The sequence below is a fragment of the Phaseolus vulgaris genome, chromosome 8 (assembly GCF_000499845.2).
Source record: "Phaseolus vulgaris cultivar G19833 chromosome 8, P. vulgaris v2.0, whole genome shotgun sequence".
In the NCBI taxonomy this organism is placed as follows: domain Eukaryota; kingdom Viridiplantae; phylum Streptophyta; class Magnoliopsida; order Fabales; family Fabaceae; genus Phaseolus; species Phaseolus vulgaris.
Window position 1 is genome coordinate 12,884,959 of NC_023752.2, and position 72,089 is coordinate 12,957,047.

Here is a 72,089-nt window from a genome sequence, read left to right on the forward strand (position 1 = left end):
TTTTCAAAGGGTATAACAGTGTTTTCCAAAAATGATGGGGGTGTAGGGAGAATTTTGTTTGGGTGAAGGAAGAAACACCCTAGACCTAAATATTAGAACATATAAATTCCTTTTGAAAAAAAAAATCACTGTATATATAAAGGAGGAGTAAGAGAATTTGAGTGTATGGAAGAACCAAGCAAGTACAGGGTGGATTGTGACAATATGAGGATGCTTAGTCAAATATCTAAAATGTCAATTAGTAAGGGGAATTCATTCGATACACATGAGAACGGAGAAGAGATAAGATTACAAATATAAATTTAGGAGCATAAGAAGATAATGGGATGTTAGAAAATCTTTGAAGATAAGGAAGTCAAAGAGTAACATGTGAGTTGTTGGATATCATATTAACAATATAAGAATTGGTAATCAAACAATAGATAATAAAGTAATTTACTAAAGGAAAAAAAATTACAATATCCTTCTCTAACCACAAGGAAAAAATAATAACATCCTCTAATAAATAGAAAAGAAATAACTATAAGAAAAAAATAATTTTTCTCTTTAATACTGAAGCAATAAAAGAGAAAAGGAAAATATTTTGATGTTTCCTATTAAAGAAACATTATGTTCTTTTTATAACATGAAAAGTAAGCATTAGAGTAAATTTTTATCGATATAGGATTTTTCTTCTCACATTCTCCCATTTAAAGATTTTGATAAAATTAATCAAATATTCACACCATGTTTTATTCTTTGTCATCATGTTGCTTATTGTTCTGATAAGTCACGGTAGGATTCAAACCACATAAACATGTCAATGCTAACTGACTTTGTCATAACATCAACTAGGCTTTCATTTGTGTGAATCTTTTTGCAAATCCACACTTCCTTCCTCTACTACTTCTTGAACAAAATGGTAGTGTATACCGATGTACTTTGTCCTAGAATGAAAGGCAAGATTCTTTGTAATGTGCAAGAATATCTCAGTAAAGTAAATGCTTTCTTTTTTAGCATACATTTTTTGTCTCCAATCTAACATGATATCATTCCACTTTATCATTGTCATCTCATTTGATCTTAGAGATCCATTTGTAACCAATGACTTTTTGACCTTTTGGAAGTTCAACAATCTTCTATGTCTTCTTTTTGTGAATAGCCTCTACTTCTTCTTGCATTATCGTCATTTACAATGAAGTATCTGAACCAGTCACAACCTCTTGAAAAAGTTGAAGGTTTTCCTTTCTCATTTAAAAGACTATACACGTCATAGCTTGTCATAACATATTGTGAGTGTTAAGATGATTTTACCTTTTCTCATGTTAATCGCCGAAATCCTCTATTACTAACTTCATTTGGATCTTATTCTTCATGCTCCTAGTCTGACTCATGAAAATTATCTTAAGGTTTCTTCTCTATTTGTACCATGGATGTTTCTTGTGTAAATATGTCACGTGCCTGCTCGACTTGCTGTTCAGTTTTTGCAAAAAGAAAAAACTACAACCCGACTAACAAAAATCTTGTGAGCAGTGGGATCCCATAAATGAGAATACCCTTTCATATTATAAGCATATTCCAAGAATATACATTTTTCGAATTTTGGATTTAACTTTTTTTTGGGAGTCGTACATCATGTTCACGGGGCAACCAAATACATATAAGGAACAAATAATTAATCACGGTTTGCCATTCCACATTTGCATTGGTGTCTTTAAGCATATCATTGTTGACAGTGATTGATTCATCACATATCAAGTGATTTCAATTGCTTATGTCCAGAAAGACTTGGTCAATCCTGTTGTACTCAATCTAACTGTTGTTCTAGCCACGATATTTCTGTTCATTCGATCTACCACACCACTTTGTTGAGGTGTCTGTGGAAAAGAAAATTGTCTTGTAATGCCCTCTTGCTTACAAAATGCTTAAAAATAACTCCATCTACATATTTTCCTCCATTATCTATCCTCAAGCCCTTCATTCTTTTCCCAACTTCAAGCTCTACTCATGCTTTGAATTCCTTGACTACTGAAAACACAATTGACTTCCTCTTGATAAGGTACATCCATAATTTCCTAGAGTAATCATCAATAAAGGATACAAAGTATTTTGTTCCTTCAAGAGATAATACTGGTGATTCTCACACATTAGAATGAATCAAGTTTTTTCTTCTGGTAATCACTTTAGCAAACTTTAAACTATGTTGTTTGCTTACCACACAGTGCTTACAAAAAAGTAAAACAAACTCTTTGATCTTGGGTGAGAAATTACGTTTTAGAAGAATTTTCAAACCTCGCTCTAACATATGATCAAGTGTGTTGAACCAAGTGGTGTTCAATGTTTTGAAGAATCCAAATCCTTTGAAGGCTGGTTTTCCGGAGACAATGATCTCATTGAGAAGTATAGATATGAGACAAGTATCAAGAAGATAAACAATCCCAAGGTTGTATGCTTTGATTGGCTGAAAAGTCAAAAGCTTGATAATGTAAGAAGGCTGCTCAAGGATCAATCTCTCAGAAAGTTCCTAGAGATGAAGGGAAACATTTATCCAGATTTGGTAAGGGTGTTCTACACAAACTTGAAGTTTGAGGGAAACAATCTAGTTTCTCATGTGAAAGGCGTGGAAATGGAGATAACTCATGAAGTTTGGACTGCTGTTGTTGGACTTAAGTTTTCTAGTCTAAGAATCAACAAGGGAAACCTTGGTGTGGTGGAGGATTTTAATAAAATCCAGTTCTACAAAAGTTGCTTGAAGAATCAACATGTTCAAGTTAGTACATGCTCAGTTGGAGGTTTGAAGCTTGATGAGAGGTTGCTTGCTCTCATTGTAACTTGGATTCTAACTCCAAGGGGGAGTAATCACTCTGTGCTAACTGAAGAAGATCTGGTTTATATCTTCTGCATCACCAAGAAAGTCAAGATCAATTGGATTCATATAATCAAAGAACACATGCAAAAAGCCATGAGGTTAGGTGATTATCATTATCCCTATGTTGTTTTAATATCTAAGTTTCTACTCTATTTTGAAGTTAATCTTGAAGATGAAACTTCTGAGCTGGTCAAGTCAACGCAAGAGTTGAACAATGGATCACTCAGCAAGATGGGCTTTACAAAAGTAGGTGGAAAATGGATAAGCAAGGATGGTGAAAATGGTGCCTCATCTAGTGGTGCTGCTAATCTTGAACAAGATGAACCTGCTGATATGGATGTTCAACATGAAGATCCAACTGAAGTTTTTCAAGATGCAGGACCTAGTGTTGCTGATGGACATCAAGGAGAAAGAATGTCAACCATGTCGTCTTTTGAAAGACTCATGGTGAATAGGCTTGATAGCTTTGCTGAAAATCAAAGAAGCCTCCATGATCTCTGTGTTAGCAATTTCCAAAGGATTGACACCAGGTTTAACAACATGGATGCAAGGTTTATGACTCTGGATGAACAAATTGAAGCTATCCAGAATCAAATCTTTGATCTTCAGTTTGTTGATGAAGAAGAATGAAGGAAAAACAACCGATTGGTCATCGAAACAATCAATTGTTTTTTGCTGTTCTTTTATGGTTTTAAAATTTCTTTCCTTCTGCTGTTGTTGTTTTATTCTGATGTAATCAAAACAATTTCTTGTTTTATCTCTTATCTTTGTCTATTTGAGAAGACAAATAGGGGGAGATATATGTTGTGTTTCTAGTTTGTTTTAAGTTTCTATTTTTCAGTTGATAAAACAGTTTGGAATATGTAATATATCTCTGATATTAGATGTTTTTAAGCTTTAAACTGTTTATCTGTATGCTAACAGAATATCAGAAGTTCAATGTATTGCTCAAAGTTCTATTGCAGGAACTGCTTCAGATTTAATCAAGTACAACACAAGCATCATGGATTTGTCTTCATCAAATAGGGGGAGATTGTTGAACCAAGTGGTGTTCAATGTTTTGAAGAATCCAAATCCTTTGAAGGATGTTGAAGCCTCTGCTTTGCTTGATGTTGTTGTGCTGGTTTAAGCTTTGTTCTGGGGTAGTTTATATGTTGTAATCCACCCTTTGATTAAATCTCAAGCAATTAGCATCTCAATCTTTATGAAAGTAAAATGTTTTTTAAACTAAGTTGAAACAACCGATTGTTTTGTCGAAACAACCGATTGTTTATACTTAGGTGTTTTGAGAAAGATTGAAAACTGTTTTTGAATGGTTGAAACTGTTAAGTACCAAAACAACCGATTGATTTGAGGAAACAACCGATTGATTTGAGGAAACAACCGATTGTTTGTTTTGGAATCATAACAGAAAAACTGTTTTGTGTTTGACTAAGCTTTAAATGCTTTAACTGTATACGCTCCAGTTATTAAATGCTTTGACCAATCTTTTAAATGCAATTTAAGAGTTTGTTAAGATTTGATAACAAACTACATCTTTGAATATATTAAGAAAAACAAATTTGAGAATTCAGTATCTTTTGACAAAGTTTTTCTAAGAGTTTTTCAAAGAGCTGAGATTGCTAAAAGTTTGTGATTGATCAAGGTGCTGGAATAGGATTCTACTTGTATTGATTTCAAATATTCATCTGTAACAAGTGTAATCTTTGTACTCTGTTGAACAATTTGTTTCTGTGCTTGCTGAGATTGGCTGTGTGTTCTTGAGGTGCTCAAGATCATCAATCTTAGTGTTGGCCAAGGAGAGTGTGTTTCTTTAGGTGTTCAAGGTCATTCTCTTGGTTGTTGTGTAAGTGATCAAGGTGTGGTTGCTTAGTGGATATCCTCAGGGTTTCTGAGAAGACTGGATGTAGCTCTGGTTTGGAGTGAACCAGTATAAACAACTGTGTACAATCTCTCTATCTCTAACTCTTTAAATTCAGTTTATTTGTTGTTTGCTGGTATAAACAACCGATTGTTTCTACGAAACAACCGATTGTTTTTCTGGTACTACAGCTTTTGCTTGCTGTTTTGGCTAACTGAATTGCTGAATCAATTGGTTTCTAAGATAAATTTATTCTAGTTTTTGAAAAGTTTGCGAAAACCCTTTTAAACTATTCACCCCCCTCTAGTTCAAAGCCATATTTTCTAACAAAGTGTACGATGCCACTTTATCACCATTTCTTCTTGACTTATCAATGCAATTGTTGCATCTCCTTCTTGCAATGTATCTCTCAAAGGCACATACAAATTTGTCATGATCTTCTCTCCTTTCATCACAACCAAATTCCCCCTCACCACCTTTTAGATTTCTCCTTCAGTATGGACCTACACCCAAGGTTATTTAATTACTCAATAGAACAATATATTATTCTTTAAGTCCTTCATATGCCATACCCCTTTAACTATGCGACTAATATCATTATACATTTTTATTTTGACAATACCAACTCTAGCAATCTCTAAGGAATGATCTTTTTTCCAGGAACAGTAGTCCACCTGAGATAGGTTCATAAGTGTAAACTCAGTCCCAGTATGGAGTCATGTACCAAGTTGTGCCTAAATCCACTACCCACCTATCATGTAGTTGTTTTCCACTATTAGAGTTAATTAATACTTTGATAAGTTCCAGATTTTAGTAATATTACATATTAAAATACAGGCACTTATGGATATTAATTGATAAAATAAACATAAAAAAAAAACATAATTTATGAATTTATACCTTTTTACATATTTTGTAATTTTAATTTGAATAAGAACGATTTATTCTCAAATCAGTTTTAATTCCAGGATTCTAGGGAAGAATGGAGATGATTGGGCAAAAAGAGAATATACAAAGCTAAAAGGGGAAAGTTGGAATGCACCAGCACTCAGCAAAGCTTGCCCAAACTCGCCTAAGGTAGATACCCTCAGAGGGTATCGCCCAGGCGAGATTACTCTAGTGATGTTGGGCCTATTTTTTGTGCAACTCAACCAAATGAGTCCAATAACGCCCAAGCGAGAAGTCACTTAGCCCAAGTCAATTAGGTTAAATATGAGGCTTGAGGCCCAAACCTAGACACGCATGATTGAGAGGAAAACACCATTGAGTGAATTATAATCAAATTGGAAGGATAGAAGGTGTTAGAAACCTTAAAGGAGGCAGCTATCAAGGAGAAACATGCATAATCTTTTTTTCTTGCTTTCCCTACTTGTAACAGCCAACACATGTGTGGTTAATTCTACCATTTGGGATTGAGAGTGATCTGTTCAAACTATTATGTATTAAGGTGATATTTAAACATAATATTATGTTCTTGATTGATGATTGATATTATCATTTTGTTAGTAATGCTTGTCCGTGATGATCTCGAAATTTAGATTTGACTAGAAAGTACTTCTATGTTTCTGACCCAAATGATAATGCTTAACATATTTGAATGCTAGGAATAGATTTGAAATGTTAATTGCTATCAACGTCTCATCTTACTGATAAGAAGCTTTTATAAATATGTGAGGAATCGATATTTAGGAAGCATCTTAATAATTTTATATGTAAGGCATCAATATAAATGATTTTTACACAGACACAATATTGTCATATTAATCAAAGTACAAAAGAGTGAGAAAGATGATTCTCAATCCCTATTTTCCCAATTGAAGCAACAAACTTTTTGACTTGTTTTCTTATTAATCATTGCAATCATAACAAACTCCAACAAACTTTATTATTTTGTTTTTTTAGTGAATCTGTTATTTAATTATTCAATTGTTCCTTGTGGGTTTGATATCCGTCCTTAGGAACAAATTATTACTTCTAACAACACGATGCACTTGCCGTAGAAAAGTCATCATGCTTCGCTCACCAGATATATCTATCTTTTGAGGTACTTGTAATGCAATCTTGTGAGGTTGATGCTTCATAATTCTTTCCTCCATTCTTTATATGCCAACAATCTTTCTTTACATGTCCTATCTTTCCACAATGGTAGCATTTGATATGCTTCTTACTTTGAGACTTTGATCTACCATGAGTTTGATCCTAATAGAGCCACGTTCTGTTTATCTACCTCTCACCATCGTTAAAATTTATACTTTGCTTTAAACTTTCCACCCTTTCTACCTTGCTTTTTCACCTGAATTCTTCTTCAAGAATAACTCTAACATCATCAAAGTGTAGGTGTTCATCAATATTGTTATTTGTTATATTGATCATAATATGATCATAGAAATCAGGTGAACTTTGAAGTATAAGCTTTACATGTTTCTTTTCAACTATGTTCAAATTTGTCACTATAAAATGGACAAATAACGTATTCAAATTCAGTTTATCACTTATGTGGATTCACTTATTCAAAGAGTATAGAGTTTCCTCTTCAAGAATAGTTTTGCGTGAAGTGACTTATCCTCGTACAATTTGATTGAAGTATCACTAATGTCCTTTGTAGTAGTCTTCTCCTCGATGCTGGATAAAATCGCATCTACATTGCTAAGTGAAAATTTGCGATAACAATATCATTAATTTCTTTTCACCTTTGATTTGTGATGTCCACTAGTCTTTCTTTAATTGCATATGCATAATTGTCTTTTCTCAAAATTGTCTTCATCTTCGTTTTCCACAAGAAATTATTCTTATTAAACTTCTCTATCTCATATTTTGTTGTCATGACTTTAAAATCGACTTATGCAATTTTCACTATGAATATTATTGTCTACTCAACAATAACGATAGTCTCTGAACCAATACACCACACTACAAAAAAAATCAGTATTATCTACGGATTTTTACCCACGGATCTGAGTCCGTAGGTAAATTCAGCATTACCTACGGATATTACCTACGAACAACATTACCTACGGACATTACCTACAGATTCTGAATCCGTAGGTAAATTCAGCATTACCTACGAACTATTACCCACGAATTTTGAATCCGTAGGTAAATTCAACATTACCTACCAACTATTACCTACGGATCTTATTACCTACCAACTTTTACTTACGGATCTCTATTACCTACCAACTATTACTCACAAATCTCTATTACCTACGAACTATCACCCATTGATCTCTATTACCTGCCAACTATTATCATAATAATTATATACATAATATTAAAAACATTAATATAATATGAAAAATTATAAAAACATAATTCATATTCATAAATAATAATAACCATAACTAATTTATACCTATTATTAATATTAATATAATAATTTAAATAATATAAATAGTATTATATTAATAATATAAATAATATTAATATTAATAATATTAATAATATTTAATAATATTAATAATATTTAATAATATTTAATAATATTAATAATATTTAATAATATTAATAATATTTAATAATATTAATAATATTACTAATATTTAATAATATTAATAATATTAATTATATTTAATAATATTACTAATATTTAATAATATTAATAATATTTAATAATATTTAATAATATTTAATAATATTAATAATATTTAATAATATTAATAATATTTAATAATATTTAATAATATTAATAATATTAATAATATTAATAATATTAACAATATTAATAATATTAATAATATTAACAATATTAATAATTATTAATAATATTAAGAATATTTAATAATATTAATAATATTTAATAATATTTAATAATATTAATAATAATTAATAATATTAGTAATAATTAATAATATTAGTAATATTTAATAATATTAATAATATTAATAATATTAATAATATTTAATAATATTAATAATATTTAATAATATTAATAATATTAATAATATTTAATAATATTAATAATATTAATAATATTTAATAATATTAATAATATTAATAATATTTAATAATATTAATAATATTACTAATATTGGTAATATTAATAATATTAATAATATTAGTAATATTAATAATATTAATAATATTAGTAATATTTAATAATATTAATAATATTTAATAATATTAAACAATATTAATAATATTAATAATAATGATGATATTTAATATATGAAGAATTTTATTAATTTTTATTTTATTAATTATATTAATATTGATAATCATACTTATAAATATAATAATAATCACAACATGACAACAAAACTTGACTGGTGTAGTGGTTAAAGCTTCTATAAACATATCTCAAGGGACTTGGCTTCGAGTCCAACCCGCTGTAGTTTAGTTCTAACATTAATTATAATTGGCAAAAAATAATATTTGTAAATAATAATTGAAAATAAAAAAAAATTCAAATAATAATTAAAATTTTAAAAATAAAGTATATTAACATTACCTACGGACCTAATATCCGTAAGTAAATTACCGACGCCAATATTACATACGGATTTTTTTCCGTGGGTAATCCGTAGGTACAGGTAAGTTTTCTAGAAAAAGATGTTGGTCATGGACACGCTTAAATATCCAAGTTTTCCTTGCAAAAAAATTTCTGAACATGCATTTTCACACTCTCATACCATATATAAAATAATAAGAATACTTTTTTTTTAGTTCAAAAGATCAAACTAATTACAATCACACAGAACACAATCAGATTTTTCTATAACATTATTCAAACAACAGGAAAACAGAATTAGAAAACTCTAATAACAGTTTTGGATATCCGATAACAACATAAAAACTCACAACTAAAATAAAATATAAAAAGAGAAATAAAACAAATAATAAACAATAATGTAATTTACTAAAAAAATACAATATCCTTATGTCTGACTAAAAAAACAAAATAAATAACATTTTATCTTTAAAATATACGGAAAATCTCAAAAAAGAATTAATTTCTTCTCATATTTTTTCTCTCAATAAAAAAAAATTGGGTCTCTTACTCAAAATACATTATGTTTCTTTTATAACAGCACCAAAGTAATTTATTTTCCATCAGACTTTCTGACTACTCTTCTTACAAGACTACTGTAGTGACAAATAGAATTAATTTTATATTCATAATTCTTCTGTGGAGTTTATTGAGAAAGATGTGCCTTACATTTCTCAATAAGTAATAAAAACATGCAGTTTCCTTTAGAGGTACAAATATCATGCTTGTATCCTTGATTTTTTACACTGGATGACCCATAAATACTAAGTGACTTTAGGTAAACTTCTCTTGGTAGATGTATGCATAATTAAGGCACATGCATAATCACAAGCAGCGCGTGGATTTTTTTCTTACTCAAGTGGTGTTTTGTGCATTCGGTGTCAATTAATGTTGAAATCGTACAAGCAGTTCATTCACGTGAATTTAAGCAGAATTGCGGTGTAAGCATTGGAAACTATTCAATCGGTGCTTGATTCTTTGTAAGCTGGTGTAGTCGCTGCATGTGCCTTGATCAAAATTTGACGTACGCAGTCTTGTTCTATTCAGTGCTGATTCAATTAATTTAGCAGTGCTGAATTTGAATAATGAATGCAGTTTTCTAATTCCAATTAAAACTGTGAAGCAGCTCCTGCATCAATTTGATTCGTGATTTGTTGCTGTGCATTTATCGGTGCTTGATTCATTCAATTCATTGGAGCGCAATAGATGTGCAGAAATTGAGTTGGGTAGCATGATTCAAAGCAACCTCCTTTGTGTGCAATTCATTTTTCGAGAATGAGCTGACGCGTTCGGTGCCTTTGATTGACATTCACGTGAAGCAGTACAGGTAAATTTCCAAGGCAGCTGGCGATAGCAATTTTGATATGAAAGAAGCTGATTTTGATTGAATGAAACACTCAAAAATATATTTTTATATGACCAGATTTTTTAACGACATAGGAGTTCTCACAAATAGGGACAAATTTTGTGATGAAAATTGAATTTCTCTCGTGACTTTTATGTTATACATTTTTGTGATGAGTATACATCGTTTCTAAATTTACATATAGAAAGTTATATCGGTTGAATAAATTCAATGTTAAGTGTTGATCTTTAAAATTGGAAAACATTGTTATAAAATATGAAGAGAAGAGAACGAGTAATGATTTTTTTTTATGACGACAAGCCTTATAATTAGTACATCACCAAAATCGTCACAAAAAACAACAGCCGTTTAAACGTTCTAAAGTTTATTTTAGATGACAATGAAATTAGTTTTTGTTTAATGCAAACCTTTGTCACTTTAAGTCACTATAGTTAAGTGTCTCATTACATAATTAAGTGGAGTCCCTTAGGTAAGAACAAACATGTTTGAAGTGATAATACCTCATTAAAAAATGGTTAAGTTATTGTCACTTAAACAAACCTAAAGTTTTGATTTATTGATGCCGCTTAAGTGAGAGACAAAGATTTTGAAGTTAGAGTCTATTGTAAAAATATGGTTAAATTATTATTGTTTAAATAAATTTTAACATTGGCTTAAACGAGAGTCTCTTATCCAATAAGAGAGGTTAATTAATTAAATAAATATAAATTTTTGTTTGAATGACAATTGTTTAACCGTTTAAGTACTTATTTGATGGAACTTAAGCTATTAATTATAATGAAGTAATTTATCCTCAATATTTAATATTTATGTAATGTTTAATTTTAGGAAGTGATATTGGTTTATGACATATTTATTCAGAATATAAGGTTTAAATTATAAAATTTCATTACTCTAAAATTAATTTACAATAACAAATATAAATTTAAAATAAATTAAAAACATAAACTAAAAACAGAAGTCATAGTAATATAATTTATGTCATCTACAACATTTGAGGTGTTTATAAGAAAATGATAAGAAATGGTAAGAAGAAGAAGAGATGTTTCTTATTCTCTTATGTGTATATTACATCACTTCATGTATAGGAAATATATAGAGAGTTTCTCTTCCCCAAATTACAATCTAATTAGGTAGGATACTCATCATGAGATTCTATAATTATTAAATTAATTGCATATAATTGGGTACAATATCGTCAAATATTGCATACAATAATTGCATATAATTTGATAATTATTATTTCCTTAATATTCCCCTCAAGTTGGTAGGTGAAGATCAAGAACCTCCAACTTGTGTCGTAGCGTCAAAAATCGTTCCTTACCCAATGCCTTCGTAAAAATATCTGTGAGCTGATACTGTGTCGGTACATATGAATGACTAATTATCCCAGCTTGTAATTTTTCTCGCACAATGTGGCAGTCTATCTCAATGTGTTTTGTGCGTTCATGAAATACTGGGTTTGCTGCTATATGTAATGCCGCTTGATTATCACAGAAAAGTTGAGCTGGCAAGTTACATGGCACCTTTAAATCCTGCAACAGATATCACAACCAAACTATCTCCAAACAAGTATTGGCCATTGCGTGGTATTTTGCTTCCGCTGATGATCTTGATACGTTTGTCTATTTTTTTGACTTCCATGAGATAATAGAGGAACCAAGAAAAATGCAATATCCAGATACTGATCTTCGAGTTGTCTGACAACCTCCCCAGTCTGAGTCGCAATAAGCTGTCAATGTCAGATTGTTTTCGGATGGCAATAACAATCCTTGTCCTGGTGATCCTTTGATGTACTTTAGGACTCGAATTGCGACATCCAATGAGGTTTCCGTGGATCATGTATATATTGACTTAGGGTCCGAACCGAAAATGCTATGTCAGGCCGAGTAACCGTGAGGTATATAAGTCGTCCCACGAGTCGCCTGTATTTGACTGGATCCTTTAATAACTCTCCATCGTCTGGTGTGAGTTTTAGGTATTGTTCCATTGGAAATTTGTCTGGACGAGCACCTGTGAGTCCCGAATCCTGCAAAATATCAAGCGCATATTTTCTTTGGGACATGTAAATACCAGCTTTGGAACGAGAAAATTCAATCCCTAGAAAATATTTTAGTTCTCCAAGATCTTTAATGCGAAATTGTTGTAATAAACAATCTTTAACACGCTGAATTTCTGTCAAATCATTTTCTGTCAAAAGAATATCATCCACATAAATCAAAAGGACAGTAAATGATGAGTTATTTTGTCTTGTGAATAGAGAGTAATCTGTCTTGGACTGTTGAAATCCTACAGATTTAATCACATGAGAAAATGTTGAAAACCATGTTCGAGATGCTTGTTTGAGACCATAAAGGGATTTGTTGAGTCGACATACAATGTTCTCCCCCTGTCGATGATGCCCGGGTGGCAAGTCCATGTAAATAATTTCATGCAATGTGCCATGTAAGAAGGCATTTTGCACATCTAACTGGTGAGTAAACCAATTTCTGGCTGCTGCAATGGTGAGGAGACACCTTAAAGTTGTTAATTTTGCTGTTGGTGAAAAGGTTTCAGAATAGTCAACACCTTCAATCTGAGTGTACCCCTTTGCGACAAGGCGCACCTTATATCTGTCGACGCTACCATCTGAGTTGTACTTTATTTTATAGACCCATTTGCATCCGATGGGTTTCTGCCCAGCGGGTAACTGTATCAAGGTCCACGTTTGATTTAGCTGCAAGGCGGAAAGCTCTTCGTCCATTGCTTTTTGCCAATTTGGATAAAGGATAGCTTGAGCATAAGTGTAAGGTTCTTTGGTGGCTGTGATGTTAGCAAGATATGCACTATGTGTAGAAGAAAATCGTGAATTAGAAAGAAAATGATGCATAGGATACCTGGTTCCATTCGGTCGGTCTTGGGCAGTGGTCGAATGATTGACTTGGGATCCCGTTACGTAGTCTTGAAGCCAGGAAGGTTGGGTTGATGTGCGACTGGATCGTCGAACAGGAAGGTCGGTTGGAGAAGGTTTGGTAATGGGTGCTAAACTTCTTGGCATGGGAGAAGAAGGTTGGTCTACTGGAGGTTCAGGTGTATTATGACGAGTAGGAGAAGAAGGTTGATTTGATGGAGGTTTAGGTGCATTGTGACGAGTAGGAGAAGAGAGTTGGTTTGATGGAGGTTCAGGTATATTGTGACGAGTAGGAGAAGAAGGTTGGTTTGATGGAGGTTCAGGTGCATTGTGATGAGTAAGAGAAGGTTGATCGAGTGAATGTTGGACAGGAGTGGGTAAGTCAATGTCAATAGTGGGCAAAATACCTTGTAATGGAGGTGAGGATTGTGTCTGTGACTGTTGGCAGAATGGGAAAACACTTTCATGGAAGATGACATCCCGACTGGTAAAAAAAGTGCCTGCATCTATATCAAATAATTTGTATGCTTTTTTACTGTGAGGATAACCAATGAAGATGCATTGTCGGGTGCGCGGATCAAATTTTTTCTTAGGTGAAACAACAGTTGCGTAACAGAGACAACCAAAAGTTTTTAGGTGAGAAAGTGAAGGTGGTTGATTATATAGTAACTCAAAAGGTGATTTATTTTTTAGTAAAGGTGATGGCAAGCGATTAATGATATATGTGGCGGTTAAAACGCATTCTCCCCAAAATTCTAATGGTAAATTGCACTGAAATAGGAGGGCTCGTGTTGTGTTTAAAACATGTCTATGTTTGCGTTCTACTACTCCATTTTGTTGAGGAGTGTAAACGCAAGTGCGTTGACATTCAATACCTTTTTTGAGAAAAAAATCATACATTGAAATAAATTCCAATCCGTTGTCAACGCGGATGGTTTTAATAGATGCCTGAAATTGATTTTGTGCAAATGTAATGAATGACTCTAAGAGATGTTGAGTTTCAGATTTGTGATTCATAAGAAATAGCCAAGTACATCTAGTATAGTCATCGACTATAGTGAGAAAAAAACGTTTTCCAAAATGAGTTGGGGTTTTATGAGGACCCCAAATGACTCAATGCAATAGATTAAATGGAGAATGAGATTTTATTGTGCTTAAAGGAAAGGGTAACCTTGTCTGTTTAGCTTTGGGACAAATACTACAATGATTATGAATGGGAATGAGATTTTTACTGATAGGGATAGGTAGTAAGGAAGATACAAGTTGTAGACACGCCGGAGAAGGATGTCCAAGGCGCTTGTGCCATAAATCAGGATCGGTCGATATTTGAGATGCGTGGGCTTGGTTTGGAAGAGGGGACATGTAGTATAAGCCTGCGTGTTGTTTACCCGAGCCAATCATCCTCCCCGTAGCCAAGTCCTGGAAAACGCAACCATGTGGAGTAAAAACGACACAACAATTTAGTGAGTTGGTTATCTTACTAATGGACATGAGATTTAAATTAAAAGAAGGAACACAAAGAACATCTTTGAGAGTGATTTTGTCATTGAATTTAATTGTGCCTGTAGATGAGATGGGCGCAGTTGAGCCTGTGGAGAGATTAACATTTGAAATAAATGATGATGAAGTGTGTGTGAAAAATTGTGAATCAGATGCAATGTGATGGGTTGCTCCGCTATCCAAAATCCATGGTTTCGTAAAAGCAGAATTAGAAGAGGAGTTATGGGCAAGCAGACCTGCAGAGCTAACAAACGTGTCACTTTTACCGTTATTGTTGAGCGAGTAAATAGCCCTTGCCAATTGCTGAATTTGTTCGACACTGAAGCGTTGTACGAGGTTTCTATCGCACTCGTTACTGGTGCCTTCTTTGCCAGACATGATTTTTTATTTAGCGAATAAAAATGGAGAGGCTGTCAGGGCACCAAGATCGGTACTCTAATACCATATAAGAAAATGATAAAAAAATGGTAAGAAGAAGAAGAGGTGCTCTGAACCTGGCTCTAACATCTCTTCTTCTTCTTACCATTTTTTATCATTTTCTTATAGTGTTAGTTTTCTTAGAACTTGAAGAAACAATTGCAAATTATTACGGAAAGCTTATTAGCGAAGCAACATGAGCAAAATACTCTTGCTCTGTAGAACATGGTCATCTTGTATGGAGAGAGGATCCATGTAATGCGTTCATGACTATGTTTATGTCCCTCTAATTTACGACAATGATCATCTTATTAAGTTGAATTGCAACCATATGTGTTGTTACATGTCCTATGTTATTGGAGGGAATGGTGGTTGTGGTGGTAGTGTTGTTACTTACAACAGAGGTTGTTGGACCTCCTCGGCAAATACACAATAACGTCGAATAAAAAAGTGTGTATTTGACGGACATAGAGAAACATATGGTTCAAAATGTGGTGGATCGACATCAACCCCAAAGGATTTACATGACCCGATGATAAGGGTTGTGAAATCCTAAGAGTTTGCATGGAACTTACACAAACTCTTTCATTGGGTGAGAGATGATACATTTATTGTCATCATGCCCTGTGCTGCAAAGATAAACTTTGCAATGTTGGTGATGATGTCAGAGGTGTGGAAGGTAGGAGCTATGTTGGCGAGCACAAAGCTTATCCAAATTTGTAAAAATACATTCAGGTTTGGTCTCTAAATATGCAATGGGATCACATTCTCATCCTCCATACTCAAACTCTCGTCCCTCCAAACATAGTGTGTACTCCAACTCTAGTATCAAATAAGGGAGATTCAGTCGTCAATTGTACTTTAATGTGCAATTTAGAAAGAATTGGCTTGTCTCCAAGACAAAGATTCTGTAAACAAATCTCATCTACAATAACAACTTGAATTTTTCATCTCTCTAATGACCCTCTCGTAATATGTGTTAGCATAAAATTCAAACAAGTGTGACCTTGTCATCGGTTACTTTGATTTGCAACCAATCAAGTACAAACTTGTATTCAAGTATACATTGATGGCTAATGGATTATATGGGATGAAGACTCCACCCACAAAGCCCATCTATAGTAGCGACTCAAATTTCCATCCACTCTGATGGACTTCTCGTGATATGCGTTAGCATAGAACTTTCAAACTATGTTATTGTTAATTTTGTGTCAAGTTCAGAGAGTTTAGTCCACCTCCTTGTCTTGAGCTTGGAGGTGAATGCCTCAAATTCATTCCACTCCAACTTTACCATTATTTCGATAGACTTCATTTTCTTTATAAATTCAAACCAAGCCTCGTAGTAGCCTAAGCAATTTTTTTAAAAAAATCATCATTCTTACTGTCATCATCACTTGCAAATGAAGTACCTTTTCTCATACAGGGGTGTTGCTTCTTAGTAGCTTGAATGTTCTCCATGACTTTAACAATAGTATTTGTCTTAATCATATAAGAAAAAAAAATAATTCATTCAATTAAAAAAAAGACATTAGTCACTTAAACGATAGACCACCATGCTTAAGCGACTTACATAATATTTTTAAGCAAAATTCCTTTCAACGACATTGAATTTTTTTAAGTGACAATTGTTTAAACGAGTTGTATACACCGCTTAAGCGAAATTTTGAAATGAAAACAAAAAACCCATGGCAGTCTTGTTATGATATTTAGTTAGTGTAAAAAAAATATAACACCAAAGAAGAAAAAAATAATCAATAAAGAAACAAATTGTGTAACCTTTAGGAAATGATGTGAGTTGATTTTAGATTGGCACATTTTAGAGGTTTCACTTTTGTTTAAGCTTTTTTAAATTAGCAATTATGGTGAGAAACCCAAAGAAGATTCTCACTGGACACGAACTTAACCAACGGGTTAAGTGTGAATGTTCACTTTTAGAGGGTAAAGAGCAAGTGAACTAGGTCAAACGTGAGCACTGATGACTCTCAACAGCAAGTGAATCGCGTTGTCAAAATTAATAATGTGTCCCTAAGGACGGATATCGAACCCACAAGGAATAGTTGAATAATCAAGTAAAATATTCACTAAATATAAAACAAAATATTAAAAGTTTGTTGGAATTTTTTGTGATGACAATGATTAACAAGAAAACAAGGCAAAGAGTTTTTTCTTCAATTGGAAAAATAGGGATTGGGCTTCATCTTTCTCACTCTTTTGTATTTAGATTAGCCTGATAATATTATGTCCTTTGATTGATATTGATACCCATATAAAAATCTTTTATATTGATTCCTCGCATATAAAATTATTAAGGTGTTTCCTAAATATCGATTCCTCGCATATTTATGAAAACAACCTCGCATTACGATTAGACGTTTATAGCAATTAACATTTCAAGTCTATTCCTAGCACTGAAATATGTTAAGTATTATTGATTGGGTCAAAACCCTAAAAATACTTTTTAGACAAATTTAAGTCTCTAGATCAAGAATTAGAAACAAAATAATAATATCAATAATCAATCAAGAACAAAATATTATGTTCAGAGATCATTTCAATACATAAGACTTTGAACAGATTACTCTCAATCCTAAAGGGTAGAATTAGCCACACATCTTCTAACACCTTCTATTCTCCCAATTGGATTACGATTCACTCAATGGTGTTTTCCTCTCAATCTCACACACTAGGGTTGTGCCTCAAGCCCCCTATTTAACCTAATTTTCATGGGCTTAAGTGGATTCCCACTCAAGCGAGAATGGACTCGCTAGAGCGAGCAAAATGACGTCCATCCCAACTTCACTAGTGCTAAAGCGAGCTCCCCTGTTGGTGAAATGGTTCTATTGCGCATTTGGCAACTTGGTGAGTGTTGATGCATTCCAACTTTCCCTTTTTAGCGTTGTATATTCTTCTTCTGCTCAATCATCTCCATTCTCCCCTAAAATCCTAAAATTAACACCAAATTTGGGAATAAATCGTTCATATTCAATTACAAATCATAAAATATGTATAAATTCATAAATTAGGGGTTATTTTATACTTATTTTAACAATTAATAATCATAAGTGCATATATTTTAATAGGAAATTATACTAAAATTTGACACTTATCAAACATTTGGGGGAGTCTTCTAGAAACTAGGTCAAAGGTGAGCACATGGGTGAGTTTCTAGAAGCTAGGTTAAGGCGGGCTTTGGAACAAGCCAAATTTACTAAGTACACCCTCTTCTAGCTTATTTTTTCTAACTGAAGCTAAAAGTGAACCTAATTTATTTACTTAGCTTGTCTTGTAAGAAGACTAGAAGGAAGAACAATTGATATTTTGGTTCATGTTTGATTCTCCCTCAGCTGAGGCTCTTCTGAGATTTGGTGGGGCCTTGTCTTGTATGTTGAGATGACTAACCTAGCTGTGAAGAGTTTGTGGTGTCCTTAGTCATCTTCTTTTCAAGTTGGTTTGTATAAGGAAAAGATTCAACACCCATGATTTTGATTTAGTGCTGAAAACAACTAAGTGTAAAACATGGTCATACTTCATCTAAAAGACGATAATTTTAGTTCAACAATAGATCATGTAAGATGTAAGTGTTTTATTTGTCAGATGATACAACATTTTATTGTCTTCTTTACGTTTGACAAACCATGAATATGCTAAGATAATATGCACATAGATGTAAGCTAGCCTCATACCACATGAATATATATATGTGTGTGTGTGTGTGTGTGCGTGTGTGCATGTGTGTGTGTTTATTCTATGTTGCGAGAAATATCCATTACTTTTGTCTTCCAAGAAAATTCATTCAAGAACAAGTGACATGATGAAAAGTTAAAGTTGTTTTCCTCAACAACTCCCTAACGCGAGCATTTGTCAAATTTGGAAAGACTATATGCTTCATACGGCTTTTCCCTTTAGACAAACTTAAGAAAAGGAACATTGTCCAAATGAGATAAGTACATCCAATGTTTGGGATGTTAGATAAAGAAGAGAAGAGCAATTAGTGTTGTATGGAGTGCAATTAATGTTACATGGAGCAATTAAGTGAATTGAAGCATCTCAACTACCAGAAACAAATTTGCAACGGTTATTTCTTCATTGCCTATTTAAAGTCATCCATCTAGAAGACATAAGAGACATTATTTCAAAGTGTTAAAACGCTACTCAAATTTGTGTGCCCTTAGAAGCTTCATAGAGAATATTTTCCGTGTTCACCTAGCAAACTAGAAGAGAGTGCACAAACCTTACACACGTCGAAAGACGATATTCCTCTCTAATGAGCAACCTTGTGATATGTGGATCACTAATAAGACCATTTACTTATCTTAGCCAAGAGTGGTTATTTGGCAAAAAGAAAAATTGGTTATTAACTAGGAGTGATGACTATTCAAAGAATACTTGTTTTAGTCAAAAGTAGTTGTTGTTCAAAAAATACTTATTTTATCTAGAAGTTGTTATTTTCAAAGAATACTTGTTTTATCAATGAGTGATTGTGTCCAAAGAATACTTGTTTAAACCAAGAGTGGGTGTATCCAAAGAATACTCGTCTTAGTCAGGAGTGGTTGCATTCCAAAAATTACTCATTTTATCCAGAAATGGTTGCAATCCAAAGAATACTTGTTTTAGTCAATGATTGCATTCCAAAAAATACTCAAAAAGTTATCCAAGATATGAACTCAAACAATATTCAAGGGGTTAGTTAAGAGTGATTACAATCCCAAACAAGAGGTTAGTTAAGAGTGGTTGTGAACCAAAAGAATATTGATTTGTACTTTGTAGCATTAGTCTACTTAGTGGAACTCAATATGTTGACTGAAAATTGAATATAATATGCTTTGGGAGATAAACTAGTATAAAAATATTGTGTGTATTTCTTCCTCTTATCTCTCTTTCTTTTATGTTAATTTAAGAGGAAAAATCACTGAAAAATAAATTTAAAAAATAGTTTAAAATAAGTAAATTTCTTAAGTTTTAAAGTTACCACTAATGCAGAAAATGTCAAAGACAACGATTTTTTTAGCAATTAAACAGCAGTTTCGAAACCGCTGCCTATTAGCACATAGTCTATTCTATTGAGGTATAGACGAGGATTATTCTATAATTGTCATCTATAAGTCACATATAGACAAAAAAAATATTTAAAAAAATAAAATAAAAAGAACATCAACCTCAAGGTAATGGCAATGGTGGTGGTGAAGGGCAACGACAACAACAGTGGAGGGAAAGTGGAGCGCAAGAACCTTAAACAATGAACGAATAGAAGAATGAGCAAAGAACCAATGGAAGAATGAAGGGAAAATAAGATGAGAATGAAAGCGAAAGAATAAGCAATGAGGGTGGCGATGGAGGGAAAGTGGAGCGCGGTGGTGGAACAATGAACAAGAACCTTAAACAGTGAACCAATAGAAGAATGAGCAATGAACCAATAGAAAAATGGAGGAAGAATAAACAATGAGGGTAGGAAGAACTTACAAAGGCAATGAGTGAAGAGAACGTTCAAAGAGTTGAAGAGAGAGGGCGAAGAAGAAGAAAGAATATGCAAAGAACGAAAACGTAAGTGGCGTAGAGCTTCGAATTAGGGTAATAACAAGGGTATAGACAGCAGTTGTAAGAGGAACATTGTCTATTTAAATCACAGAGGGGATAGACATCGATTAAATAGACATTGTTTCCTCTTACATCCATTGTCTATCTACTCGTTTTAATTTCAAAAATGTCACCGCATTTTGATAGACAACGTTTGATTGCGAAACACTGTATATTAATTGTAGTAAACAAGTATTTTTACACTAGTGTACGTCTATCACATCCCATCATAGCAAATAGAGAATAAAAATACTTTAACATATCATATAAAATTATTGTCTAAATAATCAAACACAAAACAATATTTATGAAAAGTTTTTAAAATGATATTACAACACATTTCAACCCTCTTGTGTTTTTTTTTTATCAAGTTTAAAAGTAGAATAAAGTCTAAGACGAAGAAATTTAGCAAAGTCACAAGAAGCTGAAGGACCACCAGAACTTAAAGTGAATGTTGTAGATGGAACCATTTATAGATGGTGAGGGACCACATGTTGATATTTAGTAACGAGTGTTAAGTCACACTTAAACGACATCTTAATCCCAACTAAAAATTGAATGCACTTTAATCCCTGCAGTTATGTTAAGCCACTTAAATGAAGAGATAATCACGCTTAAACAACTTAAAATGGTAAATATTAATTACATGTAACAATAAAAGAAATTAACACAGTAAGTGTCTTATGATAATTTAATAATGTTTCTTTACATTTTATTTTGAAAAATTAAAAAATATTTTTTATTTTGTGAGTTAAATTCTTATTTAAAATCTGTTTTCGAACAGGGTTGAGACCTAAAGAATGATTGAGACTATTCCTTCAAACAAGCTCCTTCCTCTCATATGTTCGCTTCACTCCTATGTTTTCACGTGGTCCAAAGTCAAATGGTACATGCAGAAGACACTTTGATACTCAAGTCAAATTTAGTATTCGGCACTCGGTATGCTCAGTACTGTATATTGATGTACCTAGTTCTTTGAATTTGTGTTATTTATATTATTTTTGTGGGTCTTTCTTATTGGGTCAAATTAGAGAGTTTGATCATGTTTAGAAATGTATTACCTGGTTCTTATTGCTGATTAGTCTTACTAACTACTTAAGCATAATTGGATTTGTGGTGTTGATCGGTATGATGACTGGGACCGAGACATGGTCTCAGTCGTACGAACCCTATCAGTACAAAATCTATTTTCTTAAAATTTCATGTTATATCAACCTTTTTTAATAAGATTTTTTTATAAGATTCAAATTCGAAGTTTATAAAACATTGATAATGATCCATGCCTTTTATATGACCCTCAATGCTAAATAGATTTTCGGACAAAGAAGAACCATGTTAGTTTTGGAAGAAGAAAAGCGTATGAAATATAATCTTGAACGAAGCTTTAAGAAAAAACATACATCCATTACAGTACAAATTATTCATGAACCTACATTTCAAGTAAGCAGAGAAAATAAATATGAAAGTGCTCAAAGACATTAGATATGCAAATTCACAGGCTTAAGATTATATTGGTTATTTACAGATGATGGTGACCCAACTATCGATTGTCTTCTATTTTGTTGCATTAATAATCAACACGAAGAAAAGTTTGGCTCTTGCGATAGGTTATATTATTGTTATTTACTGCTAAAGTGATGGTCCAGATATTATGATTGTGTTTTATTTTATTTGTCAAACTATTGGCCTTTGTTACACATTATGAAAAGGAAAACTTTTACCCTAAACAGTAAAATACACACTTCACAATTCCTTATAATAATATTTTAAATTAAAAATAAAATAAAAATAATAAAAATATTATTTTATTAGAATGTTAGGCTTATGTTTCTGTTATAAATGGTGTCAATATATAAGCATCCTTATAAAAATTATTGTGTTAATGTTATTATACACTGGGTTGGTGTCAATATATTAGCATCTTTAGTGTTAATGTTATTATGCACTGGGTTGAGATGTGACTTAACTAATATAGCTAATGTCAAACTTGGATGTAACTAATGGAAAATAACGAAGGTATTAAAGCATAAGTTTTTTCATAAACCCTTGAAGGAGAAAAAAATTTAAACATTTTTTATAAATTAAAATTAATTTGTACATAAACTATTTTGGAAAAAGAATTTATATATATTATCTAGTTTTTTATTTTTAACTTATTCATAAATTATTTTATTTTTCATCTCAAGAAATATTAAAGGAACACTTGGTCAAAACACTTGATATCTAGCTGAAGGCATATGTATATAAAGTGATACCATGATGGTGATGGTGAACCTGTTTCATTGGAAATAAGCAACTAAGAAAAGTTGGAAGCTGTAGTGGATTTTCAAGAAGAAGAAAGATAATAGTAGGACATAGGTTCATGACTTCAAGGAACACTCATTCTGTTTTAGGATCTGATTTAGACATAATATCTAGCTGGAAAAGAGCAAGAACCCAACCCTGATAATGTTTATTTAGTTTTTGTTTTCTGATTAGGATAATGATCTAATTAAAAGGCAAAGCAAAATAAAAGGGTGTGAATTAGTGTATAAACCATGTTTGGGTGGCTAGCATAGTTATTTGGTAGAAAATGGAAGTGCAGAATCCTAGTACTAAAAATATCTGAGTTTTGGTTACTTGGACTAAAATGGAAGAAACAACACAATGTGATTGGTTTGTCAGGTTGTAGTGGACAAACGTAAGTGTTGGATTGACCTGACACCTACCAATTACGTGTTTGGATGAAGGTGCTACTTGCTTTTAGATTAGCATCCATTTGGACTTTGTCTTCTCAAATTTATCCCAACACACTTCCTATATTATGGTGGGGACATTTTTGGAAAAGGATTCTTTAGATGATATTTTCATAGTATATATAATTGCTATTAACTGCTATTGGAAAAGGATTCCACTGAGGATAATAGTTTTTTATAACTCAAATTTGTTGTTTAGGTATTGCACTATTAAATGTCATAAATTTATGTTATAAACAATTTAATAAAATGTCATTTAGGGCAAGAGATTAGTCTCACTTGCTTGTCCTTTCCAAAATAAAGTTAGAAAATATGTAATTTCTTAAAGTATAACAATTTCGATTGGGTTGGTTTTAGAGATTTTTTTTATTAAATCTTATCTTACTCAACTTATTTTTTATTAGTTTAAATTAGAATTGGATTAATTTTAAACTATTCTTTTAGGCTTTTCAGAATAATTTATTAAAATATAATATATTATTTAATATCTGGATAATTAAATATCTTAGAAATATATATTCAGTAAATAAAATAATAAAATAAATCAAATGATGGTTATATTATTATCATTTTAATAATTTTAGTCAGAGTGAATTGATTTTAAGTTTCAATATATAATGTTTGTCAATTTAAAATATGAGATGGAATTAAATTTAACTTAATTATAAAAAAAAAAAAACTCAGCCAATTTAGTTAGGTTGGATTATCAAACATTCTTAAACATCACTACATGAAGATAGCATTTTGATTTATTTGAGTATAGTAAGGTAGTTTTTGTTTATTTAAATTACTGGGTCTATCATTAAATTATAATTCTGTTTAACTGTGTTCTAATTAAAAAAAATCTTAAAGTTTTAGTTTACGGCCGTTTAAAATTGTTGGAAATGATAAAATATAACAATTTAAAATACTGAAAATTAATTGAAAAAATGACAGAATTAATTAAGGACCCAACCCAACTAATTAATTTTCTTAATTTAAAGACCTACTTTAAAATTCCAAAGAATTTAAGAAGGAAACGTTAATTTGAATAAAAAAAGTGATTCTGTAATTGGGATTAGGACAGCTTTCCTTAGACATGCACAGATTTGAGGGATCTTGTGTACTAACTTTATATTGGAAGGCTTGGTTTTCTGGGATGCACTGAAAATTGGCTTATTGTTCTGTAGACAAAAGCATAATAGCCCATGACTTAATTTGGAAGTTTCATTGTTACTAGCTCCATCACTGAAACTACCCCACCATAATTGTACTATATTGATAAAATCAATTACTACCTCCTGTTAGTGTCATTAATCTTAATCATGACACATGCTTCTTTCAGTTGACCATATAATTGTGTTGGTTCCACCTTCGACATGCGAAAACGATACAAATTTTGTGGTGTTGCTAAACTTTTCCCCTTTCATGTTAGTGGAGTTTTACGATTTGTTAAAGAGAAAAGACAAGACAGGATCCCAAATCCACTTCCCCAACCTATTCACATCACACCAACAACCTATTCAAGAGTGATTTTAGATTCTAACTTGTTTGTAGCAATATCTTCTCCTTTTCACCTTTTCCCCTTTTTTATCTTTATCTTTAGAATGGTAAGACCACAGTCACAAATTCATTAGCCAAAACATGATTTCAATTTCTAAAATATGTTTAATTGTTTCGTATTCGAAAACTTCAAACTTTTCAATTACCAAATTCAAAAAACATGTCTTACACCAGACAAAAATTCAAAAGTTTCAACAACTTCTTTTAGTTTAAGAAACGGCATTTCTATAATTGTTAACAAAAAAACATTACATTGAAACTCTTCATGTACTCGTCCTTCATTTATTAAGAAAACTTATGAAACCTGCTTAAAATGTTGATTATTATTATATATAAGAAAGTAGCATTTGTAGTTTAATAATTATTGAAGTGTCCTTGCATTTGGTGTATGGTTTACCAGTTGAACTAGACTAGGGTGGTTACAAAGAAAAATGAAGAAATTTGTTGAAAGATGGAGTTTCTAATCGAAGTGGTGGATTTGGTGTATGGATGGTAGTACTTGAAATTGACAAGAGCGGTTACACTTTCTACACTCCTGGACTTAAGTCAAGACACTTTCTTTTATCAGTACATATTAGTAGAACGTAATTAAAAAAATCTACCTAAACTTACATGTTCAAACAAATATTTTTACAATTAAAAGACCAATACTGATATTATAAATTTTATTTTTCTTTGGGAACCAGGTCGATTTACGTTAAAATGACCTGATTAGCTTTTTTCGATGATATTAGCTTTTGTTATCACCAATAATATATATATTACTAATTCATATACAAAAGTGAAAAAAAATACCACATGACGTTATATAACAAATTATTAATCAACAAAACAAGATATAAACTCTATATACTATTTGTGCATGGATTGTCAATATTTTTTTTCAATTTTTTGTGTACTCTTAGATTTTCGCCATCAAATGATATTATATCTCTATTTCTTGGTATAATAGCTTGTTATGAGTGAGTCTCCTCTACTCTTCATCTAGTATTTGCATCATATGTATTCACAATCGGTTAGTAGGGTTGGAGTATGGTCATCTTTTTTGAATTGAATGGACTCTCTTTGATTTATCATGATTTTATGTATAGTCGTATGCAGATATGAAGAATTTTCCTAACTTCACAAGTGAGTGTTAATTGGTGTCGATTTAAGCTAGTGAATTCAAGTGTCCATTATTCATAGAACTTTTTTTCTTCTTAGCGTTTGTTGGATAAGTTTAAGTACTGGAAAAATGATTCAAGAGGTATGAGATGTAGGATACCATAAAAACGAGTTTCGAAATTCAAGAATCTAGTTGTTGCTTAAGCTCCTAAAATTGTAGTAATCGTTGTTGTTCCCATTATCAACTTACTCATCGCAAGGATAACTATGACTGATCATGATAAATGTATCCTAAAAGGTGACATACCTTTACCTTACACGTAAACCTTAGATTTTCTAACACTATCATGAGGTGTCCCTTTCACCACATGGTTCGTACGTAAGTTATGACTAATCCGCAAATTTAACACACAATAAAATAGTTTTTTTATTTGTTTAAATACTAATTTAACTAATATAATTTAACACCGATCACAAATTTACTTTGAGAGTGGTTACAATAATCACATGTAAAAGAATCATAAAATTGTTTTCTTCGTCTCTAATTCCTAAATCTTATACCCTAAATCATAAATCTTAAACATAATCGTATCATAATTTAATTCTTAAAAATTATCTTTGTTATCTATTCTTTTAAAAAAAGTTATTTAAAAATATTTAAATTTTTATTTAAGTTCCTAAAATTATCTCTTCTTTTTTTTGTCTAAAGTATGTCATCATTATCGCTTAAACTATTGAACTAGGGATTATGATGAAAAAATTCGTTTATTATAAGGGTTTAAATGGAGTCCTAAATTTTTTGAATGAGTTATATGAATTTTTAATTTAAAAAACTTATATGACGGGTTTAAAATAGCAGTTTTCAAATATGTGGAGACTAAGTATTACCCTAGAAAGGTTATGATAAATTATTGTCAATTTGGTGAGTTTTCTATCAGTGACTAGACCCATCAAGATCATATACAGGCTAATTGAATCACTCCCAATTGTTGTTGTGTGAATCTATATGATTAGTTAGGATGTCTTCACAATTTAGGTTTTGACCCCTCTAATTGACTACGACAACCTAGGATGAATGGTCATTCTCTTGAAGTCCAAAATGTAAAGGAATGTTATGCCATATTTTTTATTATTTAAGCATAGTCTGTCATTCTTAAAAAGGATTCAATAGATTCACTTATACATAATTAATCCAGATTTCTTGATATTATTCTTATAACTGATCTTACTTTATTTCCCTTTGATTTTGTTTGCACCATGCATTTCACAGTGTCGCTTAATTGCTTAGAAATTTGGTACATGATGTCATATAATTGTAGAACTAGGTTTTTCATCACTTGACAAGGATAAAGTTTTTTGAGGAAATGAACAAAAGGAAGACAATAATCTAAGTTTATTGTATCTTATTAATATTCTTTAATCTCAATTACATCTTCAAAACCTTATCCAAGGATGGTGAAGGAAACTTTAACTTAAATGTTTGGTACAAATGAATCAATTGGTTATGTCATTTTATTTTATTTTTGGATTTAGAAATGTGATAGACTAATTTGACCTACATATATAGGACCTATAGTCTGACTACAACCTAACCTACATAAAACATAGTCTTATCTGACATAATTTACTAAAACATTCACGTTTGTCCAAAAGTTTCGTGGAAACCATGTGTACGTGACTAAAGTAAGTTACAAAATGTAGTAGTAAATGAGTGTTGTGATCTATTTGAAAAAATAGGTGAAGGCAAATGGTTAGAAAATAATACTTTTAATTGATTTTGATCATGGAACGTGTGTTACATATCAATCTTATTTTTTCTATTCATTGAGGAGTATAATGTTAACAATTTTTTCCAAAAAATTATATAGATAATCACTCTCAAATTGTACGGGTTTGTTTTGAGTTTGTACGGGTTTGTACGGATTTTTAGTGGTAGATTTTTTTGTCTTTCACACTTTGTTGGTTTAGAAGACCTGAGAAATTGATTCATTTTATATAGGTATGTATAAGTGTTGAACCACCCCTTAACTGGTTCCTGTTATTCAATCCTTATTGCTGATAAAGAAAAACAGACTTATATTTTCACTTAGTGTCCTCGAAATTTGACTCAATTTAAGGTGCTTTAGACTTAATAATATTTAGTATAAACAACCATTTTGATTTATATAGTTAGCCTAAACTGATTTTAATGCTAATATAAAAATAATGTATTTGATTAAACAATAGGTATTTTTTTTGTGAGATCCTGAGTTAAACTCCACCGTAGTCACTTTTAAAACTTTAACATTTAAATCAATCTTTATAAAAAAAATAAGAATATGTAAACTGTGTGCAAAAAATGTACTTAAAAATCTTTCTATAAAAAAAATTATTAAAAAAATCTTTCTTGCCGATAAAAAAAATTACTAAATTTTTTTTTGTCAGAGCTTAACACTAACAACTTCAATTATAGGAGTTAATATTATTAAAATTAAGATATAATTTCATGTGACAAAGTTACGTTAGATTTGTATGTAGGTCTATGTTTCATTTTATCTTGAGAAAAAAAATGTAGGTCTATGAATATATTATCATAAATCTAATTAATTTATATATAATGTCATTCCTTAAAAATTAGTAATGAATTAATAACATTTTGATCATCTAAGAATTTTAATTGTGCGATTTTTATATTTTAATTATGTTAATAGTACCCCAAATGTTCTTACTCTAACTACCTTACTAAGAAAAAGGTATATATCCTTTAAAAATTTCATGTCGGGTGAAATTGACATGGCAAATACAATTAAAGTCTCTTGCACGTCAAAAGGTATATATCCTTTAAAAATTCCCAAGAAATGTTTAAGGTAAGATTTGTAACAAAGAATTTTGGAACATGTTGTAAGAAACTATTATTATTTTAATAATAAAATTTAAATAAAGAGGTAATAAAAGTTTATAAATAAAAATTAGAAGTTATTTATTATTTTATTTAAAAAATATATATTTTCTTAATTGTTTTTTCTTGATATTCTTTCTATAACAAAACGAGTTCAAACCCTACCAAATTAAGATTTTGAAGAGTTGGAGGAATACAGATTTTTGACCTATTAAAGTATAGATTTGGTAAGTATAATTCTTTTAAGTAGAGGATTCAAGGAGATATGTATTAGGTTTACCTCTTAAAAGTTTACTTGGATATGAAAAAAAATCTAAAGAAGTCGTTGGATAAATTACCTTTCAATCCAAATAATAAAGTTAATATTATATCTTTACAATATGATGGTTGTTTGATAATAAAGTTAATGTTATATTTTTACAATAGGATGGTTGTTCTTATGTATGGATTATATAGAATTTGATGTTATGTTAAATATATGAACTCTTTTACCATAGTGTTGATTTTGAACTAGTATTATTGTTGCTATATGTAAATAAATAACCTTATTATTGAGTCTAGAGGTGTAGAATCCTTATAGTGGTTGTAAACCTTTGAAAAATGTTGTCTTTAGCATGGTTGATATATTCTTGGATCAAGACTTCTTTGAGCGACATGCTATCACTCAAGCGAGACCTAAGCAATATGTAATTGATAAGTGTCATATTTCAGTAATATTTCGTATTAAAATACAAACACTTAAGGATATTATTAATTGATAAAATAAATATAATATAACCCATAATTTATGAATCTAAACATTTTTACATATTTTGTGATTATAAATGAATAAGAACGATTTATTCTTAAATTTGTGTTAATTTTAGGATTCTAGAGAAAAATGGAGATGAAAGAGCAAAAGGAGAATATACAAGATAAGCTAGAAGCTAGAAGCTCCCAGAGGATCTCGCCCAAGTGAGCCCAGTCACACCCAGACGAGATCACTCCAGAGACGTTGGGTTTTTTCTCGTCCAACTCGCTCTGGCAAGCCCAATCACGCTTAGGCGAGAAGTCACTTTACACAAGCCCAACTAGGTTAAATATGAGGCGTAAGGCACAATCTTAGACACCAATTGGGAGAATAGGAGGTGATAGAAAACCCTAGAGAAGGCAGTCATCAAGGAGAAACATATTGGATCTTCTTTTCTTGCTTTCTATGTTTGTAATGGCCAAATGAGTGGCTAATTCTACCATTTGAGATTGGGAGTAATATTTTCAAGCTCTTATGTATTGAGATGGTATTTAAATATAATATTTTGTTCTTGATTGGTGATTGGTACTATCATTTTATTTGTAATGTTTGTTTATCATGATCTAGATCCTTAGATTTGACTGAAAAGTATCTCTAAATTTCTGACTCAAATGATAATGCTTAACATATTTGAATACTAACAGATTTGAATTTTTAATTGCAACATCTAATCGTAATGATAAAGAGTTTTAATAAATATGAGAGGAATCAATATTTATGAGACTCTCTTAATAATTTTATATACGAGGAATCGATATAAATGGATTTTATATAGACATCAATATCAATCAAAGGATAAAATATTACTATGCTTTTCAAAATACAAAAAGTAAGAAGGATGAACTCCAATCCCAATTGAACCAACAAACTCATTGACTTGTTTTCTTTACACATCTTGCAATCATAACAAATTCCCAACAAAATTTATTATTTTGTTTTCTATTTAGTAAATCTTATACTTTATAATTCAACTGTTCCTTGTGGGTTCAATATCCGACCTTGGGGACAAATTACTACTTACAACGTGGTGCATTTGTCGTAAAATAGTCATTCGTAATCATTACACTTACAATCATATGTCGCTCATGTAACATGTTTTATAACCTAGGTGATGAGAGAGAGAGAGAGAGAGAGAGAGAGAGAGAGAAATTTAGACTATTTTCTCTCCTATTGAAGAAGAGTGGGTGAATTGGTTTTTTTTAAATTAAAAGAAATTACCCTTTTTCTTCAAAAATTGTTTCAATTGGAAAATTTGAATGCAATTAATTTAGGAATCAAAATTAATAAAAATCATTGGTTAACAACAATATAAACAAGATAAGGAAATTAAAAGATTGCACAAAAAAATTATATTGGTTCATATCACAAATGATCCTACATCCACTCTCAGTTATTCATCCTTAGGATAACTGAAATGCACTATCTTTAAATGTGTGTACAAGCACTCACAATAGCAATTAGAAACATAAAACAACAAAACACCACAAGATCAACTCATGGTCACACTAAAGAGGATATGCTCTACCATTGGAACACTCTAAAAGGATAAAAACCTAATAAAATATTGATCACACAAGAGGATATACACTAAAACACTTATAGCAACTAAGAAAGAAAAGAATGTATCATAATTCACAGCAGAAATACAACACATGGTTGATTCAATCAACACAATACAACATTTTTTATTCTTAAACTTGAAAACACTTTTGACATTGAAAATAATTCGAATATCAAAGGAATTTGTATTTCACAATAGTATTTGTTGTTTAAAAGAGTAAGACCAAGGTTCTATTCATTGAGTTCAGAAAGCGTTGATTTAGAAAAGATTCAGATTTATTTAATCAATTTTTCAAGTTGGTAATTGATTATTCTTGTTGAAATTTGAAAAATAGTTATAATACTTTCTATTTTAATCGATTATGACACGTGTTAATTGATTATTTTGACTTTGCATTTAATTCAGAAAACGAAGTCAATTGATTATACAAGATGTTAATCAGTTAATTTTTTATGACACTGAAAAACACTTAAATTCGCTCTCTGTTTTAATTGGTTAATTAGATTAATAATTGATTATCCTTTTCTGAAACCTCTTATGAACAATTTACTCGATTACTTAAAAACTTAATAAATTAAACATATCTATAAAACTTTTTTTCTCTTGTTTTTAAATTTTTCAAAAACATTTTTCTTTTGATTAATTTTGGTATAGGTTGTGTGTTGAAATGAAAACCTAGTGAATACCTTGTGTGAAAGACTCTCAACCACATACAATGAAAGTTAAGAACTCTCAAAATGTTAGAGCAAAAGTCCAAAACCATATGATTTTGATTTAAGTGCAAAAAATAACTAAGTGTAAAACATGGTCTTACTTCGTCCATAAGACAATGACTTTGTGTAAACAATAAATCAAGTAAGACAATTTTTTCATCTTACAAACGATAAAAACTTAGCAGTCTTCTTTCTCTTACATATGATAAAATACTTATAAAATCATATCATGCATGTATCAAAACAAAATGATAAGCACATAGAAAGCTAACCCCGTACTTCACAAAACATATATGCCTATTTTATGTTGTAAGGAATGTTCGTCTACAATAGAAATTCATTGAAAATGTAACCTAAAGTCAACATCACAAGATCTCTTGGAGTTGGAGCTAGAGTTATTTCTTCTCTGTATTTCCCTAGCACTGCACATTGACAACTTTGGAAAAGTTATATGCCTCATATGGTTATGCATTATGTGTACTTCTTTCATCCAATGAGTTTGCTTGACTGGAATGCATTTAATTCACTTCATATAGCATTAAATGTTCACTTCTTCTTTTATGTAATATTCTCAAAACTAGACAAGGTTATCTTTCCTTGGGTAGAAAAGGATTCACACAAGGTAAACTCAATGGGTTAGCCAAGAGTGCCTACAAGTCTAAACAATGTTAGGACAACTAGCACCAGAAATGGATGGTTGAATGAAGTCTAGGACTCTTTTCACAAAGGATAAGAGCAGATCACCTCGAAAAATGAAGCACAAATAACTAGTTAAAACAAAGGAAACAATAGGCCAAATTTTGTATTCGTTCACCTAAACCCTGGGTTATGTTTAGTCTCCCTTAAGCAGACGACTTAAGAAGTTTCATTAATAAAGAAACTTGATTAAAATGAGTACGCAAACCTCCCTAGGTTGCAATGAACACACAAACATTTCAAATTTATCCTTCTCAACCTCCCCTTAAGATTGAGAACTCCCAAAGAAAAAGAGAACAATCTAATAAAGAGAACAATTTAAGCTCATAATGGTATAAATTTACAAAGTAAAGAACTTACATGGTTTATAAAACAACCCAAAAGATAGATGCTCAAAAGCTTATTGATCATAAAACTCTATGTAACTTTTATTGCTTGTTTTTGTTGTATATATTTATGTATTAAGGAGTTTATTTTAATAGATAAGCTAGTCATTTTATAAGAACATTTTGATACTTGATTTATTCTATAAAATATGTGACAACTTGTTCATTTAAATAAAAATAAATAAATATATTAAATCACATAATATTAATAGATAAGACAAACTAAGAATGAATAATGATAAATTGTCTATCACATTAAAGCTTGGTAGACTGTGTTGTCTACTTAGATTTTATAACTTTATTTGCATGAATCAAATGTTAGTATGATCATAAAAATATTTAAGCATATAAATTACTTATAGTGTTGTTATCATCCAAAACTTAAACTATTGTCATGGTCTACTGTCAGACCATCTAGTGGGGTACAAATTGTCTAGGTCTCAATAAACAATACTTAAGGGGTTAGTCAAAAGTAACTATAGGACCAAAGAATACTTAAATGTACTTCACAAAAAATAGTATGCTTAGTGGAACTCTATTAATTGATTGAGAACTGGACATGGTTTACACTATCATACAAATCAATATAAAAATTACCTTGTGTATTTTCTCTTCCCTTTATCTTTATATACTATACCTTTACATATTGTATGTACTAACTTGGGAAGGATAACTATTGTGAGTATATGTTTTGAAAAAGTGTGTAGTTTATTATATGGAAAAGTTAGTGACTGACAACTTGAGCAAATAAAATCATCATCTAAACATTCATACTTATACTATATTTACAAAAATATTAGAATTAATTGAAACACAATTCAACTCTCCATTCTTCTGTTTTTGTCCTGTTTCCACAAAACATCTTCAAAATCATTGTCAAAACAGTTTTACTTAAGGTTTGAGTATACTCTTCAAGAGCAACATGCCCTAGATGGGTGGTTTTCATTGTCCTTGATGGACATTTTGGGGATATCCATATGGTATCATGCCTTTGATGACGATAATAAACATAAGACTCGCATTAACAAAATTATCTTTGCTTCTCTTATGATCTAGTCATGTAGACAAGAGTTCAAATTGTAAGAAGTTGGGTGAGATTTACATATGATTTGATAACATATACTTTATGTTACCTTGATATCGAAAGCATAGGCCAACTAAGTTTGGTCGGTTTAGGAGATGTCAAGTATTTGGTGAGACTTATTTATTGTGATTATATAATCTTCTACGTAATGTCTTGCATTTAATCATGAAATGATGTGTGATTAAATATAAGTTGATTAACATTCATATATACTATCTAGATATATGCACGATGATGATCTTTATATAATTTATATTTTATTTATATTAGCTTAAAAAAATGTTTTTACTTATATATAATCTATTTTCATTGTATCTAACATGAGAACAAACTCACTTGCAACCTATAAACTTTTGGGTTATAAGATATTTAAATTTTCATATTTGACATGAAATGTAAATATTTTTTTTTCTAAAAAGCTTTTGAGTCTTATACAATTATATATCTAGTTATTAACTAAGGTTTTACGAAGTGTTATACATTTCTTAATTTATAAAGCACACAAATTTACTTAGCAGATAACTTAGATTTAAAACCTACTTATACTTTTTTCTTTCAAATTTTTAAAATACACTCTTATCAAGTTAGTTAAATAAAGCTAAATTGTCACCAAACCATAATTGTACAAGTGAATATATTCTTTTTCAAAGCAAAACTAATGGATGTAATTAAAATCTAAACAACTAAAATTGCAAATAAACAAATTTTAAATGAAAAATACAACACTTGAATAAAATGAATGCCTACTTAGAACGTTTATAATGCATATTTGTTCCAACTAATAGCTTATAGTGCACATTAATTTAATATACAAAATTTGTGACATGTATATTTAATTCTTTAAAATATTTTCCATTAATTTTTCTTATTTAAAATATTTTTTTTAAAAAGTAGCGTTACTTATATAAACCACTATTTTTCTGTAAATAAGTTTATTGCATTTGGCTTAAGTCGTAAATTTTATTGAATACGGTGTAATTTGAAAAAGTTGTTTTGTATGGAAATGTACTGTATAGAAGATCTTAAAAGAACAAATTATGTATGAATTCTATTTGCCAAAATAGTATTTTAAAAGAGAAATAATCTGTAGTTGATAAGAGAATGAATATTAATGTTATTATTTTTATTTCCCATGTCACACTCCTCTATCAATGCAATCTCGTGGGAGTTTTTCTGTGCTCCCACAGCACCTTTGTTTGTGTTGTTGTTGGCAGGGTCACTGTCTCTGCCTTCTTCCACCGCATCAGTACTCTTCGTCCCATCATTCACACCCTTTCTCTCTCCATTCACAGTAAAAAAAAGGATGCAAATTTCCTCACTCCCTTCCAAAACTTGAAACTTTTGGAACTTCGCATTAATGGGGTTCAAGGGAATGCTCACCTAATCCGGTTTCTCAATTCTTTAACCCCAAGTTCCATTTTTTTTATCTTATTTCTTTTTTTATATGTGTAATCCCAACTTTCCAAATTTTGAGGCATTTCATGTTTTCTGTCTCAAGCTCTGAGAAAACGTTATTGTTGTCTTTGTTGGGCTGTTTCTTTGTTCTGGTCTCTTGTCGGTCAAAAAATGGACACCTTGCAGATGTCCCGTGTTGATTTGGAGCAAGGAAACCATCGCCGTTCGGTTGTTGGAAGTGATGTTAGCGGTGAAGGGAGCTTATGCTTCTCTGATGCTGATGATGGTTCTTGCTACTCCCGTTTCTACTCAACAAATGGTGGTTCATATGATGATTACAGCTTTGCTTGTGTTTCTGATCCTGAGGCTGGGGGTGTTTCTCATTCTGGGAGAGCTTCTTCTGTTTCTGAGTGCTCTGTGGAGGTGGAAACTAGAACTGGGGTTCCTGAGATCAAAGTGCATTTGGCTAGAGTGGAGAAGGATTGTAGGATTTGTCACATGGGTTTGGAGAGTGATAGCCATGAGTCTGGTGCCCCCATAGAATTGGGTTGTTCCTGTAAGGATGATTTGGCTGCTGCTCACAAGCACTGTGCTGAGGCCTGGTTCAAGATTAAGGGAAATAGGTGAATGTGAAACTGAAATCCTTCACTTTCCCTACTATTTTTGTCACGTGGATTTGATTTTTATGCTAAATCTTTGGTTTTATTTTTAGAAATTTAAGATACCCTTTTGTTGTTTCATGGCATTGATAACATGTTATGTCTTGTTGCTGTTTGAAAGTTTTACAATATTAGTCACAGATTTTTGTTTGCTTGAAGGGTTTGATGTTAATGACTAGAGAGTAGGAAAGTAATTGAAGTGTATAACGTGGAATTGTGTTGTGAAATTATTTAACTCAGTAATTAGTGTAAGGCTGGGGAAGAAGATGGTGGGGGAAGTATTTGGAAACATATTTTAGAAGGTGTAAAGAATTAAATTGCAGGGTGGGGGAAGACTCAATTATTTGTCCGAGAAAGGGGAAAGTTATAGAAGATTAAATTATTTAATGAAGATTATGGAAAAAGAAAGGCATAAAGCATCAACTAGTCCCACCGATTCGCTGGCTTGCCTACCTAAGCACAGTGGGATTCTTTGCTGCTTTGCCCCTTTTCTGAAATTTAGGAATCTATATATTAATCTTCTTTCTTATTCTTTTTATCTCTTTCAAAGTGGAGATTTGACCCCTTCTGACTCCTATTCATGGATTCAAATATCTTGGTAGATGCTAGTTGCTTACTGAAGTGCCACATAGAATATTTTAATCTGCAAGTTACTGGTCCCATATAATCTGTTCATCTATGATGCATGATGCCAACTTTTAGATTGCCTAATAGTTGTGACTTGAGAGTACCACAAGCTACTGAATGTTGGTACAAATGTCCTGATCCCTTGTTGCAGTTGTTGAGGTAAAATAATTTCATACTTCATTTTCTGGTTCAGCAGAGTCGCTTGAAGAAGATGGAACACTTAAAACTTTTATTCAGTGGCAGGGTGCTAGTTCTTAATTTTAAATACAATCCCTAAATTCCAAGTCAAAGTAAGGAAACAAGTTATTTGTGCTTTTATGATAACATGGTAGGGCTTGCTTTATTGATGGACTGGTGACCGTCCATGCTTCATTGTCAATTTAAAAGCAATTTATAGGGGCCATTTATTGAGGAAGGATCTATTGTTATGATTGATTCAGACGCAAATCCATCCAAATGCAATACTTCATGGATAAATAAAAATCCAATAACGCGACAGAATTTTAATCTTTTCAATTTTGGAATCTTCTTTAATTGATGTATTGATGCTTTGCTTGGTGGCAAATATTTATGATATCTTCTTTACCTTTGTTTTGAGACTTTAAAAATGTGACACGGTTCGTCAAAGACAGTTGTGAACTTATAAAAAGGCAATTGGACACTTGTATATAGAGATTTAAGTTAGGCTAACTAGAACCAGAAAACTGTAGAATCATATTCATTAGTCTTATTGGTTAACTCTTCTGCCATGACAACTTAGTATAAACAGTAAGGTTGGTTGATTTAAATTTAAATGAAATTTCATTTCTTACAAGAGTGAGAAAATAACATAACCCTTCAACAATGCTTCTAGTGTATGAGCAGAAAATATCATGGCTCTTTTTGTTTTGGCAAGCCTGCTTGTTTGTTTGAAGCATCCAGTTTTGAAGTGGCTAGTAGTTAATGTTGTCTTTGACGTATATGATTGCAATTGTACTTGTTCTATTGCAATATTAAAAATGTACCTGAATAGATTTCTCTTGAATTTTTAAGATTTGTGTTTTTCTAATTATATCTGTTTGCTTAAACTTTAACAGGACTTGTGAAATTTGTCATTCTGTTGCTCGGAATGTTTATGGAACAAACGAGGATTCGACAGAGCATGTTAGTGACGGCAACAATGCTACTACAGCAGCAGCCACACTCTCCACACCTGCTCCTTCTACAGAACCTCGAAGATTTTGGCACGGCCATCGCTTCCTCAATTTCTTGCTTGCTTGCATGGTTTTTGCATTTGTGATATCATGGCTTTTCCACTTTAATGTGCCATCATCGTAGGGTTTGCTGAGGCAAGTTTCATTCACAATTTAAAGCTGAGTAGGGATCAAACAAGAGAGATGAAAAGAAAAAAGAGAGAAAAAAAAACGAGACCCTACAAACACTTGCTTAGAGAATGAACCCTCTACCATTTGAGGCATTGTTGGGTTATAAAGGTAGCTGTAGAACTTCCTTTCCGTGCAAATAGACATTTTCTGTTGTGCATTCGTCCTAAATTATTGAGCTTTACTAGCCTCTCTTGTTCTGTCTTTCAGAGTCAATGTAATTTCTGAACAAGTACTACAATGTTTATTCAAATGTATATTACATATTTATATTGTATTGTTACTTCATTGTCCTTTTGTACGGGGTGATTTCTTAGTTTACTTGTAAGATTTGGTGACATTGCTTCTCTATTCAATAGTATATGATACAACATCCATGCTTGTTAGATCAATTACTTCTCCATTGATTCACATTTAAAAAACAAAGTCCTTCGTAGACCAAAAAAGAAGTAATTGTTTAAATATTCTGATTCAACAGAAGGCACAGCTTTTACAGTGTACACAACCCTCTGTCCATGTTCGTAGACACTTGTCCGAACGGATAGATTTGCAGGGAAGTTTATTACTATAATATTATTAAAAGATAAAGAAGCATATTTTAACGTAATTCTTTTATGTGAATTCTTGTAATTTTTTGAAAAAATTGTATAATTTCGATACACACTTTAAAGAACTGGAATCATAATTTTGTGTATTCTAACGAAAAAGTCTTTCTTGGTCATACATACATCCCTATTCAGCATTCAACACGTGTAAGGTGGACCATGTTAAAAAAAGCACTTATTGCTAATGAATATTTTAAATATACCGAGTATTGAATGAAGTGCTTAAAGTAATAAATGCCAAAATAAAAATGTTGGTAATAACATATGAGATAGTTGGAGGGGTTCACAACACTCCCTTGACTTAACAACTCCTTTGGGGCTTGTCATCGAGGTGTCCCATCCTGGTGCAATAGTGAACTTTGGGCCCCCATAAGGCCCACTAATAAGGTCAGATCAATTAAAAAGTAACAAAATTGGACAATTTTTTTTTCTGACGTAGCATGCATTCCGGTATTTTTATTTTACACAAATAGCATAATTTTTTATTTAGATAAGAATTCGGTCTCCAAAAATCGAATTTGGATCTTAGATTAGTTTATATGGCACCGAAAAAAAGGGATAAGAATTTGATTTCTAGAAAATTGAATTCTGAACTGATTTTTATAATTTTCTTTTATATTTTAATTTATTAAATAATATTAAAGGGAAATGTTAGAGAAAAAATTATAAAAATAATTAATTTTGGATAAATATTGAGTGCACTGTGTCATCCAACAAAAACGCAAACAGTGTTGCATGAGAAAAAAATTCAAATTAGACCACTTTTTGTTTAATTTTTTAATATATTTTTTTTGTGATATCTATGAGGCACATTTCTTCACCACAAGAAAAGAGTGCATGTGTGAGGTGGGAAGGAGTTACCCATGAATTAAGGTAGGATGAGTGGGAAGATCTAGAACATTCTTAAAACCAAGAACCTAGTTGGGGAATTCAAGAAACCCTTTGAAGTTGCCTTCAATTACATTCATAGGCATAGGACGTTGTTCAACAGAAGGCTGCCATAAAGCCATCATCGAATCACTGTTGTGCCACCAACGCCACCACTAACTTTAAGTTTTCAAAAAATAATATTATTTCCTTACTAATATTTTAAATAAAAATATTATTTATTTCATAAAATAATACGTGATAGTTTGTAAATCTTATTTTAATACTGAATAGGCGAGTGAACCAGATAGTACATGTGGTTGAATGTATAATTACTGACGTGTCGATGATTTTTAGATTCTTTCAAACTTCCTTCCTTAAATGTTGATGCTCGGTTGTGGTACCTGTGATTGTACTCAAACACTGAAGTGAGTATTTTGACTTAGGTGTATTCTAGCTGAATGTAAAAACGTACCTTATTCATCAACAAAGAACTCTATTTATAGTATTGGTTCATGGGTCCTCACTTTGATGGGCCGAATATCAGTTATTAACTGACGTGTAGTGATTTACCAAAAAGATGTATCTTTCAGTTAGTTTCAATTAGTCAGTTATTAACTGGCGTGTAGTGATTCCTTAATACCAGGAAGATGTATCTTTCAGTTAGTTTCAATTAGTCAGTTTTATCTGTTATGTTGGATATTTCTCGTACATTTCGGGATGTTATATGACTCATTCAATGCTATCATAATTGTTGTTGCTCCTTTATTTATTCAATTCTTTTACTTTATTTAACTTGCACGACCGGTCACCAAGATTAAGACATATTTGTATGATGCCGACCGATACAAATACTTCACTTCTTTAAAGTTAATAGTTATAATTATTGACTGAAAAATAATACTTAAACTTAAACGTACAAGTATAATAATTATATATCATTTAAAGGGTAAATGATAATTTGTTTCTCGAATGCTCACCGGACAATTTAGTTTTTAAAAGATTGAAAAACTTTATTTAGTACTTAGTGTGTAAATACTTTTACTGATTTTTTTTTATCAGCAATGAATTAATGGAATAAAATGGAACACTTTAGGGGTGTCCCAATCCTTATACATAAGATACTCCTAATTTAAGCAATCAACAAAGCAAAGCAAGATTAACTGACACACCACTTAACTTAAGAATCTTAAACTATTTAAACAGCCCTTACCCAAACATAACTGATTTTGCAAAGACCAACAAACCAAAAACTTGATGGCTATCTAGCTACTAGAATTTTAACAATATAAAAACTTGAAGTCTAGCTAGCTCCCTACCCATTGCAACAATACCAAACCTACTACCTTGTGTACTACATTTTATTGCCAAAGTGAGGCACGACCTTTGCTGTCAATCTACTTCCAATAGCTACAAAAAACTCTGCACATCCTCATCTTTTAAGCACCAAAAGCTAGTCAACCAACCACATAAAACGTGCATCTGCAAAAACTGCATAACGTTGACCAGAATTGACAGCATTTGGACATGGGCTTACAGGTCATATTTTTCCTAGCAGACCCCTCAAACAAACCTTTGTCCTGCTTGCTACTGCAAAAATTAACCCAGGACCATTTTTTGCTTAATAAATCACTTCTACATCATCATCTTCCTTGTCCCTTCCTCAGCGCCCTTCTTGTAACTGTAACGTATATATGACTCCACCACAAAGAGAATCATTGTCCTTGCATCCTTACCATAAGACCTTTTCAACCAATAGACATAGATAAACAAATCTAACCAATAGTTAATGCACAAAATAGGTAATCAAGATACATATGAAGATAATGAAAAAACAAAGGATCCCATCCAGCACCTAACCCCACCCTAATACTACCCTTTTAATTTCAAACATATAACATGATAAAGAATCCAATAAGGGAACCCAACATAAAAAACATTCATCATATCTTTCAACCATAACCGAGCATTGAATCACCTTTGTCGTGACTTCAGTTGCACCTGCAAACAACTAACAACTAGCTCTCTAAGAGCATTAGTAGCACTAATCTCAGAAACATCACGACAACAAAATTAAAAATAGTTTACAGCTGTAAAAGACTTCCTACTATTAAAACAAACTCTTCCTTCTTCATCTTCTCTTCCGGATAGATTTCAGACATTCCGTAGGATTTATGCACTAGTGGGCGTATGTAAATTCAGCTAGATTCTCTTTGCTGGTAAGCCACGTCCACGCCTTTAGTTGAGCCAAAGTGAAGATTTTAGAGTTGTCTGCTCGACCTTCCTTAAAAATGACTTGATTTCTTTGTTTCCAAATTTCTCCGACCACTGCAATCCAAACACACCTCCAAGATCTGCTTATCTCTTGTGTAGCCCAGTTCAGATTAAACTGTGGGAAATGGGATTTGCCTTCCCTATGAAACCCTGTTGGTTCCCCCACCCATTCACTACAAAGGCACCATACTCTCCGGGCTACTCTACATTCGAAGAAATACATGACTTCCACTTTCCTATTCTTGTTTGGTTTTGGGTGGTTCAACTGTTGTGTTGAATTTGGAGATTGAGAAAGAGTTAGCACTAAGCTGGGTTAGCTTTATGCAATGATAAAGTTGTCTCTGCTTTATTTCATGCACTCATTCGTATATGTGGTTTTTTTTACTTGCAATGAAAGTGTGCAAAGAGTAATTACACTTTCTTATAATTTGCCTTTGCCAATTTCACTTCATAGCCGATTATGGCCACATGAATAATCGATGGAGTCATATCATAATTCGATTATGACTTTATTCACTCTTTTCCAAAAGTGTTGCATGTGCTAGTCAACTGATTGCATGTTCTCGTATGGGTCAACAATAATATAACTTAAGACTTTAAAATTATCAAGGATACAATCAAGTTTAATAATGTTTTTCATAAATTTATCAAAGATACAATACACATAATACAACTATATATCTATTAATACTTTAAATTTTGAGTATATATTTATTAATACATTACAAGAACATCGTTAAATACAAACTAATTTTAGAGATTAAAATAGTTAGTTACTATTTGACTAAATTAGAGATCATTTATTAACTAAAAAAAATTATTGATATCTAAAGCAGTCTATATTATTAATAAAAAATTATAAAAGAGTTTCTAAATTGGTATCTAACATTTAGCTACCAAGGTTTTAGCTACTTACTACTTTATATTCTAAATTAGTCTTTATTAGTCTTTTAGAGACTAATTTATTAGTAGTTAAAACCTTGGTAGCTAATTTAGATATCAATTTAGAACCATTTTATAAACTTTTATTAATAATAGAAACAATTTTAGATACCAATAATTTTTAAGTCTTTAAAATAGTATCTAATTTAGTCAATATAGTGACTAATTATTTTATGTCTCTAAATTTGGTTGCTATTTAATAATTTTCTTGTAGTTATATTTCAAATTCATTTTACCCATTGTATTGGTTATAATTAATTGAAAATTTGTATTCCAATTATGTGTACAATTTTATTAAATTCATTTTTCACCATGGTTTTCTTTTTTATGACATTTTACACGATTTCTTGGATAATTGTAACCTATAAGACATGGTGCCATGAACATATCCCTCTTTTCAATGTTTAGGGATCAACATGTCATTAGAATCCATAATCAATTATGGGTGAATGAACAATTGATTATGGATGGAAACTTAATTGATTATGCTCTCAATGATAATCCATTATCACTCCCTTTTTCACCAATAAATGATCCAACAAATGTACATTCCTACATTTACGTGTTTTGTTTGGTTTGACCTCTTAAAAATTTGCATAAAAATGAACATGAAAATGGACATATTGATTAAATACTTATTTCTAAACACACATATGGTATTACTTAAATATATATAGGTATCAATAACAAGTATGAGTTATTATTTTGAGACATAGGTAACAAGTATATGAGTTATTATTTTGATAAATAAGTAGACAGTGAAGTTGAATTTAATTTTTTTTTTATAATTAAGTATTATACATATAAGGTGAAGATGAATTATATTTTTAAGATTTTTTAAAACTAATGTGCTTACACAATATTTATTTTAATAGATTTATATATAATAAAACTACATCTTTCCTTTACTTATAAATTTCAACCACAAATACTTAAAGTAATATATAAATCTTTATATATAAACATACTTATTTTCATTAAAATAATTGAAATTTAAGATAAGAAAATTTTGGTAGTTGAATTAATAAAATAATTAATCTTTTTATATAATTCCGTCGCATCAATTATATCATCTACAAATTTTACAATCAAACTCTCACTTTCTGTATATTCAATTAACCTAATTTTTCATACACTTTTTTTTTCCTCTCCACTTTCACCCATGCAAACAAAACTGATAAGACTTTCCTGATAAAGCTATAAGTGAAAATTATGAAGTTAATGCTGTTTCTTTTGTTTGGTTGAGTGATTTCCTTCAGTTGATTTCTTAGATGTTTGTGTTAATTTTTTAGTTTTAAGTGAACCTATTTTTCCTTTTAATTTGTTATAAAATATTAACTACATTTTTTTTTTGTTAAAGCTCGTTTTATATCTTTTTTTTCCTCTATAAGTGTTTCACAGCACTTTTCAGTGATTCATAATGTGATTCTTTGACTATTTATTGTAATAAAACAAACATAAGTTAGTATCTTTACTTTAGTCATCTTAGTATATGCTTAAAATAGATACTACCGAATGCAAAAATGTTTATCTATGATAAATGAAAAAGAAATTAGTAAAATAGCATTTGCCTTCTTCAAAGTTATACATATTGTGTAATTGGTAATTAAAATTTCTTTTAGCAATATTTAAGTTGGTTTTCTTCTATTAGTAAGTAAATTTTCCTATTAATATTTTTTAAAGTCAATTTAACTTTTTTAACTTAAATGGAATTTCATCTATTTCTCATTTCTGATTAGTATGTCTTGTAATCTAAATTGAAAACATAAAAAAAAAATGAATGTTTGAAATTGGGAGCTTTAAACATAAGTGCTTGTTTAAATAATCGAGTTTATAATTCAAATAAGTCATTGTTGGGCTTCACTTCTCATGCATTGGCCCAATAATATATTACTTTAAAAAAAAATTAAAGTGTCGTGATGTGACTTACGAAAAAGAAAGGTGCAACATGGATTTTGATCCTATGCAATTAAAACAGAAACTGCACCAAATCTATATATTTAAATTGTTTTCTAGCATATTAAAGTAATATTTAAAATAAAATTTATGTTTTCAAAATAAATGTTGAATTTAATAGTTACACTTACAACTGCATTGTATGAAGTTTCAAACTTATGACTCATTTTTCCAAGTTCAATAAATGATAAATAGGATACATATGCATGTCTTATGTTTTTAGGAAGTCTAAATTTTGTCTTGTATAAAGGGCAATAAATCTTGCTTTCACTATTTACTTGCATAGCTAATAAAAATAAAATAATAAATATATTAATAATGAGAAATATTAATAATAATTTATGATAATAGTAATACTAATAATCTTTTTTATATCAATATATATATATATTGAAAATATTAATTAAATAATTTATTAATATTATTAATAATTTTAATACTATTATTATTATTATTAACATAATTAACTTTTATTAACATTATTATTATTATCACTAATATTAATAATATTATTATTAATGAATATTATTAATATTGATAATAATAATAACATTAATAACATTAATTTTAATATTATTAATAAAATTATTTTTAATATTTTTAAAACATTACTATTAATATTAATAATTATTACTATTAATAATAATAATAATAGTATCATAATAAGAGTAATAAAAATGACAACATGATAAAAACAAATTGGTGTAGTGAACTCATAGGATTTCGGTTTGATTCACAGTGTACTAAAATGTTAATAATAATAATAATAATAATAATAATAATAATAATAATAATAATAATAATAATAAATATCAAATAAATAAATAATATTAATAATGATAACAAATTTAATAAATAAATAATAAATAATATTATTTTAGTGATACTTACCGACGGATTATTCAGTGGTAATTACTGACAACTTTTTTTTTAATTTTTTTGTTGGTAAAACTATAGATAAATATATTATTGACAGATTTTTTATCATTGCTTTTTTCGGAAACTTTTGTTCACTAACAAAATTTTGGCACTACTGACAAATTTTGTTTATTGGTAAAATTAATTTTTTTTTTAGTATAAGTTGAAGTTGACATTCATTGGACTCATTATTTTATTAATATTCTAATTTTATTGTTTATGTTGTTCAACAATCTTATCCCAATTTTTATGTCTTTCTCATGTATTATGTTATTCAATAATGAATAGTTGGAGGGATGTTGAGTTTTAATGAATCTATTATTGAACTTGTCAGGTTTAAAGGTTGGTATGGTTTGGGTTTGCCACAATTTTGATTTCGATAATGTTTAAATGCATTGTATTACTTATTTGCAATTTGGGTTGATATGGAGGACATCTAAAAACTTGTTTCATTATGTTTATTCATATTCTATGGTAGTTAAAATGCTTGACAACTTATTATGTGAAATTGGATTGGCCGGCATGTTGGGTTTACTAAAAGTGAACAAGTTATTATCATTGGATATTATTAGTTTTGTTGTTACACTTGCTTACTTGTCGTATTGGGTTAACTTTGTTAATAATATGTTGTGTTGATAAATGCAATTTTTTTATCATTTATCTGTTTGAACCGGATGAACTTCAATTGACTTGTATATCAACTCATTAATTTCAGGTTGTCCTTATTTTCAAGCCCTATGTAACTATTCAATAAAAACATTTCACTTGTTAATTTGTGTTCTTGAAATGTTTATGTCATGTTTATCCTCAAATTGTTCGATATAAATTTTTATAGTTTCTAATATTTGAACAATGAGGTCTATTCTAGATTTTCATTAGTTGGTGTCTTATGTGAAATTGTTTTTACACACTACCCTCATTTAAGTTGGTTCCTTATATGGAATGAATCTTAATTAGGTGGTCTTATATAATGTGTGGATGTGTGGATTTTGTATTAAATAGGAAAAAAATAAGAAGAGTTCAATTGTGTCTCAAAATATGTATGGTTTTTGTTTTGCCTAATCTCAAAAGAACAAGTATATTATAAATATAAATTAAATTATGGATAAATGATTCAAAAATTTGTTTTTATTAATAATTGTCAATTTAATTGAAAGAATAAATAAAATAAAATAAAAGTATAACAAATTTGACAAAGATGGATAAAAAGCGAACCTGATAAGAATAGAGTATGAGCATCGTCGCAAGGAATGACTTTAAGAGTCTAGTCATGAAAGGTGGGGAAAATGACGGGTTTCAATTGTGAATCCAAGTTGTTGAGATCGCATCAAAAACCCTAGACTCGGAGCTCTAATGGCAAATTTGGAAAAGCTTCAACACCACATTTGTGGTGAAAGGAATAGGTCGTCCGTGAAGAAGAACGTTGTTAGAGTGAGGAAGTGATGACTTTTTACGACAAAGGACGAATATCGAATCCACAAGGAAGAGTTGAATATTCAAGTAGAAGATTCGCTGAATATAAAATAAAATAATAAAAGTTGATTTGAGAATTGTTATGATGGCAAGAATTAACAAGAAAACAAATCAAAAAATATTTGCTACAATTGGGAAAAAATTGATTATGTTTCATATTTCCCACTCTTTTGTATTTAGATTTGTCTGATAATATTATGTCATTTGATTGATATTGATGGTCGTATAAAAATCATTTATATCGATTTCTCGCCTATAAAATTCTTAAGATGCCTCATAAATGTTGATTCCTCGCATATTTATAAAAACAACTTAGAGTCACGCTTGGACGTTAATAGTAATTAACATTTCAAGTCTATTCTTAACACTTAAATATGTCAAGTATTATTGTTTAGGTTAGAACCATAAAAATACTTTCCAATCATATTTAAGATTTTATGATCAAGAATTAGAAACAAAACATCAATATCAATAATCAATCAAAAGCAAAAAATTATGTTCAGAGATGACCTCAATACACAAGAGTTTGAACAGATTACTCTCAATCTTAAAGGGTAGAATTAATCATGCATCTTCTAACACCTTCTATTCTCCCAATTGGATTACAATTCACTCAATGGCGTTTTCTTCTCAATCATGCACATTAGGGTTGTGCCTCAAGCCCCATATTTAACCTAATTTGTTAGAGTTAGATGACTTCTTCCCTCGCACTACTGGGCTTGTTGATTAAAACATAAAATGACCCAATGGTTCTGACGCTTTCTCGCTCAAGCGAATTGCTTTGCTATTGAATTGAGCTTTTTGTACTTTTGTGTGTTCTTTGGCTTTTCAGCTTTCTCCTTGTAACTTATATTATTCCTTTTTATCCCAATCATCTCCATTCTTCCCTATAAACATTAAACTAACACCAAATTTGGGAATAAAATGTTCTTATTCAAATAAAGATCATAAAATATGTAAAAAGGTATAAATTCATAAATTAAAGATTATTTTACATAATTTAGAAATTAATATTCATAAGTGTCTATATTTTAATATGAAATATTACTGAAATCAAACACTTATCAGGAAGAATCATAAAAATTAAAATGTCACACCAAAGGTTATTTTGTTTAAAATTCAAAACCTACTTTGGCGATAGTGTACTGGTACATTGTAGTTTTAAAAGCAAACAAAAATCACTGAAAACATATTTATTTTTAAAAAAAAAAATATAGTATCATTGTTAAAACTGTTCTACGTCATAAAACAAGTGGAAAACAATTTTCTTAAAATAATTACGCTATAATTCTTAAAACTGCTCTACTCATAAAAATTTCTCCACACTTAACCAAAAATCTAAATAATTTAATAAAATAGAAAACAAAATGTGTATACCAAAAGTAGTTATAAAGAGAAATCTTTTTTTATATACATATATAAATTATTGTAATTATTATTATTATTAATATTATTGTTATTATTATTATAATTATTATTAATATTGTTAAATTTATTGATGAATTATGTTGACACTCAGTTATCGACGAATATTAGTGATGAAAAATGTTTCATGCTCGGATATTGATTAATGTTCAATTATTTATTAATTTTTAAATTTGTCAATAAAATTTGTCGGTTGACTCGTCGATAATTTCATCCATCAGTAAAATTTGTCAGTAATAAAAAAACTTAAATAAGTTAAATATTAGTGTACGTAATAAATGAATGAATGAGTCAATAATATTAGTGTAATAAAAAATACGGTAGAAGCCTTATACTCCTGAAGTAACCTATTAATTGATTAAAAAAGATAAAATAAAATAATAAACTATGGAAGGTTTTAATGTTCTAAATGCAACCATTATAGTAAAAAAAAGGGGGCAAACCATGCAGCATTGTTATGGTTTGAAAATGGAGAATATGAGTAAGTAAAAAGAAAATATAATGATAACTATAATGATGATCATGTTATTACTTCGTCTATGACATATCTTCTCGTTGGTTTGTAATGTGAATGTTATAATGTCATGTTTCTCGAGACTAGTTAGAATTGTTTCTTCTAATTTTTACTTAAAAATATTTTTTTTTATATGACCACTCACCTTCTATAATTGTGCAGTCTTGAAATATTTGTTAGGCAAACATCATATGTTTGCATATATTTGTTTTAGGGTTTATGGGTTGAAATGTTATAGTTTATACTCTATTGTAGTTTCAATTTATTTTAACTGTTGAATTTGATATTTGACAAAGTTGTGTTACAAAATTCTTAGTCACAAATAAAAAAGGAAGCAACTTAAATAATTGTTCAAGATTTTTTCTTTTCAAATTTAAATGGTGCAAATAAGGATAAGTGTTCTCCTTATCTTGCTTATAAGAAGAAAAATATTATCTATTTTATGGTAATTCTCTTTCTAAAAAATTAAGGTATTTGAATCGGTGTATTTTGATCTTTGTGTTATCAGCGATTGAAGAAGAAAAAAGTCATGTACAGAAATTTCATCCTTTTATTGAAAAACAAAAAAATTGGAAACTCATTTTATTATAAAAATATAATCAGTTTAAATATAATCCTTGTATAACTAATCTAAAAAGAAAAAGAAAAATATAATCATTTTATTAGTAATAGTGTTGTCTTTTACATTTAAATATGAAAGATCATTCAAGAAAACTTTGGTTTTTCTTCTTAAAGAGTGAAAAACAGTGACTTGGTATCTTTAATCAACTTCAAACTTCTATGGAGAAAGAAAAAAAATTGTATAATTTTCTAATACAAAAAGTGGAAACAAGTTCCATTTTGTATTGAAAACTAATAAAACTGAAACAAAGTCGCATTATGCATGATTTTTCAATACCGAGTAGAAACTTGTTTGTTTCGAATTGGGAATACACGTCATTACAAAATAATAATACGTTTTCATTTGTATCTTGACCTACGGAAATGTGTTCCTCCAAATTGTAACTTTGTATAAACTAAAATAAAGGTATACTTAAGAATAAAGGGGTGCCATTAACAAAGCCCGTAATTTCTTAGTCTGTGGCTGATTTAATAAATCGTCCGTGTATGCCCAAAGCAATGAACTGATATAAAAAAAAAATGATGTGATAGATAACTAACTTGTTACCCGTTAACTATTATTTTTTATTTGAATGAACTGATGAGTCATAAAATCCAACTTCTCTTAGTTATTTACAAATAGATATGTTGATTCAAATAACCCAGCCATTACCATTTATTTACACTAAAAAAAGTGTCCAACATAGATAAATAATCTAAAGAGTATTATACTTACTAGTTTAGTTTACAAGTGGAAACCTAGGCAGTTTGTAATAATGTAAAGAGTATTATACTTACTAGTTTACAAGTGTATATTCATATTTTTCTCTTTTACTCAATTTTCATAATGATATAAATGTAACGTACATACAAAAAATAATTTTGAATGAGTCAAAATTGAAAAGCAAAAAATAAAGTGCATATAGTGATTAAAAGTGGAGGTTATTTTATTTTATACGTGAGATTTGGTGTGGAAATGTGTGAAAATATGTTCTCTTTGTTGCCTTAAAATAAGGAACTAAGGGAAAAGTGGGGAATCATATAAAAACTGTACATTAATATTAATTTAAAGAATTAAAAACTAATTTTATTTTTTAAATAATTCATATGAAATGATAAAATACTTCATTTATTAATAAAATGAGATATATTAAATAAGGATAGAATCGGAAAAAATTTGTGTACATCTATAATGGAGAATCTCTTTATATATAGGTATAGATTAATTATGTAAGAAAAAAAGAAATTATATTTATATTTTTTTATCAGGAAAAAACAATAAATAAATATAGATTATTTAAGAAGTGATATAATCTTTATACAAGAATTAAGAAGAGAGATAAAATAGAATCTCACACTCCAACCTATTCCAAACTTCTAACAAAAATTATTAGTTATTCTTTAACCCAAAATTAATCAAAAAAAAAAAATCACTCTGAGCAACAGTTATAAAAAAATCAACATATCAAACACCAAAATACATAAAAACATAAACAAATCACACAAAAAAAATTACTTTTATCGAAATGAAATAATTTTAAAATTGTATGATCCATTTTATGCATTTTAATTTGCAGCTCTCACAATTTTAAAATTGTATCATGCATTTTAAGTTGTGAGAATTAACATTTTAGTCATGTAAATTTATTTGATATATAGTGAATGTAGTTGAAGTTGTTTGTGATATTTACTTACTAAATAATCCTATACGAACAACAGATTTACATAAGGTGACATAGATTTTTGTTGGTAACCCTGGCAGCATTGGCATATTTTTCTGAGCCCAAATAAAGCTTGATCAGGTGAAAAGATATTTGGCTTGAAGGAAGTGAATCTTAAAGAACATGACCCCTCCTTTCAATCAAAGATGGTTTTCAGGTGTACACACAACCGGGGCCATGATGGGGGCCAAGTGCACCATTTTCCGTGGAAAAGAATCAAACAAAATTCCATTTCAGTGATATCAGGTACCTCACTTGCTTTATTATCTGGCCAATGTGTTCACCATTTTTAATTCATAATCATCTCCAATCTTCTTCTGTGTAAAAGCTTACAATTACTGTCTGCCCTATTTGTGGAAAAAAAATGTCATTCATTCAACACCATAAAGTAAAAACTACATTGTGTAGTGCATGAGGAAAATGTTCTTTCTAATGCATTAAAAATATCTGCAGGCATTTAGAGAGAACTTAGCTAATAGGGACGAAACTATCAATTACAAAAAAAAAAGTGAAATTTCAAATTCTCCTTTTTAATCTTATGGTATTTTATTTCACTTTTATAAAAATATATATAAGAGAAAGGTATAAGAAAACTTTTAACCCTATAGATAAACAAAAGAAATTGTGATCGAATGCGTGCGCTGATTATAGTATGAGCAACCTTTTATTGCTTCAACAACAACTAATTTTATCTACAACCAACCATTTTAAATTTGAATCAAATTAAGTTGAACTAGACTCACCCTAGTGCACCATAATTTCTCCACCTAATTAAACAATGCACTTAATTTCCCTTTGGTTATCGATATGCATCCCTCTTTGACCAAGCTTCTCTTCTTTTTTTTATTCAACAAAAGGGGCATGAGAAAATGGTGTCCGAGAGGTCACAACAAGGCTAATGAATTGAGTGGTAATTGGTCCTATTAATCTTTAAAAACAAGAACACAACTAAATTATTGTTCAATCCTCAAATGAAAGTAGTCGTTAATTAGTATTATTGAGTCAAATTTGATATCCCCGTGAGGAAATAAAAAAGACCACATATTGGGAAAGGAGCAGTACATCTACTCATAAAGTGGTCGTTACTTTGATGGTAGACATGCCACAAAATCATGGTCTTGCATGTCTTGCATAACTCGTACATACACTCTTTTATATATATATATATATATATATGTGTGTGTGTGTGTGTCCTATCATTGCACTGTGTCTGTGCACTGTGTCGTGTAAGTGTGTTTTGGTGTGATTGTTTGTGTTCTCAATAAGGGTAGGTTCTTTCTACATTGCACAATTTCCCAGCTTGAATTTCGCAAACGCAGCTTTTGTTTAATGGCAGGCATCGCTGTTGTGGGGGCATCTGCCACATTATGTATGATTCTAGGCACCTTTGTGCACTCTACAACTAACACACAAAGTTCTCCCTCACATGCACCATCAGGGTACGTAGCAGGTAGCTTATCTGTAACTGCGATTCGTATCTTCAAAAGAAGATAGAAGCAAAATCTATGTAATAATAATATATGGACTTATTTAGATGGACCAAGAGGTTATATATTAATAACATACCTGTAAATAAGTGTATGTCTGAGTTTTGTGCAAACACATTCATAAACAAACATATAGGCAAGAAACATTTAAGTAGATTACCAATGCTCGATGAAACTACTAACGTTTATGTAAATATAAGTTGATTAAGAGTATGAGTAGTTTAAGTGTGTATTTGGTTATTCTTACTTATTTGTGATTTTTTACGACAGTGCACTGTGTTGTCAGAAGTAATAATGTGTCTCTAATAATGTGTCTATAATGACGGATATCGAACTCACAAGTAATAGTTGAATATTCAAGTAGAAAGATTCGCTAAATATAAAACAGAATAATAAAAATTTGTTGGAATTTGTAGTGATGGCAATGATTAACAAGAAAACAAGGCAAACAGTTGTTGCTTCAATTGGAAAAATAGGGATTGTGTTTCATCTTTCTCACTCTTATGTATTTTGATTAGTATGATAACATTATGTTCTTTGATTGATATTGATGGTCGTATAAAATTCATTTATAACGATTCCTGATCACATATAAAATTATTAGATGCTTCCTAAATATCGGTTCCTCCTTGTATATTTATAAAAACAACTTAGAATTCAGCTCAAACGTTACTAGCAATAAACATTTCAAGTCTATTCATAACACTCAAATATGTTAAGTATTGTGGTTTAGGTCAGAAAATAAAAATACTTTCCAGTCAAATTTAAGATTCTAGATCAAGAATTAGAAACAAAACAACAATACCAATAATCAATCAAGAACAAAATATTATATTCAAATATCACCTCAATACATAAGAGATTGAACATATTACTCCCAAATTCATAAGGTAGAATTAGCCACACATCTTCTAAGACCTTCTATTCTCCCAATTGGATAACTAGTCACTTAATGGTGTTTTTCCTTCAATCTTGCACACTAGGGTTGTGCCTCAAGCTCCCTATTTAACCAAATTTTCATGGGCTTAAGTGACTTCTCGCTTGGGCGCTAATGGGTTCGCTTGGCGAGTAAAACGTAAAAAAAAAAACCCACCTTTTTTGGCCCTATCTCGCTCGAGCGATATTGAGCTCGTTTGAGTGAGATCCACTAGTGGCATCTTGGCTTTTTGTGAGTTTGGGGAGCTTTGGTGAGTGTTGATGCATTCCAACTTTCTCTTTTTAGCTTGGTATATTTTCCTTTTGCCCAATTATCTTCATTCTTCCATAGAAACCTGAAATTAACACAAATTTGTAAATAAATCGTTCTTGTTTAAATTAAAATCATAAAATATGTACAAAAGTATAATTTCATAAATTAGGGGTTATTTTATACTTATTTTAGCAATTAATACCCATAAGTGTCGATATTTTAATATGAAATATTACTGAAATTTGGTATTTATCACATAAAATCACATAATTAAAGCAACTATTAGTTGAATTTTTTTAATAGGCAACAAATTAATAAAATAAAAATAACATGAAACATTTAAGGGGTGTTCTAACCTTATACAAAAAAATAAATAGACTATCTAGATCTCAGCCATAGTCCTCTTCTAAACCAGAAACAAAAATACTACAATTAGCCATAAAACAAAACCTCAAAAAAGGAATACATATAAAACCTTACACTGTGCACATAAGCCTCCACTACCCTCTACACGCCCTACTGTTGGAACCGTTCCAAACATAAATAAAAGAAAATCATTCATTGAAATGCCTCAAGATAGCCCCAATATGCAAGCGAGGGACATGTTTTGCACTTGTGGTTCTAAGACATGGTATGATCTATGGTTGCACAATTTCTTAGCAGCAAGCCCTACGAAAGTTTTGCTGCAATGACATCCTTTTATGGGTGTAGCCTACAAAAAACTTTGGTTCTCCCATTATACCTGAAGCCTCTTGCTTGTTTGTAAGTCATGCGTCTTTCTATCATAACCAGCATTATAAAAACAAACACACCACATTCCCTAAAGCCATCATGATATAACATATAATTATAGTCCTATCAAGATAAGAAACCTCTAAATCCTGGATAACATTCCTCCTTTGCACCAACACTAAATATGCAAAAGCGTCATATATTGTGACTGAGAAACTATTCCAACGTACTAACGCAGAGGATGGGATTGAAATACCAATCTGAATAAGTGAAAATAGATTTGGGATAAAAGTGCCTAATCCATGCCCAAACATTTCTTTGAGTTGTATAAAAATATATGATGCATCTGGATTAGCATTATTGAAAACTACAAGGTTTCTATGTTTCCATAATGTCCAAATCATACCTACCTACACTCCTTTCAAAACAAGGTTGCTTTTCTTAGATAAATGGTTTAAACCAAAAAGATTGAAGTTGATAATTTGGATTTTTGTATATAACATTTGACATACTGGCCCAATTTTCACACAAGTGCCAAATCTTTTGTGCAACCTTGCATAGGAAGAAAAGATGTTCAACAGATTCAACACTTTCACAACACATTACTATATTCGTACTTTGTAAACTAACCTCAGTTGCAACTTTTTGTTTAAACAAGCGCCAAACAAAGAACATTGAAGACGATAAACTTTTAACACCCCATAGCTCAGAGTAACTTCCCTCCCATACTTCCAAGCCCCCCTCTTCTATGATTTCAGAAGCAGATTCGACACTAAAACTATAGTTTTCATATTTGCACTACTTCTAATTATCATCCTTTTTACTAAGGATTTTAGTTGATTCAAACTGATAGATGAATAAGGACACAACAAAAACTTCCCAAAAGGGTAAGTCATCTCAGTATACAAAGTTGAACCCCACCAAACCTTGAGAAAACATCAGCAGAAGAAGAAGCTATAAACCAGAGCACCTAAAGTTCTTCTTGCTAGTCTTCTTAAAGGTTTAGAAATATGTTGTAAATAATTGGGCTCACTTTGTGGGTCCAAATAGCAAATATAAGCTACAATAAGGTACCTTTAGTATAATACGGGGTGTGAGTAGCATTTTAGCTTGTTCCTAACCCATTTGAAGGCATTTTGAGCTAGTTTCTAGAAGGACAAGCCTAGGATGCGGGATTGACTTAGTCAAACCCTAAGGCTGCCCATTTTTTTTCCTTTTCCCATCCTACCCCTTTAGCTTGTTCTCCAAGGCTCATTCACCTATAAATAAGAGGCCTACCTAGTGTATTTGACAAGTTGAAATGATAGTAAAGAAATTTTGCACAATTTTTGTGTGAGTAGTGAGTAAGTGTTCTCCTCCAAACTCGGTCTTATCTTGTGAGATATGAAGCTCTCAAGTGGCAGCCTCCTTTCACTCATGGTGATTCCATCCCATCAACTGGCGTGATCCATCATAGCTCCACATATGTTCTCCTTTTCATCATCTATTCCAATTATCCATTTTCATTCCATTCTATCAAAAACATGTTCTTAGTTTTGCTTCTTTGAATTATAATTCGGTCTTCTCTTTGTTCCTTTATTGTTTGTTCAATTTCGCACCATATTTGTCATCATATTCACCATATAATTGTGTTTTCCTTTTGCCTTTGTGAAATGAACCTTCACATTTAATTAACCACTTGGTTAAGTTAATGTTCAGTGGGGATTTTCCTTAGGTTTTCACTCATTAATTGTCTTAAAATCTCAATCATAAATATCAAAGTGTTAAAATCAACTCACATCACTAGTTAAAACTTTTCCTACCTCCACAATATATATGTAAAATTTCCTTATTCCACAAGACATAACACACACACTACCGGACCACTTCCCCTGCAAACCACGCTTCGTTCGCCAAAGGTACGTTTCGATAATAATTTTCGCGATGGTGAGTAATTTTTGTTTGTCTCGCTTTACTCTTTCAATGTTCTCTAGCGTTAATTTTTTATATTCAATTAATACTTATACATTAAAAATTGTTTGTATATGATAGTGTTTGATAATTGTCCCCACTCTCTAAATTTTGTTCTATATTTTACTATTTTCATGATAACAATTAAGGATGACCCGTTGGTTAAATTTTGTAAGAAGGATAATTATAAATATTTGGAGCGTTCAAATCACTTTGGTCAATAATAAAAATTATTTTCATAGATTCGGTTATGTTATTATAATGGATAGACCAACTTATATTTGACACATAGTTATATCACATGAATTTTATTTTCTATTTTAAAATATTAAGAAATAGTTTAGTTAATGAAATATTATTTTGGTAATAATTTATAAGCATCCTATTTTACTAAGTACTGATTAAATCATTCAAGAAAAAAAAATATTATTTCAATTTAATATATAAATTCGTAAAATTTTGTTACAAATTAGAAAATAAATATGGCTGCATATTTTCAATTAGAAGCGGGAATTTCTATGAATACAAATTAATTATTTTAAAATATATTTGGTAAGAATTGGGTAAATAAAATTTTGAAGATGTGTACATATATGTTAGATTTTTGTCTTGATTAAATTCATTGCATGTGTTAACCTTCCATTTTCAGTTTGAAAATATGTAAATCTCTTTTATAAAAATTAAGATATTATAACATCTTTACATCCAAAATATAAAAAAAAATAGATAAATGTTTTGCTTATTTACCAATATAACTTACTTATTCATCCATATCTTTTTCTTCTCAAGTTTTTAATATTATGTCATATTTTGTTATAAAAAATGACTATATTACAATGTCTTTGCCATTAAAGAAGAGTATAGAAGTAAGCGAAAGAGGGAAAAATAATGAGGGGTGTACAAATTTGGTCAATTTTACTTCTTTTAATTTTTATAATTCTTTATCTTGAGTGAGAATGCATACACTATTTATTCACTTTATTTTTCATACTAAAATTAAAAGAATGGGTTGGCACGTTGCACTGATGGGTCATAAGATTTTGCACTAGTGATGGATTATGTTGCTTCATTATTAAATATATTTTGACCAACAAAAAAATAATAATGAATCTCATAAATTTTGAAAATCTAATCGATAAAAAAATTTAAATTAAAAAATATTGAAATTCAAGAGTTACTAAAATTGCATAATATTTATGCTTTTGAACATTTTCTCTTACCATGACCGTTCTGTTGGAGAACTTTCATTTAGTTGTTTCTAAAATTTGGATTGGAGACTTATACCAAGAATATGGAATGTGGTTAATCTATATTTTGATTACAATTAATTAAATATTTCAATTTTTGATTTATTTGGTTATGATACAAAATTATGTTTTTCGGATGTTTTAATTCTTTTATATTTGATTCATAATGGAATAAGTTGAGTGGACATGATTTACCATTTTATGATTGTTGAGAACAGGTAATGTAATGAAGAAAAAATCACACGTCGGTCTTAACTAGGTGAGGTGTCGACCTCGTTTGGTCCAAATAAAAGAAGACCATGTCTAGGTCTTAGCCTAGCGTGAAGAAAAACCATGCACAAGTTATGACTATGGTACCGACCTCGTTCGGTTCAATAAGAATACCATGTCAAGGTCTTAACCTAACGTGAAGAAAAACCATGCACAAGTTATGACTTGGTATGGTACCGACCTCGTTCGGTTCAAATTATTAAGAAGGTCATGCATTGCATGAAGAAAACCTTCTCGGTTTTAACTTGGTGGAGTATCGACCTCGTTCGGTTCAAATTATTAAGAAGGTCGCGCATTGCATGAAGAAAACACTCCTCAGTTTTAACTGGGTGGGGTACCGACCTTGTTTGGTTCAAATTATTAAGAAGGTCGTGCATTGCATGAAGAAAAAACCTCCTCGATTTTAACTGGGTGGGGTCCGACCTCACTCGATCTAATTTGTTATTTTTTTTTTACAGGTAAAGGAAATGTCGACCTACCAAGTAAAACAAAGTGTTGAGTCCAAATTTGGTCCATTACAAGAAGTCAATTGAAGGTGGAATCAAGCAATAGCAACAAACTTATCAGCCTCATTGGCTTAGGCCTAAGGTTGGGAGGCTGTGAGATCATGGGTCGAGCCCAATAATAGGATGAAAGTGAATCTGACACCGATATCTGAATTTAATGGTTATGAACTTATTAGCCTCATTGGCTTACGCTTGAAGCTAGGGGGTTGTAAGGTCATGGGTCAAGCTCAATAATAGGGTGAATCTGAAGTTAATGTTTGAACTTATTAGTCTCACTGGCTTATGTCTGAGGTTAGGAGGTTGCGAGGTCACGGGCCGAGCCCAATCAGGTGGTAAAACAGTTTTAATGTCGATCTCTGAAGTTAATGAAAAAGATCTCATTTATTTCTCATAAAGAGGGAGAGGACGTTAATTATGGAGATTGAATGTATATGCGGTATTGAAATTAATTTGGGAATATGGCTCAAAACAAAACAAAATACAAGGAGAAGGGGAGAGAGCACTATCCTATATAAGGGAAAGAAGATGACCAGACAGTAGACGACTATAACTGAGTTAGGGAATAACTCCAACACATGATAACAAAATGAGAACAACAACTCACAGGCAACTCATATTTTACACTATATTCACTATGTTTTATTCTCTTACTGACTTGAGTGTCGGATTATCTTTTGCAGGTGGAGTCCCTCATTTCCTTGGAGCCCATGAAGCTTGCAGGTGACCATTTTAAAGTTTAATCGACCTCAACAACATGTTCTGGTTGGGAGACATCCCTCTTAATTAGAATAGTTATAAATATCAAAATACTCGTAACATTTGATTGTGAGGACTTATTTTCATATAATCTGACTAGTTGATTTACCTATTGTCTGTACAATATGAAGTAAATAAATGTCAATTCTTAGTTCAGAATTTGATCATGTTATGTGACGTCTATCCATTTTATATGGATGATGATATTTTTACACCATGCTCCACCTTACACCCACAACAAAATATTAATATTTGTAATAAAAAAATATTTTAAAAAAAATCTCCTCAATGAAAATATAAGCAAAATACAAAATATTAAAATAATTTTAAAAATTATAAATAATTAAAATATTAATATTTATGGAGCATCGGGTGTCATAAAGTCATTTTTGATTTTATATATAGAATATTACACTACAAGAAAAACATGAAATAGAAACCAATTTTTAGAGACCAAAATAATTAGTTGTAATAGTAACTAAATTAGATACCATTTTAGAAACTAGACAAAAATTTGGTTTCTAAATTAGTTTCTATTATTGTTAAATAGTTTCTAAATTGGTTTCTATTATTGTTAAATAGTTTCTAAATTGGTATCTAATTAGCAACCAAGGTTTTAACTACCAATTATTTAGTTTCTAAATTTGGTCTTTAAAACCTTGGTTGCTAATTAGATACCAATTTAGAAACTATTTAACAATAATATAAACCAATTTTTTTTTTAGTTTATAAAATGATCTCTAATTTAATTACTATTGCAACTAATTATTTTGGTCTCTAAAAATTGGTTTGTATTTCATGATTTTCTTGTAGTGTTATTTGTGTCTCAGTGTCATGCGTGTGTCAAAATTTATATCTCATAAAACTTAATTGATAAAATTATCGCATGTTTAAGAACTAAAATAAGGATTAGTTTTAAGATTTATTTAACCAAGACACTTATTTAAAATAATAATTTCATATATTAATGTGAAAGTATTTTACCCTTTGGAAAATCCAAATAGTGTTTTACCCTAAAACTTAAATAGACCATACATATCAACCAATGTCATGTCATGAGGACGGAATAAGTAACAATAATGAAGAGTACCATTTCAGCTAATGAATTTGCCCAGGCATCATGGGGTTCACATAGTCCTGGCTATATATCATTTTCTTCATTTTCCCAAGCTAGAGTATCTGTATAAAGTTTGGACATATCTCCATTGATCACCATTGCAGATTCGCTCACATTTTCATGAAACATCTAGTGATTTTATTTACTTCTGCTGCTGCATTTCCAAAACTAGATAAAGTAAAATATTTGTAAGCCAAAGTTTTTGTACCTATAGAAACCATTTAGATAGCCATTGATCTTTTTATGTCACTAGCAAATGATGTGTATATTATAAGAAAGATACAAAGCAACTGTTAACTCGGCCATCTTTATAGGGTCTATTACACTGATATAGGTAGTTTATACGGGGTCATAGATTCAAACAATAGTGCTGCCCTTGTACACACAAAAAATAGGATCTCTTATATTTATTCTCGTGTCTTTCTGCAACAAAACATTATTTTGATACATCAACAAAGTCTAGTAACTAGGTTAGCAGAGGTTTGGTATCTGTTGGTGCATAAAAAAATGTAGTGAGAGACAAATTTGATGAGTGGACTTGAATTTGTTTGGATGTCTATGTTTCTATGAAACTGTGTATGTATGATTCAATAATGGTGCATTGAAGGCTAATTAAAGGTTTTTTTATAAAAAAAAATAATAAATAAATAAGAGGTATTTTATGAATATCTCAATTCTTATATAAAAGATTTATCCGAATCTCTTTTCCTCTAACTTTCTTCCAAAAACTAAAAAACCTTAATATAGACAACTTCTACTCATGATATAAACTTTTTACTTGTGATATAAATCTTCTAAAAGAATTGACAAAAATCATACAAATTGTTGGAAATTTCACATCGACTAAAGATTAGACCTTTTCATAGTATATAAATGGGTGCAAATCTCACCTCATCAAGCTGGTTTTATGAGGTGGAATTAGACTTAAAACTCATTTCTTAACACAAATCATACACATCTTTAACTCAAAATAACAATCTGAATAAAAAAAAAATATACATTACACACTTTAGACATTACGCATACCAAACTTCCAAGAGTGTGACAGTAAAATACCTTTAGCCATTAAAGTAGTTTTAATTAAGAGACAATAGACAGCGATCTTAGGAAAGATAGACCTAGTTTAATTATGTGTCCTTACTTGCATAGTGGCTTCAAGTTATATACCCTTAAGCTACTCATAACAATGACATTGGTGAGAAACATGATACCCCATGAGAGGAGGTGTTTGAGCAACGTGTAGGGAAGGAAAGGATTGTGGCCCATGCGAAAAGGAGAAATGCATGTGATTGATCAGTCTCAGAAATAGACATTTGGAGGGAATTTGTACTTCAAAAATGGGTTCAGGACAATTCATACAGCATCATATCTGTCACAATAAGTTACAATAAATAATAACCAACTATATTACTAATATTCTACCATCTAACACTCTACCTATGATTATTCTCTCACTTCTATAATTATTATAGTTTAAAATTTTCAACATGTATTAAGAATAATACTAAATATGTTACTTTTAAAATGATTTTTACTAAAATAATTAAACTTTTTTTCAATGAATACATTTGTTTACTGAGACAGAGAGGTAATTAAATTTGCAAAAAGGTTAAACAATCAGTAACTTTGGAATATTTATGTAGAAAATCATTTTAGAATGAAAATATTGATTTACAATCACTGGGTTTAAGGTTTTTCACCCAAATTTGATTAATCCTATTTCTAGATTAGGAGACAGACGTTAAAATTGATATTTTTCTTTAACTTTGAACTAGGAGGAGAGACACCTAAAATTGGACACAAGCACATGCTAAAAGCTTCATGTGCTCGTTAATGTTACTTACTGTTACCATTTCATTTTTGGGAATTATTCAAGCGCCATTACATTTCCTATCCATCTAATTCCTCAATTAAGGCAATGTAACGTTTAATAATCAGTGGACACCATGTGGTAAACAATTATTTGAAAAATAGTTCTTTTTATTAAGCTGTCTTAAAAAGTTTCTGCTTTATGCTACCAAATCACTACAGCATTTTTTTCAATTTTATTTAGAAAAATGTTTTTTTTTAAAGTTCAATTTAAAAACAAATTTATTGGTAAAATTATTTTTAGAGTAATTATAAACTTACTATACTTTCTCATGATAGTTTACCACATACTGTATTCATAAAAAAATGTATAAAATTAATAACTATACCCTGATTCAGACACGACCATCAAACAAAAACTGACCATGTCTTTCATGCCCTTCAGCTAAAAACTTACCATATCCGACAGAAGAAAAAATGTTACTTAGATGAAAAAAAAAAACGATATCCCATTTTAATTGGAGCGACAAAAATAGAAACAAAAGTACAACTTCTATCCATCATCCTCATATTTAGGTAAGAGTAATAATTGCTTCAACAGCACGAATTTAATTTAAATTTGACATTTTCTAGATTCAATAATGAATGCACGCCATGTGCCATGTTTTGCATTTTCAGTGGAGTGACATTGTACCATGATGACACAAGATTTCCTCCACCAACCCTTTTGTCAGCCAGCGACAAAATGTACAAATGTCGGGTTTTACTGCATCTATTGGTCCAGTAATTCGAACTAAATCTCTTTTACATTTAGAAATTTAGAAACTTGTTACATTTTACTGATTTTTCCTCACCATGCAAAGAACATGCATGGCTCTGGTGCCCCAAAAAAAATACTGTAAGGACTATGCACATGGTACTAAGAAATGAGGCAATGAGAATTGGAAAATTTTCTATAGCACTGCTGATGCTAGATCATTTTACAATGACAAAGGATCAGGGCTGCAATGTGTTAAAAAAGCACACAACCCAGTTACAGTAACATAAATTAGGCTAACAATATTTCCACGAAACAAATCTAGTTGTGTAGGTTGTAACTTTCTAAAGGCCATGTTTTGCAGCAGATCCCAACTTTGTGCAGCATAAGCTCGCTCATATATCTATGCACCATTCATTGCAGTGTCAGCATGGTTTGTATGGCCATCTTCCAGAATCTTACCATTTGCTTGAGTTCTCTGCCTCTGAGTAAAGTCACAAAAACCATGTTATGTCCAGATCAGAGACAACGACATTACATAAAAAGAGATTAAAAAAGGACAACTAGAAGACATTCAACACACCCAATCTGCAGGGTCAACAACAGAATTCCCATTCAACAACTTGTGGTTCTCTTCTTTGGTCCTGCCATCTTTGTTGTCCTTGGTGCTTAATGGTAGCAGCAAGGTTGCTGCAGCATTTGTCCGGTCTGGTAATTCTGTGGAATGACCAAGTTAGCATAACAAGCAAAGAGCAGTTGAATTCACTATAGCAAATGTAATTATGTCCAAATGCACAAACCTGGTAATTTTTTGTCGACAAAAAATACCACTAAATTAACAGTATACCTGCCAAGGATCAAAACAAACACTAAACCAAAATGGACATGGACAACAAAATTTGAACATTGCAATTCAGAAAATGCTCCTCACCAGGCAACAACTACATCAACCGTGTAATGTTTGCGTGATGCTATTATCAAAAGAGACTGACACACAGAAAGAGTCCACCCTAGCTGTTTTATACATCTGTAGTTGTTCATGAACAAGCATAATAAATTATAACTGAAAATAACTTGTAGTACAATATGACAGTAATAAGTTATGGCAAGTTCTAAAATACATAATGATAATTACACGGACTTCCTTGAGGTTAAGTATAACTACACATTCACCCTTCTTGATTGAAAATTTTCGCTTGCCTCCCGAGCTATGCTATTTTTTAGAGCAATGTCTATATAGTTTGACATAAAAAAATATGGGGGATTTATTATTTTTCAAAAAATAACAAGTGTAAGTGTGTAACAATCATACAAATAGTAAGGGAACTTGGTGTAATTTTTCTCCAAGAAAGGGTGTAGGTGGGATTAGCACAAACCTCAAGGGAGGTTAATTATCCCAATAAACAATGAAGCAACCAACACAAACATTACTGCAGTGAAATGGAAAACTTAAATCTTGACGAAAATGAGTCAAAACCATATAAAAGAAACATGAGTCAATTTACCTTCGTGTGCCATATCTTTGATATGTAAGAACAAAGACAAGAGTAAAGATCATGTGTGATGAAAATATCAAATCACCACATCCATATATCACGCCACGTGGAACTGCACAATGAAAACCAAATGAGCACCAAAACAACCAAAAGGAATCAAAGCTAAATAACTCCAGTACAATAGTATACTAACAATTAATCAAGAGGACTTCAAAGACACTATCTGGGCGAGGCAGGGTAGCAAGTTTAGACCCCTGCAAAATACACGGAATTAAGTTAAAAGATTTTTTTAAAAAAAGGAAAGAGTCACATAGAAATAAAAGAGAAACTAATGATATATTGTTTGCTTAACAAGTACTCATTCTCAAATGAGTATACCTCCCGACAGTGGTAGTTTGGACCAGGAAGCTGAGTAGCATAAAATGTCACTATGCGAAGAGCTTGGGAAGCCTGCAGTTACAAATGCAAAGAAGCCACGCTTATAAAAAACCGTTATATAGCATCCTTATGCTATAGGTTATTTAGTCAACTTAAAACATCATAAGGCCAATGAATTGACTATGCTGGCTAGAGAATATAAAGGGTGAAGTGTGTAAGGTTAACAACGGATCTTTAATCATCGCAATGAACATTCACAAATCATTTACAATTTTTTATGAACTTTTTCATGCCTTAAAATGCTCAAATTCTTAAGCATTAAACTTAATTTACTTCCATAATAATGGAAAATATCCATCAGTAAGTTTCCTAACCAGTTAAAAGGTTAAAAAAATAATATGCAAAAGCACAGAAGTCTTCTGCTTTTCTATTGTTTGGAATACAAAGACTAAAAAGATAAGATCTACAGCAAGTCAAAAACTATAAAAATATAGAGAAGAAACCAGAGTCAAAACAGTAATGATGCTCACTTTTGCATTAATACGCATGGAAGCATAACCAAACATAAGGCTGCCAAATCATGCAATTACTTTAATGAACGGTATTATCTTTGTTGACAGCAAGGATTGAATTTTGTGTTGGCAACATGCTAATTAATTTTCTAACCCAAAGCACTCACGTAAAATGTTTAAACAGTTATAAATTATTAGACAATACTAAACACATGATAAACACTTACAACTAAGAAGCATAGAACCCTGCACCATATTAGAACCGTGTAGATCTTTTTGCTCTTGAATATAAAAGGATGAAATGTCCACTGCAAAAGCACATGTTGTGAGGCATATCAATGATTAAAACTTCATAAAACTATGACACTTATTGCAGACTAGAACATTGGGGAAGAATAAAATCATACTGGCAATTGAAGGAAAGTAGATAAAGGAGAAAGATAAATTGACGAGGGGAGGAGAATTCTTACAAGGACAAAGGATAAAAAAATAAAGGTAAACAGTGTTTCACTAATGTAAGCTTTTTCTTGCCCAAGCTCCTGCAACAGCACCAAGATTAAAAGTTAAGAAGCAGTCCTAGGTTAGACAGATTTTTTGAGACACAAAAGGGAATGAGTATTACAAACCGGAAGAAGGATGAATCCAAGATCCTGTAGAGTAGGGCCAGGCCTATGTAAATAATGAACTCCTCGTGCAGCCAAACCGTGAATGTACTGTAGGGAAACAGTTTACTTTTAATTTTAATATGAAACAATCATAAATAAGTAAATTAAAGTATATCACATTACATAGCAAAATATTAAATGTAGTAATCTAATTTACAAACAAAATATCTCATGTATAACGCTAAACATAAGCACAAAAGTTTGTCATTCGTTTCTTTTCCCTTTTCTCAAACTAAAAAGAGAAAAAGATAATGCTTGATATAGAGCATTTCTACTACACATTTGCCTTCAACGAGTGCATGCAAGCTATTAAAGGTTTTCTTTCAATGAGAGAAATGAAACATTAGACCCTCTAGGAAACAGAGCTCCAAATAATCTTGAGTAAATTTGCAATTAAAATGTAATAAATAAGTAGAGCCCATTACTTATATCAGCAATCAGCATTTTATTTCAGAAGCAATAATTCATCCAATTTTGTGCAGGCATTGAATGCCAAATCCTCAAAGTTGCAGAATATGACAGACAATGCTGCAGAGTTACCAGTTCCTTGAGATTTTCCTCATTGAAATATCAATCCCTCTTGACACTAGAGGATAATCATTGATAGAATAACGTTTAATGGTTAAACGGCCAAAGAATAGTTCAATAAACCAGGTTCCTAACACATAAAACAAGCAATCCCCAGAAGTAACCAAACCACACCAACATGAAGGAGAACTTTTAGTAGCGTTCAAGTAAAGTTCCCACCACAACCCCATGTGAAAAATATTTGAATCTCCAATCCACAAAAATAAAGATAGAAGCACAATTGCATTCCTTCCACAAAGGGTAAAAAAAACAACCTACAGTTAAACCATCCATAATATGATCAGAATATGGGGAAACTAACCTGAAAAACAATACCCGCGAGAAGGTACTTCCAATTCTCCGCAAGGAGGTTGATCTCGGTGGTTGCCTCCGCGCAAATTCTCTTCCATAGCTGCACATTGAAACATTTAAACATAAATTAAAATCAACAATAAAGAGAGAAGATAATAAAAGGAACCATACGCGAATGAACAAGAAAGGTCGTACTTAAATACAAAACAGGGCACCAAAACCAAATTACCAACCTTTGAAGCCTCGCGACCAATGTAAAACGACATGTTCTTGCTCTAGTTTTTGTTGCTGTTGTTGTTTATGGTGTTGTATCCGTATAGCGACCACTTCCATATTACTTCATAACGACACATTTAAGGTCAACATCATTGCCTCAAAAAATGAACCAACAATCGCATCAAAACCCAGATAGGAATCAATTCTTTTCCCACTCTCTCACTATGAAAAACTGAAACTTCCTTTGGAAAAACACACCCACTTGGCAGAATTGCAAGACAAACACAACGGGTCTTTAAAAATTCGATTCAAGAAAGGAGAAAACAAAAACAAGGAGAGGATCTGAAGAGAAAAGGCCGAAACCCGGAAATAGATGGAGATCGAGAGAACCCAGATGATGATCACAAAACGCCCAGTTCCCAGAAAATTCAAAAAAATCAAATGGGTTCTCTGAAAGGGAACGGGAATTACAATGGCGAAAAGGGGTATTTGGGCTTCGCTTTCTCTCTCTAGACTCTCTCTCTCTCAACTTTCTCTCTCCGATTCTCTTCCCTTTCTCGCTTGGTCTGACTGCAATGCACGCGAGTTGAACGCGGAGGAGACGGTTGAGAAGAGAGGGAGAATAACCAATATTTATATATAAATAAAGCAAGTTGCTTCTTTCTATATTCACATTTTTTTGAAAATTTTTAGCTATTTTAAAAAGGGGTTGATTTTTCTATTAGAATTTTGATTTTGAATAGAAAAAATAAACGAAAAAGAAGGGAAGATGATGAGGAGTGAGAAATAGACAGACAGATAGACGATGTTGGAATGGATAGATTGGATACATGGTTTGACGCCACCAACACATGTTTCTCTCTCCTGTTTCCTACTGTTACTAGGAAAGAGAGACAGACAAATAAAACCTTGGTAGAATCTTCCACCTTGGAAATTTCCTCTACCTCAATCTTTTGTACCAACAATCAAAAATAATTAATATGCTTTACTCTTTATATTTTTATTTTATTTTCTTCTTTAAATTTTCTCATTAATGTATAAACATGCTGATAACATTCAATTGATTGGTAAGTAATTAAAAATTATTAAAATGTGAGAATAAGAATAAAAGTCATAAAAATCAGTTTAAAATACTAGTATAGATACAAATTTTAGTTAGACTTAAAAGTAGACAATTTGAAAAATTAAGGGGGAAAAGATGACAAACCCAAGGAGGAAAGTGAGTTTTGAAAGATGAGATTTGATTTAGGTTTTGTTATTATTGTTGTTTTGTTTGTTTGAAAAATAGGAGAATGATTAGGTTGGTCGTGGCTACTAGGAAGAAAGATTTAGAGGACAAAAAGAAATGGTGGATGTGCATTCTCTCTGATCCTCAGGCTTCGGCCTGCAAAATTCATGTTCCTTGTGCAGACATCTTTTTTTAAATTGAGCAGTAATATTTCAAAAATAGGCTTCCTTAAAATTTCAAATGAGTTTAAAATTACTGGTAGTAGGAAAAATAATATTATTATTGATTAATTAAAAACTATGATAAATTTATCTTTATATAATTTTGTTAATTATATAACCGTATTTACCCTATTTAAGTTTTTATAGGATAATCTAATTTAAGTTAAATAAGAATATATCTGTTTGATGATTAATTGTCAATACATACATTCCTTCTATCTCTAAATATAAGACTTGTAAATAATCCAATACATATTTAAAAAGTTGGCTAATTTAATCAATACCTTTACATTTGTAATTATAATATTTTGTAAATTACTTTTAAAAATTGAATGTCTTGATAATAGACAACTCATGTGTTTATTATTTACAGGCTACAATAATTCAGGATATCATATTAAGAAATAATTGATACAATTAACAATGAGTAAAGCTTTCATAAAAAGGAAATGTTAGACTAAATATTGTATTTTACATATTTACTCTTATTTTTTCCAAACTAATCTTCTTGTATAAATCTTCTTCCTTAATCTAAACATAATCAAAATGTATTATGTTAATGATTATATAACTTAAAATATCAGTAGAATCTCTTTATTATTTAAGGCTATAATAAACTACAATAACAAAATAATCAATTACATTATATATAACATAATGAACGTGATCAATTATTTAGTAATATAACAAAACCATAATATGATAAAATAGAACTATAATTAATTATATTATATAACATTATCAATTATTTTATATAATATAATATAATCAATTAACTTTATATTATATACATAAACGTATTCTATCGTATATAATAAAATAATATTAAATAAAAATACTAAATACTAAATAAAATATAATTGTACCTGTATGGATATTGGGGACTGAGTAATGTTGATCCACGTCGATACAAGGTGTCTTCTTCACTCTTGGTTGTCCTATTCTTCAAGTCTTCTTTCTCTTCGTGTGCTTCGGTCGGCCGGCGGGGGTACCTGCGATTGCACTCCGACGCTCAAGTCAGCGATGGTGCTCAAGTGTGAATTCTCTGATAGTATGGAAAACGTACCTTTTCCCCCTTTTCAGAAGTCCCTTTAGTAGGTTGACCTGGGCCTTGGCCATGTGGGCCAATCAGTTGATGGTTAGAGACATGCTTAGTGGTCTTTGGGTCGTGCCTGGTGGTTTCCTGAAAACCAGGGGAGTGGTCTAGAGAACGTGTTTTTACTTCGTCAATGGTTGTCATAACTGCTCTTTTCTACACGTGTAACCACGTTCTGGATTAAATTAGATTTAATCGACATAAACCATTCGGTCGTCCGGCTAGAGGTCATGGAAGGACGAAGAGTCGTATAAGACGCAGGGTTTTGTGATGATTTTACCATGAGTATACTGCGGTCGTCCGGTGCCGACCGGTACAATAATAAATAATAATAAGAATAAATTTATAATTATAATTTAATATTTAGTTAAAAATAATTTATAATAACAAAAATAATTCGATCTTTATAAATATGTTGTTTAACTATTCTTTTAAATTTATTATTTTTAATTAAATTATACAAATTTTCACAATTTTTTTTATTAATCGTGACTCAAAATAAAATTATTTACAACTCATATTTTTATGGTAGAATTTTGAGCAATAGTAGTAATTGAAAACATTAATATATATCATCATTTGTCCCTCTACATTTTTTATATTTATATTATTTTTACTTGATTACATATTTTAATATCTTCTTGATTTCTTTGTATGTTTTTTATGTCCTTTTCTTCTTTTTAATTTGATTATTTCAGTTTTTTATCTTGTAATTTTTATCTTATTAATCACAAAATAAGGTGTTTCAAAAAATTGTAATATATATATATGTGTTTTATTTTCATAAGCTTTTCATATAATTTTGTATTGACCTATCTCCTACATTCCTCTCAGTACACTTACACACAAATATATGATAAAAAAAAATTATATAAGTATATCCTTCATTACTACAAAATTAGGAAGAAATCAATTTTAGATACTAAAAATAATTAATTGTTATATTGACTAAATTAGATATTATGTTAGAAACCAAAGAAATTATTGATTCCTAAATTAGTTTCTATTATTGATAAATAGTTTATAAGTTGGTATCTAATTAGCAACCAAAATTTTAACTACCAATTATTTAGATTCTAAATTTGGTAGAAAAACTTTGATAACTAATTAGATATCAATTTAGAAAATTATTTATCAATAATAAAAACTAATTTATAAACTAATAATTTTTTTAATTTTATAGTAACTAACTATATTTTGTCTCTAAAATTATTTTTATTTATGGTTTTTTTTTTAGTGCACGAGTAAATACAATTACAGTCCCTAAATAAAACTAATATAATTTTTATAGCAATGGATTTGGTGTAAACCAATCTTATAAGAACAAAACAAAAGATTTTAAATTTTGGAGTACAAATATTTTAGTAGGGCAATGTAAATCTGAACTGTTATCCTAAGTTTTATATATAATTAAAATTAACCTGTAAATAATATATTTTTTAAAAATATTATTAGAAATTGAAGCTAGTTAACATTTTTAAATAATCTTGTGTTTTTGAGAAGGTTAAATGGGAAATGAGATAATAATTTTGAAATTAGATTTTATATGTAACTAATTAAAAAGAGACATTTCGTAATTTTATATTTTTTAGAATAAAAAAAAATTAATAATAATAATTAAATAGTAAATAGCTAATAAATATTGAAGAATGTAATTAGTTTAGAAAGTGTAAATAAAGTTGTGAAAGATAAAATATCTTTATATATTTTATATATGACCATTGGTATAGATTATGGAGATCCTTTCAATGTTATGAAAAACTTCTTTTACCCCTATCAAATATTTTGTATTGATAAATAATTGAATGGT

At 30.5% G+C, this 72,089-nt stretch overlaps 2 protein-coding genes across 2 annotated transcripts; one reads left to right on the forward strand and one right to left on the reverse strand.

Moving 5' to 3' along the window:
• Positions 1-35,556: 35,556 nt before the first annotated feature.
• On the forward strand, positions 35,557-38,813 carry LOC137825883 (uncharacterized). Its single transcript, XM_068631683.1, has 2 exons — positions 35,557-36,449; positions 38,189-38,813. Exons 1-2 carry the CDS (start codon positions 35,998-36,000, stop codon positions 38,427-38,429), a joined length of 693 nt encoding a protein of 230 aa, XP_068487784.1. The 5' UTR covers positions 35,557-35,997; the 3' UTR covers positions 38,430-38,813.
• Positions 38,814-63,758: 24,945 nt separating this feature from the next.
• On the reverse strand, positions 63,759-68,662 carry LOC137824172 (phosphatidylinositol:ceramide inositolphosphotransferase 1). Its single transcript, XM_068629654.1, has 12 exons — positions 67,752-68,662; positions 67,529-67,618; positions 66,601-66,687; positions 66,445-66,513; positions 66,202-66,282; positions 65,463-65,534; positions 65,278-65,338; positions 65,094-65,196; positions 64,520-64,615; positions 64,389-64,435; positions 64,172-64,305; positions 63,759-64,072 (listed from the first exon to the last, which is right to left on the reverse strand). Exons 1-12 carry the CDS (start codon positions 67,782-67,784, stop codon positions 63,992-63,994), a joined length of 954 nt encoding a protein of 317 aa, XP_068485755.1. The 5' UTR covers positions 67,785-68,662; the 3' UTR covers positions 63,759-63,991.
• Between the last annotated feature and the right edge of the window lie 3,427 nt (positions 68,663-72,089).

Bases quoted from the DNA above. Each gene is read 5' to 3' on its own strand.
- LOC137825883 (XM_068631683.1), top strand. From the start codon at position 35,998: ATGGACACCTTGCAGATGTCCCGTGTTGATTTGGAGCAAGGAAACCAT. The intron at 36,450-38,188 runs GTGAATGTGAAA...AAACTTTAACAG, and splicing joins TTCAAGATTAAGGGAAATAG to GACTTGTGAAATTTGTCATT.
- LOC137824172 (XM_068629654.1), bottom strand. From the start codon at position 67,784: ATGTCGTTTTACATTGGTCGCGAGGCTTCAAAG. The intron at 65,197-65,277 runs GTTAGTATACTA...TTCATTGTGCAG, and splicing joins TGAAGTCCTCTTGATTAATT to TTCCACGTGGCGTGATATAT. The intron at 64,073-64,171 runs GTGTGTTGAATG...GACTTTACTCAG, and splicing joins TTGTTGACCCTGCAGATTGG to AGGCAGAGAACTCAAGCAAA.